The sequence below is a fragment of the Callionymus lyra genome, chromosome 14, assembly GCF_982586985.1.
Source record: "Callionymus lyra chromosome 14, fCalLyr1.hap1.1, whole genome shotgun sequence".
Taxonomy (NCBI): domain Eukaryota; kingdom Metazoa; phylum Chordata; class Actinopteri; order Syngnathiformes; family Callionymidae; genus Callionymus; species Callionymus lyra.
Window position 1 is genome coordinate 16639518 of NC_141831.1, and position 59646 is coordinate 16699163.

General features: G+C 38.9%; 4 protein-coding genes across 8 annotated transcripts; 3 read left to right on the forward strand and 1 right to left on the reverse strand.

Moving 5' to 3' along the window:
- Positions 1 to 254: 254 nt before the first annotated feature.
- Positions 255 to 7732, forward strand: LOC148066200 (rho GTPase-activating protein 24-like). The gene is made up of 10 exons (XM_087808133.1): positions 255 to 306; positions 2148 to 2261; positions 2324 to 2531; positions 2600 to 2732; positions 2795 to 2868; positions 2937 to 3058; positions 4761 to 4969; positions 5778 to 5797; positions 5885 to 6667; positions 7486 to 7732. Exons 1-10 carry the CDS (start codon positions 255 to 257, stop codon positions 7730 to 7732), a joined length of 1962 nt encoding a protein of 653 aa, XP_087664259.1.
- Positions 7733 to 9981: 2249 nt separating this feature from the next.
- On the reverse strand, positions 9982 to 18957 carry LOC148066201 (putative monooxygenase p33MONOX). 4 transcript variants are annotated; one of them, XM_087807676.1, is made up of 10 exons: positions 18820 to 18957; positions 17935 to 18053; positions 17811 to 17858; positions 17516 to 17691; positions 17329 to 17443; positions 17069 to 17196; positions 15166 to 15269; positions 14931 to 15100; positions 11670 to 11900; positions 9982 to 11136 (listed from the first exon to the last, which is right to left on the reverse strand). In XM_087807676.1, exons 3-9 carry the CDS (start codon positions 17833 to 17835, stop codon positions 11686 to 11688), a joined length of 933 nt encoding a protein of 310 aa, XP_087663802.1. In that variant the 5' UTR covers positions 17836 to 17858; positions 17935 to 18053; positions 18820 to 18957; the 3' UTR covers positions 9982 to 11136; positions 11670 to 11685. The 4 variants fall into 4 exon arrangements, with proteins under 4 accessions (XP_087663802.1, XP_087663805.1, XP_087663804.1 ...); XM_087807679.1 differs by having other exon boundaries at positions 14931 to 15097; positions 17811 to 17861; XM_087807678.1 differs by having other exon boundaries at positions 11670 to 11897; positions 17811 to 17861.
- Positions 18958 to 20544: 1587 nt separating this feature from the next.
- On the forward strand, positions 20545 to 42005 carry pof1b (POF1B actin binding protein). The gene is made up of 13 exons (XM_087807498.1): positions 20545 to 21048; positions 24971 to 25036; positions 33147 to 33403; positions 34138 to 34165; positions 34628 to 34708; positions 34786 to 34878; positions 36177 to 36290; positions 37249 to 37401; positions 37482 to 37601; positions 38655 to 38795; positions 39896 to 39969; positions 40049 to 40161; positions 41005 to 42005. The coding sequence occupies exons 1-12, from the start codon at positions 20701 to 20703 to the stop codon at positions 40146 to 40148; spliced, it is 1575 nt and encodes a 524-aa protein (XP_087663624.1). The 5' UTR covers positions 20545 to 20700; the 3' UTR covers positions 40149 to 40161; positions 41005 to 42005.
- A 5427-nt stretch (positions 42006 to 47432) lies between these two features.
- LOC148066203 (protein sprouty homolog 3) lies at positions 47433 to 56555 on the forward strand. Of its 2 annotated transcripts, none has more exons than XM_087807930.1 (2): positions 47433 to 47811; positions 53294 to 56555. In XM_087807930.1, the coding sequence occupies exon 2, from the start codon at positions 53368 to 53370 to the stop codon at positions 54280 to 54282; it is 915 nt and encodes a 304-aa protein (XP_087664056.1). In that variant the 5' UTR covers positions 47433 to 47811; positions 53294 to 53367; the 3' UTR covers positions 54283 to 56555. The 2 variants fall into 2 exon arrangements, with proteins under 2 accessions (XP_087664056.1, XP_087664057.1); XM_087807931.1 differs by lacking the exon at positions 47433 to 47811 and adding an exon at positions 48780 to 48942.
- Positions 56556 to 59646: the final 3091 nt, after the last annotated feature.

Genomic DNA, 59646 nt, shown 5'->3' on the forward strand with positions numbered 1-59646 from the left:
AGATCTTCACCGAAGTGATCCCGTGGAGCTCAATGGTCTCGTCAACACTTTTGGTTGGACTTCAAAAACTGATCTCAGGTCCACTTTTTCTAGCTTCTCAAAGTGTGGTCGTTGTTATTATAAGCAGGGACAGCAGATAAAAAACGGATCATGCCGGACGTCAATTTTGAAGCATGAGTCTCGAACGAGATTCCACTGTGTCTTCCTGATTTTCCCAAAATCTTTCCTCGACTGTGCATCTCCTGTGAACCAGGATGGGACTCAGCTGCTTCAAGTCCTGGAAGTACGAGAGCACAGGCCACAAAGGTGAGACGCACAAACTCACACACACTCTCATCAGCCACTGACCGCTGCGCTCTTTTCAACCCCTTGTAACTTGTAACTGCACAAACATGTTGTATTTTTGTGTTGGAAAACTTTCAGTCCTGCCACAAGGGGGAGCCACACAAACCATCAACACACACACACACACACACTAATCCCTCCTTGATCAGAGTGGTTGTTGTGTGTCCTCGGATAAAAAAAACTCTACAACTGCTGACTCAGCCTGTCAGTCAGGAGGAGACACAACACACACACACACATGAAAATCTGACATTGTAAGCAATAAAGCAAAAAAGAAGACCTAATACAATCCAATTTTACATCCATCTTTTTGTGTTGTTCCATCATTTCTTCTGGCTTGACGTCCTCTTACTACACTCAAAGTGTATAATGTGGACCCACGTGAGTTGAATTGCGCCCCCTGTCTCTACCTACAGTATATCAGGTTATGAGATTCAGCTCAAGGATAAAAGCGATTCGACACTAAAGCAAAACTGAATAGAAGTTAGCAAGGCAGATAGAAAGAGGGACACAGGGATTTAAACCACACACTTGTTTTATTTGTTTGCTCGTGGGCGACTCCAGCGATGTAATGCAAGAACTGTTAAAATTTCTAGGTGGTTTAAAATGCAATTATAGCTTTGAGTTAACGAAAACTAGATCACTTCTTCTAATGTATGTTGATATGACAATAACAATGTCCAATAATAAATACATATTTTCAGTTAAAAAGAAAGAAAAGTAAGTAAGTAATGATTATTTGTAAAGCGCCTTTCTAGACCAGGGTCACAAAGCGCTTGAACAATCAAAAGCAATACACGCTAAAAAATACACACAAATCCCCAAAAAAGCCTGTGGAGAACCATAAGTAGATTCTGATCCACAGACCTCAGAGCCCGAGCTGAGGTGTAAGGCTGGATTAGATCAGTGATGTAAGGAGGAGTCTGACCATGAATAGATCTGAAAGTAAGAACCAGAATTTTAAAGTTGATCCTTTAAGAAACTGGCAGCCCGTGAAGAGTTTTAAGGACCGGAGAAATGTGAGTTCTTCTACTAGAGCGGGTCAGAATTCTCGCTGAAGAGTTTTGGATTAACTGCAGGCGAGACAGATCCTTCTTGTTTAGACACGAAAATAAACTGTTACAATAGTCTAAACAAGAAGAGACAAACGTATGTATTATAAACTCCAGATCGTGTTGTGACATAATTTTCCTAAATTGAAGAGAATACGAGTAGAGAGGTAGGATAAAGTGAGTAAATGATAGAAAAAGAAAAGATAGAGTCTTTCTTTTTGGTAAAGAAGATTAAATCGTGATGATTTACAAACCTCAAAATAATGACTTTCTTATTCTGTTTCCACTTTTAAATTTGTTGCATTTCCGCATGCACTGGTGTAAGAAACGGTTTCTAGATTTGGCCTCAATATCTGCCAAGCTTTAAAAATAAAAACGAATTAAAACAATTAAAAAGATTAAAAGTTTTGCCAGTTATATACATTTCATTAAAATGTATTTGAATAATACAAGATTCATTGACAAAGCATTTAAATATGTTATTAAAAGAATTTGTTGAATGTTCTTGTCATTTATTTTGAGGAAAAAATGATAAAGAAGTAAAAAATAAAACAATAATTAGGTCCAGTTTTAAGTTATATTAAGAATTGAACTTTTGATAAATAATAAAAACCGTACAAAACAAGTACAGGAATAAACTACTCACTTTAACATTATCTGCTTTATAGTTCCTCATAAGGGCCACGTTATTATTACATATTATTATTATTATGAACACAAGAGTTGTGGGTCTGTGTGTGTTTGAAACAGGGAACAGAGACGTACTGGCCAGTCCGGGCTCCTACTTCTTCCTCTCCAACAGCACCGGTCAAGGAGACGAGTGGCTCAAAAGCCTCAACAAAGGAGTCTGGATCCCGTTCACAGGTACGTCGGCGTCACAACCCTCGGCATCGCCCCCCCACAGACCGACCGCTCGTCTCCCGCAGGCGTCTTCGGCCAACGGTTGGAGGAGACGGTGTTGTACGAGCGCCGTTACGGGGTGCGTTTGGTCCCCCTGGTGGTAGAACAGTGCGTGGCCTTCATCCGCGAGCGTGGCCTCCAGGAGGTCGGCTTGTTTCGCCAGCCGGGTCGTGCCAGTCTGGTGAAGGAGCTCCAGGAAGCCTTTGACACCGGAGAGAGACCGTCCTTCGACGGGTGCGTCTCTGAGGACCGACTTGTCGACCGAGATCACGAGATTGACGGGATTTATCCTTCTTCCGCAGTATCACAGACGTCCACACGGTGGCGTCACTCCTGAAACTCTACCTCCGACAGCTGCCAGAGCCGCTGGTTCCCTACAGCCGCTACCAAGACTTCCTGCTCTGCGGCCGGAAGTTTTCAAGTGATCGAACGCTGGTGAGTCCCTGTTGAAATGACCCCGTTTTCATGGCCTTCAAATGTTGTTCTTGTCTCCAAAGGGTTTGGATCTTCTGAGGAACCTTCTTCACGAGCTGCCAGTCGCCAATTTCAATCTACTCAACTTCATCTGCCAGTAAGACTCATATGGAATCTAATAGATTCCTTGATGTCCTTGAGTGAACTGGTGTTTGGTTTGTACAGGTTTCTTAACGAAGTCCAGGGATACTCCAGCGGGAACAGGATGAGCTGTCAGAATCTGGCCACTGTATTTGGACCCAACATCTTACGTGCAAAAGGAGACGACCCGCAAAGTATCATGGGAGGTAATCACATTTTCCTTTTCTTTTTTTATACAGCAAAGTTCTCCTGAAGATCAGGGACTGTAATCCTAAATGTTTTTGATGCAAAATGTAGTTTCTAGATGCAACATTCTTTTAAAAAATCTAAAAAGAAAATCCAAAAGGATCCTAGCTCAAAGGAGAGCTCTTAAGGTGGTTGTCGTGAAGAGGACAAATGGTGGACGAAAGACGCAGGAGACATATTAGTCGAGTAGAACGCCGTTTGCAAAACGAAGCAAATGCTTCAAAATAAACAGAGAAATATAAACCATTATAGTATATTGTTGGCTATGAAGAGGTGTTTATTGGCAAGAAACTGGCGAAAGAACATCTTTCTGGATACAGGGGGAATGATACCATATCTTGTACTATATAACGACACTGTAGGAACAAGGATTTAGTTGTAGTATTGTTCGAGTACTTGACTCTGGTGTTGCAGAATTTATTCTTCACAAAGTCGTAATTGTTTTTATTTGTTTTGAAACCAAATATGCCCAAGCATTAGCATTAAAAGCTGCTGGAGTTGTACTGTATCCTCTTGTCCTCAGTCATTGCCGGAATTGCAAAGGATTTCACTGAACCATTAGGTGCGGAGGACGGAATGACTCCTGCCATTTAGAGGCAAGTTTGATTCCGACATAAAAAAATCACTCTGTGACTATGTAAGTAAGTAAGTTAGTAATTTATATTTATAGAGCGCTTTTACAGACTAGGGTCACAAAGTGCTTGAACGATCAAAACAAAACAAAAATATATATATACTTAAAAGGTCAAAATAACACCGAGAACAACACAAGAGTTCCAGAAAATCATAAAAGTGTCTTAAGATGTTTCTTGTAAATAAAATAAAAATGTATTTACTTTTTTCAATATTAAATGTGTATGGATTATTGTCTTACACTGCTAGTTAGCAAGGCTTTTGTTCGGCTGTTTGAGTATTTTTGCCTAAACTGTTATTTCACTGTTTACTGTTTATAAATATTTTTAGAGTTTTTAATTTTTTTATCTGCACTTAATATAAATTGCACCAATTTGTTTATATACATTTATACAAATTTATAAAATAGTTTCTCAAAGTAACAAGGTTACAAATACTGTCTTCTTTATATTGTATTTTTACCGGTTGCCAAGCAACGGCATTTCGTTGCCAGTTTTTCACCGTTGTATTTTTTAAGTCTAATGTTGTGCCTACTAGCTAGCTATAGGCTACTTGGTAAAGGGTGCAAACGGCCAGATTGACACAAGTGGTGTGTTCAAGTACAATCGGAAACTTGAGAATCCAAAGATCAGTGCAGCTTGTGGGTTGCATGTTGAGGCCAAAGTTTAAAAAAGTGTTTTCATTCATTTTAAGCATCTTGAAGTCATAGCTTACTATAAATTAAACATGTTTTTAAGTTAAATATTATTTATAATAACACAGAGATTTAGAAGAAAAAAAAATCAGTTCAAGTTACTTATCTAGTCAAAACTTCTTTTGGGGGGAAGTTGCATCAAGTTCCAAATAACCATCTGGATCCATGAATGATTAGAAGAAATGTGTTATTGGTGGATGAGGCTCCACTAGTTCTTGCGGAACGCTACTGCCACCTGCTGTTCCATTTAGCTCATCGCTAGCTACGATATATATCAAATACTAACTATAAATATAACATAAATGTCATTTAAAGTTGACATTTTGATGTTGCAGGAGCTTCGCTGGTTCACGTCCTGATGCTGGAGCTCATCCGAGAACACGAGTCGCTCTTTTCCAAAGTCCCTCCAGCGGCATCAGTTCGACCCACTGGAGGCCGGAGTCCTTCTCCGAGAAATCTGCAACAACCTCACCTTCAGCCGCCGCCATGTCTGCGCCAACTCTCTCTGCCGCTGATCACGGAGGGAGGAGCCTCCGCCGCGGAGGCTCAAGACCTCGGGTACTTTTATTCACATTTTCTCAAGGGAAAATTCAAGTTCAACGCAGAAAAAGGAGTTTAACTAGATTACAAATTATCTACAAGTGAACACAATCATGTATTGTTAGTTATGCTCAATTAGCAAATTAGCATTCAAAAACAAAAATGATACACTAATATATTTGCCTGTTTAGAATCTTTTGAATCTAGTTTTGAGAATGTAGATTTTATTTTTTAACATTTTTTGCCACTTTTGTTTATTGGGTCTGACACCCCTGCCATACACAGTGACTTTTTTCACATGCCCAGAAGTGTAAGACTAGACCTTGGCTCCCGCAAGGGTTTGAGTGATGAACAAGAAAATATAATTGCACTTAATTACGCAAAATATCGAATTGTTTCCTAAGATACTGTATCAATATTCAACAGCGCTGTATCCATTTAAAAAAAAAAAATTAATTTGGTTTTCTTATCTCTTCAAATACATATATAAACCCCTTTGATTGTGTGCAACAATATTCTTTTAAAAGTTTTCCTGCAATTCATTTGTTTAAAATAAATCCAATATATATCGCTTTTCCTGGACTCCACCCTCTCATTAAAATCCTGCGTATACAATATAGCCAAAACTTTTTTCACTTCTGCATTATATAGTCCATTCTCATCCCTCAAAGAAACAGTGTCTTTGTAACAAAAGTTGTTACAACGTTAAACTCCGGATGTACATTATTTTTTATACAAGAAACCAAACTTTTATTTAAACAAAATACATATACTGTTTATATAGTTCAGTAGCAGGAGCATCATTTTAATAGGGAAACAATGTAAAATGTGTTTAAAAAAAATCGAGAGTCCTTAAATGGACCTAGAAGTTGGAGAAAAACTTGTATAACCCTTTAGATTTACTGTTCTCTCTGATTTGTAGCTCGTCGTCTGCTGCCAAATCAGAGTTACCTTCAGGACAGAGGCGACGTCTGGGTCACCGCTACACTTCCTCACATCCAGACAACTGCTTCTTCCCGGCACCGACCTGCAGCCAGAGCCCACAGCAGCACCTGGACCGGCACCAGATCCACTTCCACCAGAACGTTGGCGGCAGCGGTTCGTCCGTGATGCTCCAAAACTCCCCCAGCAGCCTCCGGACCCAAGAGTCCGGGGCAGAGAACTGGTTCGAGGCATGGCCGGGGTCGTCGGATTCGGGGGGTTGTTTATGGAGAGTTTTGCCAGAGGCAGCCAGCAGGGGCAGCAGTGAGGCCCAGGAGGACAGCACACCCTCTGTGTACGACAACCTGGACCGGGATCCAAAGATGGAGGACGCTGAAAATGTCAGCGCTTTGGAAGGTCACACAGAAGAGAAGACGCCAGATGAAAACTCCCCGTGGTCCTCCTGTGAGGTCCTACCTCCAGATGAGACCGGACAGACTAAAGATGCTGACGTGGCTTCCAAGACTCTCTCACTGACCCTCCAGCCAGGTGAGGAAACCACCGAGGAGGAGGATGGAGAACGTGAGGAACATGCAAACTCTCCGGCCTCCTGCTTCAGTGCTCTCAGTACTGGCAGCTCGGAGGTTTTCCTACCATCTGGTCCCCCAGAGCCTCTGGTGTCTGAACCACAACCACAGTCCCAGGATGCTGACTCTGTGCTGGCAGAGGTGCAGCAGCAGATGGACCAGCAGAGGGCAGAGTACCAGGCCCGGATTCAGAGGTGGGTCTTCTCAGATGATCCTTTTAGGGTTCTTGATGGTAGGTTTGTTTTTAAAATACCGTATTTTCCGGACTATAAGTCGCTCCGGAGTACAAGTCGCAGCAGCCATAAAATGCATAATTAAGAAGGAAAAAACATATATAAGTCGCACTGGAGTACAAGTCGCATTTTTGGGGGAAATGTATTTGATAAAATCCAACACCAAGAACAGACATGTCATCTTGAAAGGCAATTTAAAATAAAAATAGAATAGAGGCAACAACAGGCTGAATAATTGTACGGTACGCTAACGTTACACAACTGAGAACGTGCCTGGTATGTTAACATCACATATTAAGAGTTATTCAGATAACTATAGCATAAATAACATGCTAATAAGTTTACCAAACCATCCGTGTAACTCCAAATAACTATAATCCAATGAAATCTTCATCCTCGGTGTCACTTTTAAACGACTCCGCTAACTCCGGAGGTAGAAGATACGGCGCTTCCTCTTCTACGTCGAAATTATCAACACAGGCCTAGAGCGCCCTCTTGTGGTTTAGTGTGAAAATAACATGTGAAATGATATACCGGTAATAATGTGTTAATAATTTCACACATAAGTCGCTCCAGAGTATAAGTCGCACCCCCGGCCAAACTATGAAAAAAACTGTGACTTATAGTCCGGAAAATACGGTACAGATGTTTATTCACCATCTAAACTGTTATTACAGCCAAAACAACTCACTTTTACACTGAATAACTGCACATAAAGGGCTTTTACACGTGCTTAAAAAAAAGGCCAACAAGTTTGGATTGTATCTCACCTATGGCAGGTTGGAGCACTGCAATGACGTCCTGGAAAGGCAGGTGGCGATGTTGAGAACGCGCCTGGAGCAGCAGAAGCGAGGCCAAAGCGTCGCTCAGGTCCAGATCCGCAACATGGAACAAGCCAAAGCAGACGCCGACCGACGGAACACGACCCTGCAGAGAGAGATGGAGCAGTTCTTCCAGGTGTACGGGGAGATCCGGAGGAGAGACGAGCGAGGGAGGAGCAAAGATCGCATCTTACAGAGTCTCTGAAGCAGAGACAAGACTCCATTAAATAGTCTGACTTCAAAGTTTACTAGTCCTTCCTGACGACAGGACTGAAAAAGTAAAATATCTTCTCAAGGAAATACTTCCAAGTGATAACCTTAGAACAAGCCACTGTGTACCACACGATGTAACACATTATAAACACTAGAGGGAGTAAGATTAATAATAACCACCTGTGAGACGATTTTATTTGTGTTTATCATCTTTTCCCAAATGAAAAAGTTGCATTTTTGTGAGTTAAATGCAGTATTTTTTTGTCTGTGGCTTCTTTTATAATGATATTGTTTTTATTTTTAGTTAATTTCTCTTTTTTTCTTAACTTCTAAACTGGAAACACAAGCTTTATATTTTGTCTTTTAATCCTTACCTCACACAACACTCTGTCTCCTAACAGTTTTTAAAGCTTCTGCTTCAGTTCGGGAACCATTTTAGGTGCCAGAAAATTTCCAGGAACATATAAGCAAAAACCAAGAACAAATAACTTTGAGCTCCTACACTTAAACTTTAATCAAAAATATATATGAACACATGACTAAAAGACAGTTCAGTGTCCACTGAAGAGATAAGAGTCAATGAAAGAATCAATCAATCTCAAGTAAATAGATTTATTTAAATTCATTTAAAAAAAGGTTCCTCTAGTGTGGTAGCAGATCATAATAAAATTCTTATTACCAAAGATGAATTGCAATCTAATGACACAAAGAAGACCAAAAGATCAGAATCCTCTACTCTAACTTAACTGTGGAATTGAACCAACAACTATCTCTTGGCTCAGTGACGTTTGCCACGACCTGCGTGACCTGAACTCTCACAGTAGCGACTCAGAGCTTTAATAAAACATTCTGACTTACAAGACTCTGAAGACTAGTCACAGGAGAACTCTTTGATAGAACTTTTTGCACCACTGCTGCGTTTATACCTCGAGTTTTGATCGGAGGAGCAGAAGAAAGTCAAAGTTTTGTAATGAAAACATTGTAAATAAAGCATGAAAACTGGGCTCAGAAACTCCCTGATACACAGAGACTCCACACGTGAAGAAACCATGAAAAATACATTAAAACGGGTAAGCAAGTGAAACGTACCTCACCAGGAAGTCACATCGGTAGGATGAGTGTGATTTACTAGGATGAAAGTGGTATTCACTCAGAAAGTCCATGTCGATCAGGGATGTCTTGGATCTGTCCTCAGCCTTTGACACAGTTGATCACCAGATCCTGCTGAGTAGACTGAGGGATGAAGTGGGACTGTCTGGGTCTATGTTACAGTGGTTCCTGTCAAACCTTTCTGGGCGCAGTTTCAGTGTCAAATGAGGTCTGAATCGGCAGATCTGTTGTGTGGAGTCCCTCAAGGTTCTGTTCTGGGTCCTTTATTGTTTTTGCTGTACTTGATTCCCCTGGGTAAAATCATTCAGAGATTTTTTTTTTTAGAATCCCTTATTTCCTGATGTTTCTTACAAAATGTTTACTGCTCTTTTGATCGAACTGAGCCCCAGAGGGAGAGCAGCTTAGTCAATTGTTTGCTAGAAATCAAACAATGGCTGAGTGAAAACACTTTGCAGCTAAATGTGGACAAAACCGAAACTGCTTATTGCGCCTGATGATAAGATTCTAGGGTTGAGTCAGTACTTGGCCAGTCTGTCAAACTGAGCCTGAGAAACCTGGGTGTTGAAGACATGTCTCTAGTTCAACACTGCACAAAACTGACCAGAAACCTTTTCCTTCAACTGAGAAAAATCTCTAAACTTAGGAAGATTATTTCAAAACACAATCTGGAGCTTATTATCCATGCATCTGTGTCTTCTCTTTTAGACTATTGCAACAGTTTATTTTCGTGTCTAAACAAGAAGCTGTCTCGGCTGCAGTTAATACAAAACTCTGCAGCGAGAATTCTGACCTGCTCTAGTAGAAGAACTCACATTTCCCAAATCCTTTCTGGGACTCCTGTTCGTCTTACATGTCTCTTCCTTTTAACAGGTAGTTTGAGTCAGATTTTCCAGTCTCATTCTTTATCTCGCTTAAACACGGACGTCTCTAAGAGGTCACCATAGTAACATGAACATTTACCTACTCTGATTTTTAGACAGCCATACGGAGGGCCACAAAAAATAACTTGTAGGGCCAAATTTGGTTTTGACACCTGTGATCTATATCTTTAAAATTTGCCAACAAAAAGTATTCAACTGCCTCGATAAAAGGTTTAAGCAGACGAGAGCGAAAATAAAACTCAACAAAGAAGACGAGTAAGAATGTTTATTTTTGAGCGTTTTTGGCTCAGAATGATGGTGTGTGTGTGTGTGTGGGTCAAACAATGAACCATGATGGAGATGACGGGAACAACCGGAATAAAGCCATTTATATTTACAACAGAGAGTCACACCATACACACTTCCACACGGACATCACTAACTCAGGATTTAGACGGAAAGAAAGGACTTCTAACATCAAACCGTGTACAGACCTGTTTAAAATTCACCCGGTTCTACTCATTTTTACTTCCTGTTAGTCAATATCAACTTCCTGTCTTCACCAAGAAGCTGTTGTCGTACATGTGCAAGGCAGGAAAACGCTGGTTCATACTGTAGTCCTGAATTGAAATGCCGACTGAAGAAGTTTACAAGCACGACTGACAGCACAGCAGTCACAACTGAATCACAGTACTATGATCAACGCATGATCGCCAAAGTGCAGTACAGTTTATCACCAGATGAGAGTTGGTTATTCAGATCTTATTCAAGTGTCCACAAAAGTGACGACCGTTACTGTGTTATGAGTGTTGACGTGGCGACACAAATGGAGATTTTAGCAGCTTCATGTTTTCTTCATTTGGAAAATAAACATTTTAAAATGGACACAATAAAACACCGACTCAATCTTCAAATCTTCTAACAAAGTGGTTCAATTTCACTGAAGCTGCAGACTTAAGCTTCGCTTTAATGCCATTTTGTTTACAGTATTTAAGTAAGCAATATTTGTAGAGCGCTTTAGTCGATTAATAATCCTAAACGATACATTTCCTGAGAAATAAAAACTCTTACAATTTGGATTCCCTGTACTCCTTCTTCAAGTCATTTGTATGCATTCAGTCGCCGTTTGAAGCTCTAAAGTGCAGTAAACCTTTTAGCCTCCGGAGGAAGAGGAAACGACCTTGAACCTCAACGAAGTGTTGAACCAACAAGAATATAGCTAAACTAGTTCAGCATAGTACTGTAGTATCAGGACTCAGGTTCAATGGTTGTTTAGTTGCTGCCAGGTGTAAACATCGGATAGACCTTCTTAAATGCTCCGAAATTGTTAGTAAATTAATTTTTTCTGTGGACTTGCAGTGGTGACCTTCAGCATCAAACTGCTTGCGAGGAGACGAGGGTTCGAGACTGCAGTCGCGTCGGCATCCTGTTGAGGAAGAGAAAATAAACACAGATTAATACATGAGCTTCCTGACAGACATTATTGGTAAACAAGCTTTATTTATTATTATTATTAATTAGGAGCCCCCTTCTGGTGCCAACAAGACTGTGAACTCCCATGATGCCCTTTCTACAAATAAGTCCATTTAGTGCTTAGTTAGTCCAGCTTAGGTCACTGTTAATGAGAGGGATGGCACCTTATAAGCAGTTTACAAGATCAACAAACTTATTAAAACAGGAAAAAATTCAACGGTTTATTACAGGTGTTTAAGTTTGTAACCCCAGTGTTAAAGAGGGAGTGTGTGTGTGTGTGTGTATATATATATATATATATATAGGTGTGTTTGTGTGTGTGTGTGTGTGAATCCTTCAAAATGGAAACCTTAGGAAGAAATAGAAATGATCTTCATTGACATTCAGTTATTAGTCTTAAATTAATAATAATTAAAAATATAAACAATAACAAAAGTGTTAAAATAACACGAGCGTTATCAGAAGGTTGGAGAAATTTAAAGTGACCTTTTCAGCCGGCGCCCTAGAAGCCAGACGGCGTCAGAATGTTCATGTCCCGGTGTTTGAGGTTGTGAGGTCGAGCCCCCTGCCTCCGCCCCTCCAGGGACGGGATCTCCATCTTGGGCGGAGCCATTTTCTCAGCGGAAACCCCGTCGACCAACCGGGCGCCCTGAGACTTCATCACTTCCATGGGTGTTTGCTTGTGAGTGCTGCGGTACGCCATCAGGGCGAAGCCTGCTGGGGAAACGAGGAAGGGTCATGTTACAAACAAATCTGTCGGATCCCAAGATTTATCTAGTCTTAATGTAGGTCATTTAAAAAAAAACGAATAACCGTTAAGTATCATGACCTTTAATCTTATGTATTTATGACAGTGTTGTAATATAAACCGTTACTTGCAGAGGACACGATATTAAAAGGAAATTTAAAACTTAAATTAAACTTCAAACTTCTCAAATGTGTCAATTACAACACCTTCTGAAGAAGAACCGCACAAACAATCTAGAATCTAAGCAGAAAACAAGAGCTTTTAATTTCAGTAAAGATCCCCCAGCTATGAGTTCACCGAGTGGGAGTGAGACAACGAGAGTGTGAGATGTCGAGTATTTATTTAATTCAAAAATCAAACTTAAATGCAGTTTATTTTTTAACTTGTTTAAGCCGTTATTACACAGTTAAGAGCTCAACTCAACACCAACTAGCGTCTGTGACGACCCCTGACTCTGACCGACCTACCTACAGTCATGCTGAGACACTCAAAGACGTCCGACTCCTCCATGGGGGCAGCCTCGGGATCCTCTCATGACCTGAACTTGACCGTGTCTGCTAAGCTTTATAACAGCACGAATTGTTTTGCGTCCCTCCAACCTTCAGACCGACAAACATTATGTCAACATTATGTGGGGCAGAGCCCACAGGGGTCAATGTCCCTGTAAACCTGGTTGCCTTTTTCTGTTGACCGACGACTGAAGGTCTGATTTAAATCAACATACAACTTTCCTCCAAATTGATTTGATTAAGAATTAGGTTTTCACACCCACATGTAAACCTTCCAAAACCATCCATGAAGGACTAACAACACAACAACTACCCCAGGTCCTTTAAACCATTTTAACCAGACCGAAAAGAAAAGACTATTACAATAAAAATACATTTACAGTGTCGTCACTGGACTAGGGAAGTAGAAGTTAATATTTTAAGGCTATAATTAATGCTTTAATCAAGGCTCAATTCAAGTAAATCATCCCTATGCGTGTTCTCCTTCAACAAACAAATTACATTTTTATTTGTACGGTTGACACCCATAAAGTGTGTCCCTTATCTTATCTTTAACACTGACATCCTCATAGATCTCAATATAAATATGAATCCATGTTGACTTTGCTCAAGCAATCCAGCGGGCCACGTAGGATTACATGGAGGATCATGAGAGCTTGACACACAATGAGTTTGTAGCAGATTTCTAATTTCTAAAAACATATGGTAAAACGCAATGACATAAAAGTAGCTCAAAGTGTGCTTTCAAACTGCAAATGTTTGGTTACCATAAAAAATGATCACAGATCACTTATATCTATATACTTACTTTTTTTTTTTTAACGATACAGAATCAATGTTACAATATTGAAAAATTTATTATTGCTCTTTTGGCTTTCAAATAATAGTTATTTTATAGTTAATATGTCAATAAAGTCTGTATAAATTACATACAAATTCACAATTAACACACAAATATTCATTTTTGTGTTGCAATTTAACTGTTAAACCTCTAGGTGGCATAAGTCATAACATCCTACACAGCTAAAGAAACAAGGGAAACCCGCAAGATCCCTGCTAACGACTGAGGATGAGAGGATACGTTCGTCAACTGACAGCAGTTAGGACTGTCCGTAAATTCTGCAACACTAAAGTCAAGTACTCGAAAATACTACAAATATATCCTTGTTCCTACAGTATCGTAATATATCGTACTGCTGCCCCTGTATCGTGATATGTAACGCATCGCCAGATTCTTGCCAGCACACACTCCCTTTTATCTTCAACAACGTATCCACAAAGTGCTGCTCAGGTTGATTGAATTCAAAAAGCATCTCAAAACATACCCATTCATTTCATTAAAGATCAAAGATTGAACCCTATTATGCTCCTGAGACTCTGCAGTAAAACGGAACTGAAGCCAGAGCTACTATATGTCTTTGGTATCTTTGATTTGTGCAGTCCTTTGATTTAAAGCTATAGAAGCAGTGAGTGCATTGATGTTGATTCGTTTACTTGAACGGTGTTTGATTATAGTCTTTTTATCGGTGCCCATTCAGGAAGACTCGCTCTAACCGGTTTAAAGGTTTGTGACTGTAAATAAACTCTTGAGATGATCCAAACTGTACACGCAACGATAAGATGATGGAGCTCACTAATGGGTTGATGAGGGTTTATAACCACTATTGCTGCAGAAAACTGACCAGCAACTGTTTCCTTCAACTGAGAAAAATCTCCAAACTTAAGAAAATGTTGACGGAACATGATCTGGAGCTTGTAATCCATGCGTTTGTTTCTTCTCGTCTGGACTATTGTAACAGTTTTCATGTCTTAACAAGAAGGATCTGTCTCGCCTGCAGTTGATTCAGAACTCTGCAGCGAGAATTCTAACCCGCTCTAGTAGAAGAACTCACATTTCTCCGATCCTTAAAACTCTTCACTGGCTTCCAGTTTCTTTCAGGATCAACTTTAAAATTCTGGTTCTTACTTTCAGATCTATTCATGGTCAGGCTCCTCCTTACATCACTGATCTGATCCAGCCTTACACCCCAGCTCGGGCTCTGAGGTCTGTGGATCAGAATCTACTGATGGTTCCACGCACACGGCTCAGGACCAGAGGAGAGAAATCTTTTCAGGCTGTTGCTCCTAAGCTTTGGAACAATCTTCCTCTCTCTTTGCGCTTGATGGATCTACTGACTCCTTTAAGAAACATCTTAAGACGTTTCTATTTGTTCAGGCTTTTCCTTGATTTTCTGGAACTCCTGTGTTGTTCTCAGTATTATCTTGATCTTTAAAGTATATACTTTTTGAGTATTGTTTTGATTGTTAAATTGCTTTGTGACCCTGGTCTGGAAAAGCGCTATATAAATAAATATTACTTACTTACTTACTATTTTAATGAAACTTCAGAGCGCCACCTACTGAGCTCTGAGAAGACGACAGGTGTATCATTGAACCTCATTAACCAATCACAGCTTGATCGGTATAAAATGATCAATCGCTCCATTTTACCTTCGTGTCCAGTGTCGGAGCCGAGGTCGGAGGTGGACTTGTGGACGACTGGGCGTGGCCCGAACACACTCCAGCGCTCCACGGGTCCTCCTGCAGTTTCCCCGCCCATGTCCATGCTGCTGTTGGAGGAGCTGAGGCTGAAGTCAGAGCTGGTGCTGCTGAACCAGCTTCTGCACGAAACACACAGTCAGGCGTGGAGACAAACATAGACGAGTTTACAGGGCGAGACTCTTACCTGCGCTGCAGTCTGGGCGAGGCGTGTGGAGTGGTGGAGGGCGTCGACTGGGTGGAGGAACTGTGACGCTCTTCCCTGGACTCCATGCTCTGGATCTGCATCTTCTAAATGAGTTAAAAATAGGATGTCAGGCGGGTTCTTTGTCGTGAACTGTAGGCTGTAATAATGACAAATATGACAATCGTTATATTAAATAAATAAACAATAATGGCGTCAGTGGGGTAGACTGGAAGAAAGAAGAAACATAAATAATTTATGAGGAAAAACAAGCTGTTTTTAAGTTAAAAGGGAAGTTTACATCGTGTTGGATTAGTTCACTGTTGTCTGTGTTTATTTATTTTAGGTTTTAATTAACACCGAGTTTTGTATTAATTATTATTTCTTTTCCTTTATATCGCCTGTTATTCTCTAAACTTCTGCCACAAATTAGCATAAATTAAGATTTTCCGACACAATTATTCTCGTTGCGGCTTCAATACAAGATGGACGTTACAGGTGAGCAGTATGGAGGTATTTTGATGTTTTAAGATTTTGATGTCTTTTTCGACCAAGATGAAGATGTAGACAACAGAGCATATGTCGCTTCATTAAAATGAACATACATTTCTGTCTATAACTCTTAAAAAGGAACAGAATACTCTGAAAATAATCAAAATCACTAGTACACATTAGAGGGAATGAATGCGGGAAGTTTTCATTTTGAGTGAACCATCACTTAGTGTTGCAAAGAAAAAATAAAAGGAAAGACAGGCATTGGTCTGATGACTCTAACAAAATAGAAACATCAGAGATCACTTCTAGTTTCTTTTTCCCTGCAATCAGAGGAGACTATTATTTAGAGAGTGTTGTGTATCATTGTAAACATTAAACGTGGTCAGTCTGAGACACTAACGTCCGTTTTGTCGATTTACATTGTCCTCAAGTCACCGGGACTCAAACTCACTTCCTGGAGGTCAGAAAGACACCCTGCCAAATTAGCAGTAAGTAAGTAAGTAATATTTATTTATATAGCGCTTTTCCAGACCAGGGTCACAAAGCGCTTAAACAAACAAAACAATACTCAAAAAAGTATATACACTTTAAAGATCAAGATAATACTGAGAACAACACAGGAGTTCCAGAAAATCAAGGAAAAGCCTGAACAAATAGAAACGTCTTAAGATGTTTCTTAAAGGAGTCAGTAGATCCATCAAGCGCAAAGAGAGAGGAAGATCGTTCCAAAGCTTAGGAGCAACAGCCTGGAAGGATTTTTCTCCTCTGGTCCTGAACCGTGTTCAGGAACCATAAGTAGATTCTGATCCAGACCTCAGAGCCCGAGCTGAGGTGTAAGGCTGGATCAGATCAGTGATGTAAGGAGGAGCCTGACCATGAATAGATCTGAAAGTAAGAACCAGAATTTTAAAGTTGATCCTGAAAGACACTGGAAGCCAGTGAAGAGTTTTAAGGATCGGAGAAATGTGAGTTCTTCTACTTGAGCGGGTTAGAATTCTAGCTGCAGAGTTCTGAATCAACTGCAGTTTGGCTGATACACTAGTTTGAAAAATATATTCTGAAATATTGCTAATATTTTTGTAATTTATACTTTCCCCACAATTAAAATTCACAGAACATGACCAGTTCACTCAGACAAGATATTCGTTTGGACAAAAGATTCTCTAAACGATAATTTATGGAAACAGGTTCAAAGTACTTTCTCCATATTTCATTAATTTCACTTTTATGTTGCAAAAAACTGCCACAGAAACTGTTATTAGAGACTCAGGTTTACTTTCACACCCCCTCTTCCAGTTGACTTTATCAAAAGCAACAGGCTTTAAATCTTTTCTTAAGTGATTTATGAATTGAAACCATGTTGATACAAGCATGTTAGTAAAAGTATCACCTGAATGTCTCCGATTCTCACCTGAAGGGACTCTGGCACGCGGTGGAGGTGTCGTGTCTCCTCCGCGGTGAGACCTTTGTGGGGTGTGTAGCTGGTGTCAGTGAGCCCGGCTTTCTGCTCAAACTTGTGCATGCTGTCGTGGGTCTGTTCTGGAGACAAAGGAGACGAAGGCGAAGCTTCACATCATTTAAATCATGTTTTATGTCATTACTAATCGCTGTTGGATATTAGAGAGGTTTCCCAATTGTCTCGTTGCCATGGTAACGCAGGGGGTTTCTTACTCGTCATGAGAGAATTCACTATGCTGGACGATGCCTTGGTTTTCACAATGCGTGGTGACCTGGAGGGGGCGCTGGTCTGCAGAGGCGGCTGACTCACTCCCCCACTTTCGTCCTCCTGGTTGAAACAGAAGCAGAGACAGATTACATTTCAGTTCCATGCTTTCAAAAATGTTCTTGTCAGTATTACCTCAGCCAGCTGGGAAAACTTCCTGTCAGGCACCACTGGGTGGCGCCACAATGTAGTGATTGTGAAATTGTGAGGCGGGGTGGACATGGGAGCCTCCAGATTGTCATCATAGCTGAGGGCCCTGCGGGTCATCCCGATGGGGAGCTTCATCCCGCCAATTCCAGAGCCTTCGATGGCTGCCGATGCAAAAAAGGAAAATATGAATTACTATCACTTGAATACGATCTAGTAAATAAAATACAGCAAATATTGGCTCTTTTGTCAACATCCCAGACCGACTTTCTATCAAGCTCACCTGGCAAGTCACCGGGTCCCGACATGATTTCAGGCAGGTGAACTGAAGCTGCTGGGATACACAGACAACCGTTTGACAACAATAGCAGACAGAAGTTGATATAGAGCTGGTTCTCACTTCTCACCTTCCTGCTGTGATGAATTGAATCGGGTTGAAACGGCAGCAGTTACGAAGGTTTTTCAGAGACTGTTAAACCTCTCAGAGAATGCATTTTGCGATTAGCAGCAGGATGACAGAAGCAACCTGAGAGGCAGAAAACAACAAGTTTTCTTCATTTATTTTTGGAATGATGTGAATTGGTTCAATTTTAAGTCGAGATATTATGGTAAAATTAGAAAGTTTTAAATGAAAACAGACTGCAAGAATAACACAGACAACATCTTGTTAATAGCTACATTGACAATAACTGTCTATCAATAACAGATGCTAAATAAAACGTTTGAAAATAATGCACTGGTTTAAATAAGATGCTAAAAAGACAAACGTTTAGTTAATCGTTAAAAAAGCATTACTTTTGGTTTTGGTTTTAAACCACAGGAAATAAACATGATTCAAATACAGAGGAGACCATGGCGGCCTGGCGAGATTACGTAATCTCTTCAATGACGTAGATGGCTACGGTTTCGTAAATAAAATATATACAATTTTGTCCTAGATATAGTAAAAGCGCAAACTATTGAAAACGGATGAATAAATGACAGGTTCGTAACAAAAAGCGTTGAATTGTGGAGGAAATAGTGTTGATTTAATGCGATTAAAAACCGTTAGTTTAGCACACACAATAATAATAGATGCTGAATAAAAAAACAGTTAAATAAGGATATAAACAGAAATGTACTTGCATCCATTACATAAACCACCCGCCAGTGAATGAATTGTTATTGAATCGTTTTGTCTCCATCACTGGTGACAACATAGCGGAGCCAGCGGCTGAAGGACGCCAGGATGCTAGCGTGTTAGCATCGTTTACACTCTCGCCAGAAGTCCGACATTTTTAGTCTCATCTTACTTGCAAGGATGTCTGGGTCACAGCGACCACGACGGGGACAACCAGGGGCGGTCGTTACCAGGCAGACGAGCCACAGAAGAGCAGAGTTTGTGTTGTGTCGATGCCATTATTGTCTGAACTGGAGGAGACGGAGGCGCTCGGACGAGATCCCGTTGTTTATCGCGAGATCACGAGAGCCTTTATTTACCTTTCATTTTGTCGGCGCGAATTAAGATAACGTTAATTTTGCACTTTAATAGATATTGAAACTACGAAACTTAAGAGTGTAGAATATTTATTTATTTATTACAATATTTTCCTTTTTCAATGAACAGATCTTTCCGCAGCAAGCGCTGCTTTTTTCTGTTCAAAAAACTTTAATGTTCTTGTTTTTTTACTCGCTTTAAAGTGAAAATGTATCTTTCTTGTAGCATAAACACATTTTTAGAAAACAACTACAATGAATCAGAAGTGCCGTCTGTTTTCCGGAGCATGAATATTGTTTAATTAAAAGTTTTATTTATTTATTATTAATTCATAGTTATTTATGTATATGGAATGATACGGTAATTACTTATTTTATTTTCATTCATTGTATTTTATTCATTCGGATTATTTCATTGTAATATACTGTAATGCCACAACTAACAATTCCCTGTGTTGTATTTAAAATCCTGGCAATAAAAGTTTTCATTTAAATTAATTTAAGCAGTTCTTCACTGCTGGCAAAACTAAAACTAGCTAAAAAAAAAAAAAATCCACAGTTTAATGACATTATTTAAATAAAAAAGAATGTCATTTTGTTTTGGCATATGTAAACAATCCCTATATATTTTATCATTATGTTTGCAATTTCCAATATTAATATTCAAGTCAAGTGGAAACAAGCAAATCAGTATTTACACTTACAACTTAAATTCATTTAAATAAAATGATTAAAATAAAATAAAGTAAAAAGAAAATAAATTATTAAATAAAGAATAGAAATCACCATTACATATGTAAAACATCAATATACAAGCATTGTTTTCATGGTTACATTTTAAAAAGTATTAACTGATAAGATAAGATAAAAGTGTACATATAAGAAGCGTGTTTTATTTTATTTAATTTTTTTTATTTTCATTTTTCAGAACAAAATGTTACATTCAAGTATAAAGTACAGATTTGAAAAGAAAGATGAAATATATGAAGAAATGCGAAGTAATAATAATAAAATAAAATGTAAAAAAATTAAATAAAACACACACCCCATGGAGCATACCCATCAAACTAGTTACTTTACAAAATACATATATTTTCCAAGAGTTAGAAAAAGAAAATCAATAAATGCATTTAAACAGGGCAAATATGGAAAATAAAATGACATATCTCCTTAAATTAAATCGCTTCTAATTGGTTTGACATATTCTGTCCATTTGGTCCACATCCTCTAGAACTTGTCCATATCTGTTTGGAAGAAGCGTGTTTTTATCCACTTGGAATTCACGTTATTCTCTGTTTACTGTGTGGTTCCCGTGACTGAACATCTGCTAGAATTCAAAGAATGAAGTCACTTGAAAACGTTTAATGTCTGGTTCAACGACATGTTTCTCATTCTCCTGATAAACATCATTTTACCAACACTAGTTCAACCATCTCGTGTGGTTCGTGGCATGGTTCTGGGCTCCAGTGGACCCGCCCCCCCCTTGCACATATTTGCACGCACATCCGCGCACCTCCCTCGGGCTCCGGCCTCCTCCCCCCAGACGTGACTCCTCGAACCGGACTTTCTTCTCACCTCCAGAAGGAAGTCAACCCGGCGCTGCTTCTTCGACGGAGCAGAAACTTTCATTCTCTCTCCGAGACTTAAAAAAAAAGTTGTTTCTGACAGCCTTTGGTTTTTGTTCCGAACCCGCCACCATGTCCGTCGAGACGAGCAGGAAAACGACGAGGACGAGCTACCGGACCGTGAACGTCGCGTCCCCGGAGCCGACGTCGACGACTACCACCAGCAGGACGCTGATCTCCGGCGGAACAGTGTCTCCGCTGCCGTACGCCACCGCCAACGGTTCGTACGAGACGGTCCGGTATCTGGTTCCGATGCAGCAGCAGCCCGTGCAGCAGCAGTCGTTCATGTTGATGCAGCAGCCGATGGTGCAGCAACAGATGGTGCAGCAGCAGATGATGCAGCCGGTTTACCTGCAGGCGATGCCGCACCTGAGCGTCAGCAGCCACGACTCCGACCTGATGTACCAGACGCGAAGCGCCGTGAGTCCCTGAACGCACCACCGACCTGTTACACCAGCTGCCATACTTTATTATCACTTTTAATTCCGCTTTTTATTATCACATTACAACAACTCAGATAAACATTTACTCATATACGTAAACAGTATTTAAAACTAGTTTACCTGGTTAAAGTTAGCAGAAACACTTAAACATGTTTGTTTATTCCAATTGAAATAAATTGACACGATTTTCGCATTGTTTTCGATTTGTTCTTAATCTACAAAACAACCCCCATGATAGGGGTTAGTGTCGCCAAAATAAAGCCAAAATGAACACTAAAACTAGCTTAAAAAAACAACAAGTCCACAGTTTAATGAGATTATTTAAATAAAAAAATAATGTAATTTTGTTTTGGCATATGTAAACAATCCCCTATATATTTTATCATTATGTTTGCATTTTAGGAAAAAAAAAAGTTAAGTTTTTAAACCAATATTAATATTCAAGTCAAGTGGAAACAAGCAAATCAGTATTTACACTTACAACTTCAAAGAGTGAAACAAAAAAACGTTTTGATAAACGTCCTTGGCAGATGAAAATTTGAATTGGAAGCCATTGTAAATTTTCGCTTTGGAACCTTCTGGGTTCTGGCAGTGCCGTCCGCAGTCTAGGAAACTAGTTGAACTAATACCTCCTGATCCGTTTTTACTTTACTATTATTTTGACAATGTTTTTGTATTGTTTGATATCTTACTGCCAACACCGGGTCATAGTTATAAATGTTGCTAAATTGTCACTGACTGGAATAACAAAAGGTAATTTATATCCAGGTTGTGATTCACCTTTTGTATTCTAGATAAAACACATTTTTGGTTTAATGAGGCTTCATAACAAGATAGATTGTGAAATGAATTTTGTATTATTTTTGGCCTTGGAGTGATATAATGAGGAAGTTATCTTCCATGTGTACTTTGACTTCGTCTTCTAGAAGGAATTCTGGCTTTGAAACGTGTCTAAAAAGGGTTTTAAATGAACAGCAATTGTTTCTAAATGAATGCATCACAGATTTTCACAGCAGGTTGAGAGACGACTATAGTGGCAAAGAAGTCGTAAACATGTCACTCATGTTGCATTATCTCATCGCACTTCACACTTGGGTTTGAATTCTCTCACCGTATGATGTGCTCATGTGAGTGGATGAAGTGGAGTCAGCAGAGGGAACTATGTCATCGTGTTTATAAATAACACATTTCTTTGAAGAAATATCAGGCTATACAGTTGTGGGTCAGATTTTGAGTCGACAGAAAGTACGTCACAGAACTAAAGAGCTGAAAAGACATATTTGCTGCTATTAAAAATGTAGTTTTCTGTCTTTTGATGATTTTATCTGACAGCATTAACATAGGAATTGTGCCTTTAGTTCCTTTTAGTTTCGAAAACTGGCCTATATCGTACATGTTAAACATTTGATTAGATTCAATATGACTTTATTGATCCCTTAGGAAAAATTTATTTTCCATTTCCAGTCACACCTCAACAGAAGAACACAATATAGAGAATATAAAGAACAATAGATTTACAATATCTGAGGAAAACATATTTATTTTCATTAAGGATTGTTAAATTGATTAATTGTGGACTCTGTCAACTGTGATACTCTGAGTTTTACCATTATTCTTGTAATTCAAGGGTTACTATTGTCATTTTATTCAATACTATCGGAGGGATATTCGTTTCTGAGCCTGACAGTAATGACAGCAATACAAAAAAACACCAGACAAAACATGAGAAACATGTTTTTTCTCAACACAATATAATCTCACTATTTATCAAATTAATGCCACTCCTAATCCTAAAATGTATTTTAGCCTCAACATTCCACAATCCAAATTATATAATGCGACTGTTAATGAACAAGGGATGAAAAAAGGATTATTACTTTATTTATTAAAATACTGAAATATGTTACTTTGTAATAACACTATACACCAAAGTAGAGGAATAAACTAAATGATTGGGTTAGTTATTGTAATTGTATCGAGTTAAACTGATAAAATAACAATGACCAAAATAACTATATAAAAACATTTGACATTTGTTTAAAAACATTTTTTTAATTGAGTTTAATAGAAAAAATACTGATATTGCGAATAAAAATAAGCAAAAAGTGGATAATAAAAGTCAAACTAAAGAGCAACTAAAGCCTGTGGAAACATGATTGAAAAGTCATTGGCAGCTACTGGTGAAGCAACTCTCAACACTGAATTAGAAAAACAGTTAATGCAAAACTCTGGCTCTTGACCAAAGAAATAAAAGCACAACATAAAATCTACAATCAAGAGTTTAATGATTTTAAACGTTGTTGTTTACCGGGGCCTCCTCCTCCTCCCTGACGGTTCTGCTCCACCTTGTTCTCTGAGGGTTGATCTCAGCGAGACACGCATTTGAAAAGAGAGAAAAACCTTTTCGATGACACACCTTAGATAGGTGCGGCTGCAGCATGACAGCAGTTTTGAGTAACGATTGAAAGCTAACGGTTAATCTTCGGTACGTGACTAAAAATGCTAAGCAAACGGCTTCCAGATCAAGAAATGTAAGAAAGCCGAAATTGCGCTTAAGGGGTTCACGAGTACGCCAGAGTCAAATACATTTGTTCGATGGCCAAAAGTTCACTTTGAGGTCAGGTTTACACATAAAAAGACGAGAATATTTTTCTTTTTGAACTTTATTCACTGTTTTACACGTTATAAACATTGTTAACCCCGAGACTTGGTCTTTAAAACTTTGCCCACAAACTCCTCCTTCTGATCTTCTACTTCAAGTTCAACAACTACTTTTATTCACACCTGACTGATCAACGTTTACCAAAACTCGAGGACAGTTCAGACTTGTGTCTTCTGCGGCCTCTCGGGTGAATTCCTGCGTCGTCATCGACACGTGAGCTTCACCTTTGTACCCTTTTGTCCACACGATGGTTCGAATCCCAGTCGGTGGTTTTGATCCAGTAGTGAGCGGTGACTCCGCCGGCAGAGGCGGGTCACGCCCAGTCTGACGGCGCTCAGGTGGGAACACCCTGATACTTACGCACACACATTCCATTTCTGCTGACTACACACTTGTGACAGTAACACCGCTGGAGTGCTGAGGACTTCTGTTTGTACTTGTAAGTGTTGATCCAGGACCGGTTGAAAGTCTGGGTTACATTCACGGACCGCCATTCAGATTAAAACGGTGAAAATAAACGACGTAGAGTTTGTGTTTCGATAATTATTCCTTCAGTTTACAGATTGAAAATTAAAAAAGCACATTTCAGACAGTAACAATCAATCACACAGAAATTATATACATTATTTTTCTTTCTGTCCCCGCAAACTATTTCCTCATGGACCGGTACCAGTACCCTGTACTGAAAAACACAAATTAGAATTTTTAAAAAGTTAAAATATTAGTAAGTAAGTAATTTTTATTTGTATAGCGCTTTTCCAGACCAGGGTCACAAAGCGCTTAAACAATCAAAACAATATTCAATAAAGTATATACTTTAAAGATCAAGATAAAACTGATAATATTAGGGTTGTTATCAGATATTGGTGTTGTTGTGAAGCTACAACTGGATCACGCGACTAGCTTTGCTTTTAAACTAGCAGACGACAGATAACTTGACTTAGTAACACACTTTATAGAATGAAAATACTCATATAAGTGACTGTGTGGATGAAAACACGTGTAAATGTTTCTATTTGAAACCTTGTTTAACATTGAAGGACTTGTAAATCCGCAATGCTAACGTCAATTATGGCTAAATCACAAGCTAAGTTTTAGCTTTTATTATTAGCGTACATGCTAAAAGTCACGGTGAAGCTATTCTCTTTGCATTTCCTGTTTAGAAACAAAGCAGTAAAAACACATATTGTGTTAATGTGCTGTCAAAATTTAACAGATTGTGTGTTTTTTCTTTCAGAGTGTGGGCGGGATGTCATCCGTGTTCAGCCAGTCGTCCAAGAGCCCAGAGCCCAGCCTGGCAGAGGTCGGACTTCACAAATACACAACACACACACACATGCACACACACACTGGTACAACATTGGGTCATTTCGCGAAACTAGTGACTTTTTTTTGTCCAGTCAATTTCAAGTGTTTTTAAAAAATTAAAAAATGTGTCAAAATGTATTTAAATGAATCAAAAGTTTGTAGGTCGTAAATGCAAAAGTTTTAACTACAATTTTACTTTATTTTGCACATTTTTTAAAAACCACTTAAAAAAAATTATTAAAAATATTCATTAAAAATCTCTATTTTTAAATATACATTTTCATGAATAATGATGCTCTTGATGCAAAATGAAAAAAAAAAATCTAAATTAAAACTCCTCGTTTCTGTCCACACTGCAACTTAACATACCACACAGTAACAGATAGCATGTTCTGGTACAAAGGGTGACGTCACAGACATCACTCAAACCCTTACAGGAGCCAAGGTTTCAAACAGTCGAGGGCCCACGCAGTTTGATTTATTTGCTCTTTTTGGTGGCTCGAAAGTAGTTAACTTTACTTCACCGCCCCATTACACATAATAGAAAGAAATTGATTCAATGAAGTTTTTATTTTTTACTGTAATTTAAAATGAAAATACATTTTTAACTGAATGGTTAACTTGCTAGCTTAGCAAGTGGCTAACAATGCTAGCTGCAGTCAGGCAACCCTGTGACACTTTGTTTCTTTGTATTCTTTAAAGATTAGAATATAAATTGTGTACATCTACAATGAAATAACAAACATAAAGATGATTCTATTAAAAACTGAGTGAATCCTGACTGTTAAGGGATATTAAAGATTCATCAGGTCATGTGTTTAAGATAACTTAATCGTCTTTTGTCCCGGATGATTCTTTTACAAAGATGGACCAGATTCATAGAATGACTCGCTTGATACACACAAATACTCATGATATAATATTCCAGTCAACGTACACGGAGGTTGTTGGTTTGCTTACACAGATGACAACTCAACAGTTTTTTTTGTAAACAGACATCAAGTTCAAGACATGTTCTCAAACACCCTGACAACTACACAAACACACAAAGTACACACAAGGAGCCCCTGTGTGTACTTTGACCTTTACACATCTCACAAAGTTGCATCAGAAGTCACACAAATGTATCACAACTATATTATATAAATAAAAAAAACACGTTGAATTCTTATATGCAAATTCACAACTACCTATTTGCACAACAACGAAAACAAGTTTGAGGAATTCTGGTTATGCCGAAGCTGTGTCTCGGAATGATGATGTAACACAAAAGTGAGACGTTTGCTCGCCGAGAGCAACAAGGAGTGAATACCTGACATCGTTTTGACAAATATGCCAAATACTTTTTAATTTTAAAACGTTTTTTTGGGGATTTTTTGTGGCTCAGTGTTGTGTCGAAGTGTTGTTTCTCTGGTCGTTCCCTTCTGTCACTCAGGGAAACTGAACGGGAAGTTGGACAAAAGCCTTGAATGTGTTTTGGTGAAAGTACAGTAATGTCTTTACTAGTGTGTGTGTGTGTGTGTGTGTGTGTGGCTGCACCCTCGGTAACAACAGCACTTTGTTCAGAAACTCTGGTGGCCTCGGCCGGGTGTGAATCAGGGCGTGTCTCCTCATTCCAGCGACTTCATTCTACAGAGCCATGAATGTTGCGTCAACAAAGGATTTGTGCGACAATTGACGACCCGTTTGACGACCCGTGAGAACCCTCGCCGGTTCACGTGTGGCGTCAGAAGCTAAAGATCACTTGTTAAAAAGGATTGTGCGTTTCTGGAGCGACAATTGAAGGTCGAAGATGATGATGCGTCGCTGTCGTGCTCAGTCTTGTTGCAGAGAAAATCATTAAGAGGTTCTTTTCTCTGACATGTTCTCGAGGTTTTTTGAGCTCAAGGATGTTACAAAAGACGGGTTTGTTCCGCAGACTTGAGAGCTTCTTCAGTGTCTCTCGGCCTCTCTTGTTAATGGTTGCTAAAGAGCACAAAGGTCAGGGCAGTTAAACCTTCGCGATGACACACACACACTTAGCTGTTGAACATGAACCACTGAGAGTCTCTACTCTTGGTGACAAACAGGGACGGTCTGCCCTTTTCTTAAAAGATCATGTGTGTTTTTAGTCCAATCCGGTTTAACATCCAGGTGCGTTTTATGATGACGCCCTCTTGACGCTACGCCGAGCCTGCGGAATTGCACCACCAGCTACTTCATCTGGAGTTGGTTTTGCTGGCACCGTGTCCACAAATTCCCGCGTCAACTCCCTGTGTCGTCTCTTGGGGTGCAAGAAAAACATTGATCAACTTAAATATCGCAATGTTTTATTCAAAATATTAATATTTAAAATCACTATATGGCTTAAAAAACATTTTTCTTTATTACATTTTTTTTAATCATTTTTTATAGTTCTTTTTTAATATGGTTTATATCTCAATGAAGTGTGTTTGAAACAAAATAACATCATTTTTTAAATTTACAATTAACATTCATAGTTTTTCGTTTTGTGATGCAATTAACTCTTGTGTTGTCTCTTGTGTTGTGTTTTTCACCTTGACCCAGACGACACAAGGGATACCTCGAACATATTTGTTTTTGGGCCCTCGGGTCACCTTGACCCTGAGATAACACGGGGGTTAAACATCTGGTTGCCGTATAAAAAAAAGATCACAGGTCACATGATGAATTGTGTAATATAATTATAAATAACATTTTCTACTATGAAAATAATCCCAACCTTTAGTCGATATCAGAGTATTCTGTGTTTTTTTTTTTTTTACAGTTATAGGCAAAATCTTTTGTTTATTTTAATGTAGCGACTAAAAACATCCAAATACCTCCCTGATGCTCGTCTTTAACGTCCATCTTGTATTGAAAATACTTAAAGTAATCCAAAATCCTGCGAGATCCCGTCGATGACTGAGGACAAGAGGATACAGTCGACTCCAGCTGCTTTTTAAAGATGATGTTTGGACATCGTTAGGTTTTAAAACGAATGAAAGCAGTGACTACTTCGTCAAGAGTCGTGTGGTCTGTATATTCTGAGAGAAACACCAGAGTCAAGTACTCGGACAGTACTACAAATATACAAATATCGTTCCTACAGTATGTTAATGTATGGTATTGTTGCAGTACAGTACATTATCACAATATATAATGATTCGTTTCATAAGATTCTTACCAATACACACCTCTAGTCGTCTCCGCCCACGGGTCATCAGAGAACCTATTCCTGGTACTAATTAGAAGGATCCTTCACTCGAGAACAAGAGGTGTACTCGGAAGTGTGCAGCGGCAGGTACGAACAAGCGGCACATGAGCGAATCCAAAATGAGGACGATTTTCTCTTGGTCTCGTGGCCCAAACGTTTTTTTCTTTCCCACGTACTTCACCTGAAATCACAGTCGGAATCTCTCGAGCGCTTGTTGGCGCACGTCAATCACCTGCAGGCTGCTTGTTTAGCAGCATCGAATGTTCCAGTTGCTACTTGTTGTTGCCCAAGTATAGTTTTAATCAAAATCTTTATGACTGAGTTTAATTTGATTCTGTGGTTTAAATTCCTTGCGTCAATCCAATAGGTGTGTGTGGGGGGGGGGGACTGTTTTTTAACATTTTCAACCATGTTATTGATGTTCAAATTAGCTATTTAATTCAAAGTTTTCAATACAAATTAAACAGTTTCTATGTCAATGAACATCAAAATAACGGAAGGCTATATGAAGGAAGAATTTGCCGAGTATATTTTATTACTTACCTCTTACGTGTGACATGTTAATGCGTTTAATTTTAAGTTTATAAAACTTTAAATAGTTGCACTTATATAAATGTTTATCTGGCTTTTAGTGCTGGTTAGATACAAATCATACATTCGATAACAGAAGCTTTGACGCTGCAGGTGAAGAACATGACTACGCAGCAGAAGAAGAGTCTGTGTGGACATTACTTGGTCGCACACACACACACACAGAAGCGCACACAATTGTGTGGTAACATGACTCCTTGGTTTTCTCTGTGGTTTCAGAGTTCGGCCTCACACACTGAACCACACACACACACAACTATTGAGTTTCAAGTCTCCATCGGTTCAACAGACGTCGACTGTTTCACCTGAAAATGCAACTGTGTGTGTGTGTGTGTGTTTGTGTGTGTGATAGTTCAACAACACGCCTGTGAGCGTCGACAACAATCCGAGTCAACAATATGTTCTTTCACATGTCAACAGAAGAGTCTTCATCTGAGTCTCTTGATGACGAGTGAAGTCAAAATGATCACGTGATGATCGCACCAGTGCAGAAAGTCCACTAGGGGGCGTGCTATAAAAAAAGATGAGAAAATGATAAAGACTTTTGTCAGGATATGATAAAACAATTGTTTTAACTTGACCATGGGAGAAACTGCTGGATCTGTTGAAGCATTATTCAGTTTTTAGCAACGATGCTAGCTAGCATTAGCATAGGTTGCAGGAAATGTTACGACTCACCTGGAGGAGTTTGACTCCTGATGCGTGAATTTTTATCCGTTTGTTCGAGGTGTTCGGCTTCTCTTGCTCTCTTGTCACAGGTATGTGAGAACAAGAGTCGTCTCAACCTCGCCATCTGCTGGTGGTCAGGTGTTCATGACACGGACGCACCAATCGTGGCCAGTCATTGACTTGTGTATTGTTGAATTTGTTTTCAAATATCTCCACTGGCAACAATCTGGGGAAACGGTACGTATCGCGATACAGGGGCAACAATACCATATATTACCATAGTGTAGTAACAAGGATAGATTTGTAGTATTGTCGAGTACTTGACTCTGGTGTTGCAGATTTACAAACCACATGACTCTTGACGAACTGCTTTCATTTGTTTTCAAACCAAAATACGACCAAACGTCAGCTTTAAAAACTACTGGAGTCAGCTGTATCCTCTTGTCCTCAGCCATGGCCGGAATGACTAGCTGCCATCTAGCTAACAAAATTTTCATTGCAACACAAAAATGAAAAAACAAACAAACATTGTGACCAATTCCATGTTAATTGTAAATTTAAAACAAATGTATTTTATACACACTTTATTAACATTAACAATAAAAGAACTATGATACAATACAAAATATGATTGAATATCGATAGAGTATTGTGAATTTTATTGTATATATTAAGATTTAACGTTTATTGTCATAGGTACTACATACCATGAAATTCTTACTTTGTAAGAAACAAAAGTGCACAGTAAAAATAAACCTATATATATCTATATATATAAATAACTATATATACATTTGAAAGAATAAAAATCTAAAAAAAAACTAAAAAAACAGAGCAACAAAAGTACAAGTAGTGCAAATAGTGCATGAGGTAATATTAGCTTAGATATTTAAGTGTATCGATATTTTCTTCATAAAATAATAATAATATAAATGTTAATTGTAAATAAAAAATAGTTATTTTATTTGACACAAACGGTATTGAAATATAAACCGTAAAATAGATACAAAATAAAGTATGATTTTCTTAATCAATACATTGCAGTTGAATATTGATACAGTATTTTTTAAATCAATCAGTATTTTCTCACAACCCTACTAGTCTTTACTTTTGTGGTATAATTTGTTTGGTTTTTAATTTGGTTGTGTGTTCTTGAAGACTGATTTGTACATCTGTCAGTGAAACAAACTTTTCATTAAAGCGACGAGTGAGTTCTTGCTGCAGGCGTCACTGAAGGCCTGGCCTCCTTTAGCTCCGCCCTCTTCTCCTCCAGTTCAAATTTGTTCGTCGTCAGGTGAAAACAAGTTGATTCTTCTGATCGTCCTCACTTATCCATGCAGGAATGTTTAGCATGCGCACACACCCACTGAAGCACACACCCACACCGACAGATAACGTGTGTGTATGTATGTGTGTGTGTGTGTGTGTGTGTGTGTGTGTGTGTAATCTTCATTCACTTTTTTAAACACATTATTTCCACCTTAAAGGTCTTTTTACAAAAACAACTTTGTTTGTCCCTGATGTCACACCTTTTAACTAGTCGTGCAGCATTCTGGTACAATGTTTTGTAACGGCTAGTTGGTGTAAATAATGAAGATTTATGTTTGGATTGACAGAATAATGACTGCGTGTAAACACACTGGCAGCGTGACGAGTGTTTCTAGAGAAAAGAGCGGCTGGTAACTGGTTATGCAACGATGGTGTGACACTGATAAGATGACAGGTGTGTGTGTGTGTGTGTGCGTGCATTAAATCTGACAAGTGTGTGTGAAAGTGAGACGTCTCTGTGACTTGGTTTATAGAAGCCAACATCTGCCGGTTCAGAGCTGGCATCAGTGGTTGAAAAAAGAAAATCATCTTGAAGTAATGAAAGAAGAATTTGACGATCGAAAGGAAGAATCCTCTGAGATTTACGATCGCCGTGGTTGTTTTATCTTGTTGTTTTGTCGAGTGTTCAGGTGTGACCTGAATACTTAACGTCACATGTGTCAGCACGGGGGCCAGATTCGGCCAAGTCATGTCATGAAGCCTGCAAAATACTTATTTTTTTCTCAAACTATTATTAATAGATTTTCTAGAATAGGTGTGAAGGCACAACAGTTTGCCAAAATAATCATTTTCATATGAAACAAAGAAGAAATTGGCAGAAGAAACCTGAAATAACTGTGAACTGAAATGAAGTTAACAATATTTTCTCCCTTCTAATGATAAAAACAGACGCATAGACTTTAATCCAGAAGAATAAACACTGAATTGTGATTTTAAAATGACTTTAATGACCAATATTGTGACCTACTGAGATCAGAGTGGTCAAAGAGGCAGTTTTATAGGAATACATTTAAGATGAATGTAATGTAACAAAGGAAAGTGGATCAGTTTGGTGTTGAAGGGAAATATTTATCTATTTTTTATTAACCTAATATGACAAATAGTTGTATTGTTTTCCTTTCTGATGCTTCTAGAATTATATTTATATTATTTACTTTAATTAAATGTTTGGCGCACCACTTACACAACATTTTAAAAAACTATTTCCCCATGAGAAAACATGGAAATATAATCAATATGTTGATTTGCATTTTATTATACATCATAATTGGTAACAAAAAGCATTAATTTAAGTTAAAAAAAAAACACTCTTCAAGTCTCTACGATGTCCCTGAATGTTCAACAACAATATAAAATCCAAACCAGAATCCAAGATAATGTGTCCTTCAGGGCCACCATACTTTTCTTGCTAAAATGACGATTTCTATCCATAAGTTAAAGGCAACCTGGGCCCCCTCAAATAAATGTTGTGCCCCCTCAAACCAGGCCCGGTCTAGGCAGGGGCAAGAGGGGGCCTGGCACAATGCCCCCTCAAGATTTGTGGCTGCCCCCTCATACATGCCTGTCTAGACCCGGCCCTGAGTAAAACCATATTTTTTAGTGCTTACAGTCTGTTGTGAGGGTCCATCAAGCTAAAAAAGTATAAATTAAAACGAATAAATGAAGTTAAAAATGTGAACATTTGTATTGTATCTTTTTTTAATTGTATTTCTCACATAAAAGCAATTTTATTTTACCAAATGTTTTTTATTGTCACTTAAATCATTTTAAGGGGAAATGAATACTCACAAAAAATGCCAAAACGGGAAAAAAAATCGTTCTTAATCTATAATCATATTTAGAGAGTATTTATGAATAATACAAATAAAGTACAAAATAATATTGTTCGTTTCTATATTACCTTTGACTGTATTTATGTGTCCCTCATGTAGTCAAAGGGCCACATGTGGTCTTTTCTATAGTTGCTCTGAGCTGTAGGGTTAAGCTAGCCGAGCGCTAACACTGTAGCGCTGTGTAAAGTAAAGTGTATATATATATATATTATAAATATATACAGTACATATACATGCTGTATATTGACATTTTCTTTGCACTATAAATGATGTAAAACTACCGTTTTTCTGTAGCTGTCTTTTTATTTGAAACCATTTCATTATTGTTATTTGAATTATTATTATTTATTAATAATTATTAACTATTAAAAAAAGTGATGTGTATTTTTAATGTATATATTTTTTAGGATTTTCTTAATTTACCTTTTTACAAACAATCTCACGGTGGCTCCTATGTTGTTGTAAAACTGTGTGGTTTGTTCCTTCAGGACGAGGATGAAGAGGAGGAAGAGGAGGAAGAGGAGGAGGTGGAGGTCGTAGAGACGGAGATCATCAACACCATCCAGCAGAAGCCGCCGCCGGCGATCGGGAGGATCACCAGGACGGAGGTGAGGACGGAGTGCAGCGCTCCCGAGCCCGCCAAGATGGACACGCGCTACTTCGGCGAGCTGCTGGCCGACGTCTACAGAAAGAACGTCGACATCCACTCGTGCATCTACGAGAACGTGTCCAGGATCCAAGGGAAGTGAGTGTCACGCATCCTCCGGCCACGTTCCACTTTAGAGTTTTCTAACGTGTTGATTTCAATGTATTCCCTTTTTTTATTTCTTATTTTTTTCACTTTTGTTAAACAAATCAGGAGATTATTTATAAAAAAGAGAACAATAATGAAAGTTTAACATGTATGTTTAACAAACATGAAGTAGAAAAAACACAAATGGAACACAGCCAACATCAACGGTGTTTTAACTTGAGTTTTCAAGTTGGATACTTTTAATGTAAAATATAAGAAGATAATAACTCAGATGTGCTTCACTGTGGACTAGCATGAAAAATAAATAGCAAAAAAGTGTCCTACTTATGTTCTTAGCTCAAATGAGATGAGGAAAAATATTAATTTAAAACGTCTTTATTTATATTTAATGATATTTCTGTTGATTCAGTTGATTGACAGTTGACTTATATTTGTCTGACCTCATTCTCAGATTACACTCCTGACCAAATTATTAATGTTTTTTGCAGTTTTATAAACTTATCCAACAAATAATTGATATATAATATTTTGATAAAGGTTGCCATTTTAAGTAAATTATCAAAATTCTTACTAATTAAAAATAAATCCACTTAATTCTTATTTACATCTTATATTTTTACACAGTGTTATTTCTAAGAGGTCTAAAGTATTGCAGATTCAACATTATCATGTTTCAAATATACATTATTTAACTATTTTGAGTAAAATTGTCATTTGTTTTTCAGCAAAAATCTGGATTCAAAAGACTACAAGGTGAGAAAAATATTCAGAACTTTAAGTGTGTGTTTGTCTTTGGAACTGTTGCCGGAATATTTTTATGTAAATAAAAAAAAATGTTTATAATAATTTACTTTTAATTATTTTTGGGTAAAAAGTACAAAACCATAATAATAAAATATAATAATAATAATAAAAAAGTGTAATTTTTTTTACATAGAAAATAATCAATGAATTAAATTTCTTTAAACAAAGTGTTAATGGAAATGTAAGAAACAAATAAATTGGATGTATATTTGTAAGTAGTACTGATGTGTGTGAATTACAAAAAATGCAGAATGAAATTAAGAAAATGCAACAATAGATCAATTAAAATGATTAATAATGAGAGATTTTGAGAGTTAAACAGTAAAAAATGAAGAATATACTAACAAAATATTGACAAGTGTCCTTCACCAGTTTCAGAAAAACAGCTGAATTGTGTATTTACCTGCTCAGGTGCAGCGAGACGAGGTGGAGGCTCTGATCCCCAAAGGAGCCACTGAACTCACCAAGCAACAGATCCGCTACCTGCTGCAGGTGAGTCGACGCCCTCCGATACACTCGAAACTGCTGCCGTGAATTCACGTTAAAGTCCGTCTGTTGTCGTGCCGCAGACTCGCCTGACCGCCGACAAGAGCATGCGTCTGCTGCTCTCCACCTTCAGCAGCCTGAGGGAGGAGCTGATGCACATGTCCGAGGACCTGCGCGTGAGTCCAGCAACGACTGTGGAAAACAGGACTTTGAGGCTTTTAGGATACAAGCGAAAAAACAGAGAGTAAATGTGACGATTTGAGATTGAAAAAAAACAACAAAGTACAGTTAAAGTGGCTGAGATGTTGTTGGAATGATTAAAAAATACCTAAACTAGAAAACCTGGAGAATCCAACAGAGCCAGGGAGAGGATCAGGAGCTCTTTGTGGTTCTCAAGCTTGGAGAAGCTGATCCTCATCAGTTGTCAAAGGAGCTAAATCAGTTTTAAATCTTTTTGATCTTAAATGAAATTTATATAATATTTTTTAAGCTGATTTCTTTCTTTCTTTCTTTCTGGTTGAATCTATTTGTTTTTATGTACACTTTTTTCTGTCTAGATCCATTTTTCTTAAAAGATTGAAAACATATATATTTTTTAAATCCAAATTACATGGTTTAAAAACTTTTCTTTTTTTTTTCTTTTTAACCCTTGTGTTGAATCTGGGTCGAGGTAAACAACCTCTCTGGATTCCATAAATACATATGCAGTGGTGGAGGTCGTTCACCTCGACCCAGAGACAACACAAGGGATACCACAAACACATTTGTTTTCGAGCCTTCGGGTCACCTTGACCCTGAGATAACAAAAGGGATACCACAAACACATTTGTTTTCGGGCCTTTAGGTCACCTTGATCCAGTGACAACACAGGGGACACCACAAACACATTTGTTTTCAGGATTGCGGGTCACCTTGACCCAGAGACAACACAAGGGATACCGCAAACACATTTATTTTCTGGACTTTTGGTCCCCTTGACCCAGAGGCAACACGAGGGATATCGCAAACACATTTATTTTTGGGACTTTGGATCACTTTGACCCTGATACAACACAAGGGATACCACAAACACATTTGGTTGGCAACCAGCAGCAAAGAATGCTTCTGTCACATTAACAGCCGAGTGAACAGAGTTGATTCTCTCTCTGCAACAGGAAATGAACGTGTCATACAAACACATCCAGACATGAACATCTTTTCAGGATTTCGCAGAGAGAAGAATTCTTCTTCTTCCGCCTCTTAAACTAATTGGGCCACGGGGAGGGGAAGCTGGAATTTGTCCAAGCTACCCGGGGCGAGAGGCTTGGGCATCATAAATCTTGAGCGCACACATATCCATACTCACCGACAGAGGGTTTAGAACGACCGAATAAACTTCTGTATGTTTACATATAATGACTGAGTGATGACTGATGAGTTTTGCAAAAGTCACGTGACCTTCAAGCAGGTGTTGACGCTCAGGTGTGTGTTCCAGCGGCTGGAGGGCGAGAAGGAGTCCCTGGAGCGAGACCTGAGCTTCAAGGCCGACCAGGCGCGACAGTACGACAGCCTCCTGGAGGCCGTGAGGGAGAACAACCGACAGCTGCAGGTGAGGCTGGACTGTCACACTGTTTGCTGACGATACACTGATGTGCAGTCGAGCTTTAGAGCCGAAGAAATGAAAGACGAGGGAGTTTTAAACAGTTTAAAGTTTGGGTAAGATATACAGGAGGCGAAGAAGAGAGTGCAGACGGGGTGGTCCGAGCAGAGTGGAAGTAAAACCATGGTTTTATTTCATTTTATTTTTTATTTAAAACAAATACAGCTCTTGATTATCATCACTTAACACTTATTTTTTTATTTTAATTCACTCTTGAAAACAACCGAAGCCATTTTAATTTATATTTAAATGAGGCGCTAACAAGTAATTTAATATTTTATACATCTTTACTATGGTATTAAAATATAATTAATCGTTTATTTTCTGATTTCAGGTTGTTTTATATATAAAAAAACATAAAGTAAAAATACATTTTCTTAGCATTTATATCTACTTTTTGTTCCATTTCATAGTATGTTCTTATTTCTATTTATTTAAAGTTATTTCTTATGTTGTTATACCTCAAATGTACTTATTAATATCATTATAACATAACAATTAAAACTAATAGTAAGTAAGTAATTTTTATTTGTATAGCGCTTTTCCAGACCAGGGTCACAAAGCGCTTAAACAATTAAAACAATATTCAATAAAGTATATACTTTAAAGGGCAATAGAGATATTTAAGTAACTCATTGAATTGTCAGTATGTGATCAGATGTCTTGATACATATTAAAAAATATGTTTAATCATAATAAATAAATAAGTTTAATATGAGTATATTTATTTATTTAAAAATGTGTCACTTTTTGCATTTAAATGTATTTAATTAATTTAATCAAGTACACATCATGTTTTATTTAAATTAAAAATCTTCATAAAATTTGCTTTAATAATACAAATATATGTGTTGTTTCAGTATATGTAGTTCTTTTGTATCTCAAACCAACTCCCGGTTCTGCTCAGATCTCTCTGAAGGAAACCACGTCGACCCAGAGGTCCCTGGAGACTCAGCTCACGAGCTCCCGCTCCGACGACTCCGGCCGAGAGTTCCGCCTGAAGGAGCTGGAGGGACGGATCCGGACCCTGGAGAAGGAGAACGAGATGCTGCGGCAGAAGGTGACGACGACCTCCTTCAGAACCGACCCCCCGAGAAGCTAAAAAAAGTTAAATCTGTCGTGTTTTTTTTTCTGCTCCAGAACGCGGGTCAGGCCAGCAGCTCCAGCCTGCACATCAAGACGGAGGAGCTGTCGCGCCAGTACAAGGACCAGCTGGAGGCCATGAGGCGGGAGAAGGACCAGGAGATCCAGAAGCTGCGGGTCAGTTCCTCATAACGCCTCATGTACTTAGAGGTCGTACGCAGAAAAAGACATCGAAGTTCATATGTATCAATAATGAAAAGAGCGTTAAAAAGGTCACTAGTCATGTTGAGATGTTCACATCAGAGTTACATTAACCATCAATATTGATTAAAAATTAACTAAAAATTAACTTTTAGTAGTTACACGAGCGGATATTAAATGATTCACAAACTTATAAATATGTAACGGATTATCTTTCTTTATTTAGACAACATCGATCGTTTTATACTGAATATTTTTATCCGCTATTCAGAAAAATGTAAAGGAAATATGAGCTTTTTTCTTTATAATATAACAAACAAAATGATCAGCGTCTGATGCTTCAAGTCTTTCTCTACGAGAGTCACAGACGTTCTTGTGGAACAACATCACGTCTGTTTTTATCAAAGTGAAGCTTCAGAATGAAAGCGTCTGAAGCTGGTTATCTCGTGTGATCACGTGATCATAGTGATCTCCTTGAAAAACACACTAATAAATACACCATCACATGATTTGTTAATTTTTAACTGGTAAACAAAACCTTTTTTTGTATAAATGTAAGAAGAATTTGTGCGTGTGATCCATGTAAAACTGTTTTAAATTAATGAGTATAAACTGTTAATCCAGTTTAAATACATGTTTAATTTTTTTTTTTTATGATCACAGAGAGAAAAATCATAGACTCTGGTTCATTTAAATATGATTTAAATATGTAAATTAGGGCGTGGAAAGGGACGAACAAGTCTGAGATCAGTTCCACGTTGATTGTGATGAACGAAGTACAAGTGCTTGTATTTGTGTGCACAGATTCATGCGTCTGAATATTTGTGTACCTGCATCATTTTCTGGATTTGACTGTTTTTTTAGTAGGAAATCCAAAAAGGGGGCGTGGTTTTGACATTAAGTGGGCGTGGTTTAGGTTTGAAAAGGCATGTAGAAAACTGTCAAATTCAGTTGACAAAAAGTATTAGGAGTGTTTCTATCTCCTGGAGTTTTTTTTCCTGACCTGAGGTCACGCTCTGGTCTCCACAGACTCAGATCACCAAGATCACCACTGAAGTCCACACCAGCCACTCGTCGTCCTCGTCCTCCGAGAAAACTCTGCAGCTGAAGATCTCCGAGCTCTTAGCCATGTTGGACCAGCGGCAGACGACCATCAGCCGCCAGGAGGAGGTCAGACGCGCAACTACACACGCAACAACACACGCAACTACACACACGCAACTGCACACGCAACTACACACGCAACTGCACACGCAACTGCACACGCAACTGCACACGCAACTGCACACGCAACTATACACGCAACTGCACACGCAACTATACACGCAACTGCACACGCAACTGCACACGCAACTGCACACGCAAAGGCACACGCAACTGCACACGCAACTGCACACGCAACTGCACACGCAACTGCACACGCAACTACACACGCAACTGCACACGCAACTAAACACGGCTATTGAAAAAGATATGACAGTCACTTTTCAAATTTTTTTTTTTTTTGCTTTTCGATCAAAGGTTGCAACCTTTTTTTTTAAGAGGCAGAAACCTGGAGCAGAACCAGATTAGGTTTGCACAGCCTCTTGCTTTGACCGACTGGACTAAAATCCAATTAATTGTGAATTAAATAACAATTAACAAAGATTTAACAATAAACAAATAATTATTTTTTTAAGTTACAAAATTAAGTGATTTGTTATATTTTTAATTGTGTTGTAATAAAATTACTTTTGTGTTATTTACTACAGTGTTTATTATTGTATTTATATTTTATGAAAATGTATTTTCTTCTATATTTATTTTTGTTTTGAAAAAAAACAACATTTTTACCAAGTTAGATTTTACTTTGATATATTTGAAACATATATTTGTATATTGTTTTTAAGATTTAATCTACATTTAAATCATAATTTTTAGATAATAAAAGATAAACCTTTAACTCTCACCACACGTTAAATATAGGAAAATATTAACCAAACAGTGAATATGTAAAAAAAAAAGGAAGTAAAAAGTAAAATAAAATGATATTAAAATAATATACAATTAGTGGTTTTATCTTTGACATCATTTTATTTTATCTGATGTCAGCAAAAGAGAAAAGTCTTGAGTCGCACGAGAAGAGCAACATTCAGGTCACATTCTGACAGGAAGTCGGTAAATCAAACCCGAGAATGTTTCAACCTCGACGAGTCGAAACACAAACCTTCACCGACGCTAACTCAAACCAGACGCCTCGCTAACCTTTGACCCTTCGCTCGGACCCGCAGGAGATCCGGAAGCTGATGATGGAGAAGAACAGCAGCAGCAACAAGAACGTCACGAAGACCGTCATCACCAAGAGGTTCGGACTCTCGTCTCTTTGTTTACTGTGTTACGTTAAAATACGCTTGTGTTGATGAGAAACATGTGTCTCTCTGAAGGTACAGGAACCAGTACCCCATCCTGGGCCTGCTGGGCGACGACTACCAGACGACCTCGTCCGTCAACGAAGCGAGGACCTACACCGTCGAGAGCACCTGAGATCCTCCAGCAGGTAGAACCTGCCGCTTCTGACCGGAACCCTGACCTCAGATCAGCCTCTTGGCTTTGTCGCTGTTGTGTTACATTTCACAGCAGGACCAAGAATCTGACCCAGAGTCAGAAAAATTTGATTTGTCTCCCGATTAGTTGAAAATAGATACAAATATAGGTTAATGTTCACTAGGAGAAATTAACTTTTAATAGGATTAACAAAAACATTTACTCACATTGTTATTCTGTAGTTTTTTTTGTACTTATACTTAGTTTTGCTATAAGTCAGGCATATAATGAGTAAAAAAAACAAACAAAAAACAATTTAAAAGTTGTTTTTCTTACTGATTTTAGGCGTTCTATGTTAAAATTGTTAATTTTAAAATTGTTAAATTGAATTGATATTTTCTGCTCCTGCTTTGTTACAAAGAAAATGTAAATGTTTCTGCTACTTTAATTTAGATTTTAGAGTATTGTTGCCACGATTATAGCACCATTTTTTGGCAAGTGATTTAATTTAGAAAATGTATTTTTGAATAATTGGAATTATAATTTCAAGCTCATATTCATTATGAAAATAATAATAATAGAAATAATAATAATAATAATAATACATCGTATTTTTTAAATTTGATTATTCAATAAACGCAATTTTAAACTATTATTTTAAATGCTTAAATTGATTAAAATCGTCATAAAATTGAAAAAAGAAAAGTTCCAATGTTTGAAACGTTAAATACACCAACTGATAAACTGCCATCAATCTGTCAGAACAGCGCCTCGGTGTGGTTAAATGGTGGTAGCGCAACCTTTTTTTTCATGTACAGAAATGGTCATGAGTAACATCACATGTTCTCCTCGACAGGTTCTGACCGACGTGAAGATCTGGACACACTCCCCCCCCCTCCCCCTCCCTAAAGCATGTCTCCTCCCCCCTCATGACTGGTATGGTGGTGGTTCAAATCCCTCTGTCTCTCTCGTCCCCGATGAAATCTTTGGCCAAATTTTGGGCTTTTTTATTAAGTTAAAATCATTAAAAAATATAAATAAATCTGAAGAAGGTGTTAATCGCAAACTTTCACTTTCCTTTTATATTTTAAATAAAATGTTTCTTAAAAACCTCTTGTTAAACTGTCATCACAACACAAAGAACGTACAAAACACTTTTATTTTTTTAGTGAACAACACAAACTTACACACTAAATACCTGTGTACATTTTTGTGTTTGTTTTCCACCGATGTCTGCTGAGTCCAGTCACACACTCGTGTTGAAACGACTCGTCCCGTGACTCGACTCAGAAGAAATACACAATCCTAGTGTAGGAATGTAAATCAACTTTAAGTATAGACACTATAATGACACGACATGAACGCACACTCGCTTCAAAAGGCGACACAACGTGTCTCAACACACTCTTAAGACCGTTCTGATCGAAATAAACAAATAGGAAAAACAACACAATCGACACTAGATACCGTGTGATAAAACCGACTACACAAAGGTTGTCGGACACTAGCTGGACGAGTCGCCAGGCTAGCCAGGGGACGAGGGAGTGGATTTGTTGTAAATATTTAAATAGTTTAAATCGACGGTTGTTTTGTTTCGCGGTGGACGTCGACGAACTTTGCTTCTGTGTTCAGAGCGGGACGAGGAAGTGCATGTTGCTGTTAAATCTGGATTTATTTTGGGAAGTTTTTAAGGAATGTTGTCGAGACTGTTGTACGACTAAAAAAACAACAAAAAAACACGATGTTTACTGTATCCATGGTTTTGTGTTGTTCTAGCTTTTTATTTTTATTTTTTAAATGATCTGTAGAAGCTGCACAAGTTTTCTTCCTGGAAAATAAACTGGTTCTAGTTTCAGAGACAGTTTCCTTCTTCTTTTCCAATTGAATGAAGCTGGTCACGAGTTCACTCTGGCGCCCCCTGCTGGATTTCCAGAAGTCAAACAAGATTTTGATCATTTAAAGAAGCTCTTTAAGAGTTAAAAACATTTCGAGAAGTATCAAATGATTTTGAAAACTTAAAAAAGGTCTACAAAATTAAAATTATATAAATAATAATAATAATCGCATGTTAATATTTAGTCTAAAAAATATAATGTATGTCGTTTTAATGCTAATGTAATTAATTAATTAATTAATTTCTTAATAACATATTCATATTTAGATTTAATTTCCAAAATGTACATTAAAAAAACAACACAGATATTATAATACAGACAATATCTTGTGTTCATTTTTATTTATGTATTAATAACATGTTAATTTTTAGTTTTAATATTCAAGGTTGTTAAAATAAATAAATGCAGATTTATAGTGTTAATGTTCAGTAACAGATTAATATCTGGATATTTTTATCACACATCATCCTGATTCTTTTTCACTATAAGAATCAATCTTATTAATGTTAATATAAGTAAAACATAAAATCGAGTTCATCATAAAAACTTCCTCAGACAAGTCACAATAAACAGGAAATGGTTTATACTGTAGCCATGAGCACCAGCTTCCCTGTCTTAAAATTCAAAGTATTAAATGTTAAATATTGCTCTGGTTTCTCCTCATCTTTTTGAGAACTATTAATCAGCATTTATGTAAACAGATATTAATTTCCAGAGTAAAATAATTCAGCATTGTTGTCTAATAAAAGTGTGTAACAGTGTAATACATGGAGAAGTATTCACTTGTATTTTTATTTAAACAATCTGTGCAATTTAACGACGTCTCAAATTACAAACTTGCGGAAATATTCGAGAAGCTTTGAGGTTTATCAACAAGTTGAAAAGCTGAAGAGCCCAGCAGAGGGCGCTGTCTGCTTCATCTCAGGTTCTGGTTTGGACCAGAATGAGGTCACCCCAGACCCGCAGGCCTCGGATCAGCTGCTCACTGTCTCATGTGGGACCTCCATGGACTCGGAGCCGCAGTGGAACCAAGAATAAATAATTTTGACCATTTAAAAAAGATTTTTTCAAGATTTTTTTTTTTTCCACATAATATTTTGTCTCTTTGCTCCTGTCATTTGGTTTAACCCATCTCTATTTAACCCATACATTGACCCGTTCACCCAGATTCTTAAACATGAAATAGCATTAAATGAAAACAAATAAATAATAATAATAGTAAAATAAGAAATATAATATAAACATATGAAATCCAAGGGTGTCTCCATCTTTTGACCGGGTTTAACCTTAACCTAAAAAACAAAAGGCAGATGTTAACCAGTCACTGACTAGTTGCCACCATCACTGAGTGACCTGCTCAGTGTCATCCGTGTGTCGGGGGGGCAGCGGGGCGCACCGAGTGACCTGCCGAGTGTTGCTGCGTAACGAAGTTAGACCGTAAGAGATACTGTAGATTGCGAGCGTATAGAAAAAGCTTCTCGTCCATATCTGCCTCTCCTTTAATGTCTGGCCTCTGGATTGTCTCACTTAATTGTATCTCCTCATCTCCAGATCCATCCATCAGACTCTCTCTCTCTCCCCCTCCTCACCCTTCCTCCCCCACCTCTCTCCTTTGATGAGTGAGTGAACGGCTGAGTGAGCGGGTGAGTGTGGGCACCGCCGCTGATGCACTCCTGGTCATTAATAAAACTTTCATACACAGTCAGGAAATGCATTTGAGCTCCGGTGGCCGAGCTTCTCTCAGACACACAGGAAATGGGCGCTTGGCCGACGGCCAATCCTGCTATTTCAGGGGTTTTGTCCGGAGCCAATCAAGCCGGGCCTGGTCAGTTAATGGACCAGTGGTTCTCCTCGCAACGGGCCGGACGTGAGCGTCGGTTCAGTAGGTGTGTGTGAGAGACTCTGAGCAATGATGCTGCGATGATGAGGGAAGATGTTTCAGGAGAGTTGAAGCATTAAGACTCAAGAAAGATTGATATCGAAGCTAGAATTCAAGAAGCCTGTTCTACATGAACCATAACCAGTTCAAATGTTTACAACATTTAACATTATAATCAACTAGCAAAGATATCAGAAGTTAAAAAGAGCTCCAGAAGGAAAAAACAAAAAAAAATGATCTCCAGAAGTTTAAGAAGATCTCCAGAAGATAAAAAAGGTCTCCAAAAGTTTAAAGGATCTCCAGAAGTTTAATAGATCTCCAGAAGATAAAAAGATCTCCAGAAGCAAAAAAAAATCTCCAGAAGTTAAAACATATCCATAAGTTAAAAAAGATATCAAGTAGTTAAAAAGATCTCTAGAAGTTTAAATGATCTCCAGAAGTTTAAGAAGATCTCTAGAAGATAAAAAAGGTCTCCAAAAGTTTAAAGGATCTCCAGAAGTGTAATAGATGTCCAGAAGATTAAAAAGATCTCCAGAAGCAAAACAAATCTCCATAAGTTAAAAAAGATCTCCAGTAGTTAAAAGGATCTCGAAAAGTTTAAAGGATCTCCAGAAGTTTAATAGATGGCCAGAAGATAAAAAGATCTCCAGAAATATAAAGATCTCCAGAAGTTTAACAAGATCTCCAGAAGATACAAAAAGATCTTGAGGATTTAAAAAGATCTCCAGAAGTTAAAAAAGATCTCCAAAAGTTTAAAGGATCTCCAGAAGTTTAATAGATCTCCAGAAGACAAAAAGATCTCCAAAAGTTTAAAGGATCTCCAGAAGTTTAATAGATCTCCAGAAGATAAAAAGATCTCCAAAAGTTTAAAGGATCTCCAGAAGTTGAATAGATCTCTAGAAGATAACAATATATCCAGAAGTTAAAAAGTTACTCATGCTTCTTAAAGCTAAGAAGGGGACACCCTGGAAAGACAGCCAAGTACACAACTTTACTCAAGATACACAGCTTTGTGGCGACGACAACTGGAGCACGATTGGTTGATTACATGTCACATGGATGACTTTGTTTCCATCTGAACCAAACTAGAGAACTAACAAGTTCTCCATTATTTCTACTTTTGTTATTAAAAACAAAGCAATTTAACATTTCACATATTTTGAAACAAGAAAATAAATAAACTAATAAAAAAAATATATAGTAAAATAATATTTATGTTATTTTGTGTAAAATATAACAAAGAAACTCAATAGAAAACACTTTATGAAGTAAACTTATGACGTCATCATTTCTATTCTTGAGGGCCGCATTAATGCAGTGGGAGGTCCACATGTGGCCCCCGAACGTTAAACGTCTCTGCGCTACACAACACTCGCACATTCGACTACACACACATTGGACTACACACACATGTGACAAAGTTGTATCTTCAAGTCCTCGTGATCCTAAGATCATCTGATGTTCCTCCACGCCAGATAAAAGCTCACAGGAAGAGACGTGTGTGTTGGTGTGTGTCTTTGTGTGTGTGTGTGTGTGTGTGTTTGTGTGTGTTTGTGTGATGCTCACGAGAGATGCTGTAATGAGTTGTGTAAGCCGACACCGGCGGCTCGATGGGTGGGACGACGCCACAAACTCCAGCAGCAGATAGTGACTGCAGCACAATGACACACACACACATGTACACACGCACACACACACACACACACGCACACACACACACATGCAAAGTGGAGCGCCGGCAGAAACAAATGACTTTGTCAGCTGTGTGTTGTTAACCAGGCCAGTTGACATTGATCCCGCTGTGACCCAGAACATCCTCCTGATCCTCCACAACTAACATTTGGCCTGCAGCTCCACGGCTGCACACTTCCTGGACCCAGTTGATGGACATGGATCTGATCAGTTCTGGTGGCTCAGTGGTTCACGTCAGTGGTTCACATCACTTGTTTCGGTCCATCTCCACCTCCACACGAGCACGAGGACTTTGTCTGACACACAATGAAATATTCTTAAAAACACTGTAAGATCATGACGAGGCTTCATCGCAGTCACTGTTGTTACTTTCTGGACATGATCTGCTCGACCGAGTTTAACACGTGCAACTGTTATGTTGGGCAGTATTATTAGTAGTCAGTACTTTAGATGATACTATAGATTTATACTCTATAAATACTATAGATTTATAATACAATAGATGTATACTCTATAAATAGTATAGATTTATAATACTATAGATTTATACTCTATAAATACTATAGATTTATAATAATATAGATTTATACTCTATAAGTACTATATATTTATAATACTATGGATTTATACTCTATAAATACTATAGATTGATACTCTATAAATACTATAGATTTATAATACTATAGATTTATACTCTATACATACTATAAAAACTACAAATGTTAACTCTCTAAATACTTTGAATACTATAGATTTATACTCTATATATTCTATAGATTTATACTCTATAAATACTATAATCTTATACTCTTTAAATACTATAGATTTATACTCTATAAATACTGTAGATTGATACTTCTTAACTACTATAGATTTATACTCTATACATACTATAGATTTATACTCTATAAATACTATAGATTTATAATACTATAGATTTATACTCTATAAATACTATAGATTTATACTCTATACATACTATAAATACTATAGATGTTTACGCTCTAAATATTATAAATACTATAGATTTATACTCTATACATACTGTAGATTGATACTTCTTAACTACTATAGATTTATACCCTATAAATACTATAGATTTATACTCTATAAATACTATAGATTTATACTCTATAAATACTATAATTGTATACTCTTTAAATACTATAGACAAAAAATAAATCTTGACAAATACTCAGTTATGAAAAAAAAAGAATCTTAACAAAAATACGATGTTGACAAAAAAATAATCTTTATAAAAAAATCCATCTTGACTAAAATGTAATCTCGAAAGAAAACCAATCTAAGCAAAACAATCTTGATAAAGAAAAATACAAGAGATAAAATAGGAATAAACATGTTACAATCCAGCAAGTTGGACTCATGGTCAGGCTTAAAATTATTCTTTCTGTTTAAATGTTTGGAACTTAAAAGGGTTTGTGGTCAACATTTTAATGGTCTCCACCCATCATTAGATGAAATTGGTCATTAAGATTTTGACTTTTCAGTCACTTCAGGGGTTACTTATGAACGTAAAAACCTACAATATTTATTATGAATGAGAAGCAAAAAGACTCATGAATCTCGTCTGAATATCATAATGAATGAGCTTCTGACTTCTGCAGTGTCACGTTCATAAAGGAATCAGTGATGAGAGACAGAGGCGGGAGAGAGAGAGAGAGCGAGAGAGAGAGAGAGAAAGAGAGAGAGAGGGAGGAAGGAAGGAGGAGTGTTTGTTGTAGGGCAGAGAGAAAGTGCTCCAGCTCTCGCTCATTCATCTCTCTGGAAGAAGAGAGAACGCTTCAGCAGGAAAAAAAACATTCCTCTGAGAGAACTTGTGCTCACAGGTCTCTCCAGGAGCAGCTTCACTGAACTGCTGGTGACCATCAGGAGGCGACGAGGAAGCAGTTGACCTCAGGACAGGATCCGAGGACTCCTGGACGAGCTCCGGGAAGAGGAGGAGTGAGAGGAGGAGGCGCCTCCTGCTGACAGAGAGCATCCTCCCTGTCCTTCCCCACAGCCAACATCACCCTGGAGGGATTTCACACGACCGGCTTCGCCCCAAACTTTGTGGATCCAAAGTTTTTCAAGTAGCGAATCCAGGCCCCCCTCCCCCCCACACCAACGCCCCCAAGAGTTGTTCAGGAGGATTTCCAGGGACGAGCCGGCACCAGAATGGATCTCCCACCGATCAGAGGTGAGAAGCTGATCTATGGTTCCCCAACAGGAGCGACTCAAGCATCTGTGACCTCCTAAAATCTTTTACTGTCACTTCTTTTTCAGAGTAATATTCCATCGTTACTACTAAGAGTCAAGATCAAACTTATGGTTATAGTTTCTAACCTTCAACCACCCTATTGTATTACAGTAAGTACATTATGTTAGATTTAAATAAATATTATTCATGTTATGGCTCCGACTGAATTGCGGAATTTTTCAAAAATGTAACTTTGTGAAGATTTTAATACGTTGAATATATTTTTGGTGAAAAACATTAAATTATTATTAAATATGAATTGATTTATTTAAGTGTGTCCTTTTTTTTAAATCCTATTTTACTTAAAATAAACTTGTATTTCAGTATAAAGTTCATTTAATCTCCAAAATAATTACATCGAAAGCTCCAAACTAATATTCTTAATCCCATAATAGCTCTTGAAAATCATCAAGCGAGCGTCATGACGACACTTCAGCTCGTTTTGTGTGTTTTTAATTGTTTATTTATTAAGTTTTTATATCGTTTATTAAACCTCAGATACATTTATTAGAGTAATATTAAAAACTTCATGATTAATGCAAAAATGTGGTTGTTGCCATGTTAACTCTGTGTGTGTGTGTGTGTGTGTGTGTGTGTGTGTGTGTGTGTGTGTGTGTGTGTGTGTGTGTGTGTGTGTGTGTGTGATGAGGACATGTGGGATTGATTGTCCTCAAGGTCGGATGTAGAATGTCGATACCCATCTCCGCTGGGGTGGTGAGCGTGGAGGGGGTGGATGAGCAGATGATGGTAGGGACGAGGGAGAGGGTGAGGGTGGGGGGGTGTTAGATGGAGGGATTGACCAGGGATGGACGGTGGAAAAGGGAGGAGGGCAGCACGTGTTGGCAGATGAATGATGGAGTGATGAATGGATGTTGAGAGGAAGGGAAGTGGGGGAGGAGGAAGGAGGGGGGGGGGGTGATGGAGGTGGAAGTTTTTAATGCCGCAGAAGACGAGCTAATGTGTTGAGTGCTCAGTTCAGCCACAAACTTCGGAGCAACTTCAGGAACTAATGGGAAACTTGACTCTGGCTGCATCGTGGCGTTCCGTCTCCTCCTCGCCGGTGCCGGTCAGGTGATGACTTTAACGATTCAGAACATCTCTTAACCGAGGTTCAAAGAGTTTGTATCCCGAGGCTTGAAGAAATGACTATTTGATTGACAGGTGTCATTCTCCTCCCACCATTAAATAGAAGCAAAGGTTTTTTTGTTCAATGTTGCAACAAGGTAGAGAAAGTAAACTGAGATTTGACAAATATTTAAAAAATCTGTTTTAAATTCTAACATTTTTCTATTGATGGTAAAAAAAAAGTTTATTCAAGATTTCTTCATGGTTTTACTTCAGTTTGAAGTAGTTGAGTAGTTTCAATTTTTCCACTGTTGCTTTTTCTGCTCAGATCTTCTTCCACACACAAGTTACAGTCATTTTTTTAAATTTTGACGATGGGTTCAAAAGGTTAAATCTCTCCTGTTTAAACTGCTTCTTCACTTGAGGCTCAAAATGACAGACATGAACCGATTAAGTTGAATTTTTTTCTTCTTTTCGGGACTTCTTCCTAAGGGCCAAAAAGGCCAAAAATGATTTGTTATTATTAATATTTGTGCTACAAAAAAAACTTCAATAGGCTTTTTTTTTTTCTACATCCAAGGAAGGTGTTAAACTTAATGAAAACTTTAAAAAGTTGTTTAGCATTTAGCAGCTTCCCCGTCATTTTTTGGGAAGTTCCTATTTGTTTTATACGTTTGAAGACTTAAAGAAAACGTAGTCACACTTTCTGAGTCGTTCTCTTGATTTTAGCAAAACATCTTCTGGCAAAAAGAGTGATTAAAGGAACTATTTTTCACAAGACTTTCTTAAGATGACAATTCTTCTAGATATTAGCATTTAGCTCGACAGTGTAGCAATTTTTATTGGACCAAAAAGTTAAAAAAACACATCTTATGTTTGGACTGTTAATGTTTGTCGACTCACGGGTCAAATTTAAAAGAAAATAAAGTTTCCTAAATCTGTTAAAAAAGAGAAAACTGCTCTGGGGCTCACTTCCTGATTCTGATTCTATCTCTCTCTCCATCGCTTCTCCTTCCTCCACTCGCTCTTGCGCCTGGACTTGCTGGTCTGCAGTGTCTATTTCAGTCTTTCCGTTGGGTTCAGATTCAGCACATCCGGTATCTCATCCCGTTTATTGTCATTCAATCCCACCGAGCTCCCGGAGGACACTCGAGGAGGGAGGCCCCCAGGTCTTAGTGCCGGACGTCCCGGGGATCGGTCACAACTCAAAACTCAAAAAGACAAACTTTCCACCACAACATTCAAATTCTAAATCTATTGATTTAGAATCGTAAGGATAGCTTTTCTTCTACAGCGCCACACACGGGCCCTACATGAGTACTTCAACCTATTTGTCTCTCTGTTTTTAAAACCATCTGTTATAAGTTCTGGTTCATAAGTCCAAATAAGATCCAAGTCTCGGCCCTTTTTAGCAAGTCGGAGAGATTTCTATCTTTATCTACAACATCCTGATCAAGTCAAACAATAGCCCTTGAACACACCGAAAGGTACCTTCGTCAACTTCTCCAAACTTTGTTTGTATTTCACGTCGTATATTTGTTTTTTATCAACACGGTCCGACAAAAGTTGAGAAGAATATCAACCTGAATTGAATCTTTGTGTTAAAGATCGTAATTTGCAATGCAAATACCCCCCCCCCCCCCTCACACCACAACATAAAGATACTGTCACATTATTTGGTTCCAAAAGGGAAGTGGACACAAGTCCAGTTGTTGAAGCTACATTTGGTTTTTCTTATCTGTGAAATAAGGGGAAGTCAAAAGCTGCATAACATTAATGTCAAAAGCTGTAGTTACAAAGACAGTTTTGCATTTACCTTCTTCTTCAATCTTCTACTCGCCCTTTTTCCGCCTTCTTTAAATTGGATACACGCCAGAAGATTCTGCCACAAAAAGATATAAATGTTTGTATCTCTTGTCAACCCTGTCGTTGTTACTGACTTAGATACTTGCATACTGATGTTATTTTAGCCAGCTAATTAAGAAAAAAAAAAGAAAAAGAAAAAGTTTCCTGACATGTTTTTCACCCAAACAACAGAAAACCAAATGTTTGGTTTTTTCTGTTGTTTAACTTTTGCTAACGTTAGCATGCTAGCTTTTAAAAACAAAATTAACTATCAAACTCGGAACTTGAGATGACGTCACTTTAGGTTATTAAACGATAATGACTTATAATAATCCACAATGGCTTTTTCCAATATAGCTATGTACAAAACACATTTATTTACTTGTATATGCTATTATCATTATAATAATTTCCTACACAAATGACTTTTGTCTCATTAGATATAACTATGAAATGAATATTTCAATTAAAAAGACAAAAGGATATTATTCTATTAAGGAAGAGTTTCTTTTTTGGTCAATGCCAATTTAAGATCAATTATAAAAGATACATTACTAACTTCTAAGATAAGTTAAAATGTTCATGGGTTTTAACTCAATTAAAATGTAACATGGTTTAAATAATGTTGTTTGGAAACAAATAATAATAAAAACAAAGATATGCTGTATAAAACCCGGGATGAAGACGAACACAAAGCATTAAACAGTATTAAAATTGAAGGAATGGAAAGGTCGAGACGTTCTTGAATGAAGGGGAAAGGAAAGAAAGAAGCTGAAGGACAGGAAGGAGAGCGATGAAGGGATGGAGGGGAGATAGAGAGGAGGGGTGAATGAACAGGAAGGAGGGATAGGACAAACCCTCCTCATTCCGAGGCAAAGGGTCACTGCAGTCAGTTTTTAAATAACCCGGAACGATGATGTCACCGTCCAGGGAATCGCTGTTTATTAAAGTCCTTCTCAGAGGGTCGGGTCTGGTCAAGTTTGTTCCAGGAGCGACCAAAGAAATGTCCCTTCAATCCTTTCAATTGTATCTTTTATTATCTTTCTTATTATTTTTTTAGTGGTTAAGTGTTAAAATGAAATCGCCTCTCTAAACAGAATTCATTGAATTTGCAACAAGTGTATTAAAGTTTCCTCTGATCAACAACAAAGTTTTGTTTCAATTATTACCCTTAGTTAATATAATTTAACAGGTATAATCAAATAACAAGTTAAGTTTTTTAAACATTTATTTTTGTGGACTCATATCTGTGTCGCTTTTAGTCGAACTAACCACGGAGATGTGAAGTTGACAAAGTCTGCAAGTGTGTCCTCGCAGCACTGAGATAAAGAAGTGTGTGAGCGCCTTCACACCCCCGCCTCTGTGTGTCCATCCATCTCACAGTTGGAGGCTTCACCGATACTCCCCGAGCTCCGAGGTCCTTCCTCAGGTTTCCTCTGCAAACAGCAGCTCCATAACTGACTCGCTGCTCCACCTCGATTCATGGACGAAAACAGGAGAAATACCTCCGTGAATATGAAGTCCTGGGTTGTCTTGTGACGAACGCACTCTTTTACAAAATGCTCTACTTGTGACGGACTAACATACCTTTGATATATAAAGATCTTTTGGTATTTGTTCTAAATTCTGATACATTTTATTCACTGTATCCACCGGTTTCCTTGCAGACTTGCCCAGGGCAAAATGTCACACCCATGCTGCACCTCCACTTTCCCATTTCAATCTGGGAACAAACCTTTGTGTTCACATCTCAGATTTTGAAGCAAAAGCCGACTTTGATCCAGGTCTGACCAAGCAGAGCGGAAGGCACCTCAGAGATTCCTGCCATCCTCGACACAAATTGAGGTTCCACTTTTAAAAGTATTTCACTTGTGCGGTGAAGACGAACAGAAGTCAAAAATATGAAGTCAAACTTTGGTCAGATGTAGCAGAAGAGAACGTCTATTATGTCACGAAGCGCTCTTGATTCAGCTTTCATCATAGAAAGTCACATCCCTCTCATCCATCTCCCCCCCTGTTCCCAGCCTGATTCACTAAATAAAACACTTGTTTCCCTTTCGGCCATGTTGGGTCACGCGGGTTCATTCTCACATTTGCTGGAGGAATCCACAGTGAGGGCAGTCTTCAATGAAGTATTGAAGTATACTGTATCTGAATGAATGTGTTCTTTATTTGAAGCTTTTTTTTTCACTTTAGATTCATTCAGTCGGCATTAATCTAAACATAATAGTCACATGACGAGTGACTATTCTAGGAAAACAAGGCACGAGATATGTGGAGTGAAGATGATGCTTTTCTAGGCTTAGTACATAAATCGTACTTGATTGTCAATTCTGCCAAAAACTGTCTTTAATTGAAACACTTTTCTTGAAATTTAAGAAAGTTTTCTTTTATTTCAGAAACTTTAGACCCGTTGAAATATCCTATAAAGCTTGGTCAAGGTCTACATTAAAATCAGTGTCACACCTTTTTATCTCCGATCTCACCTAACAGGACAATCTTGTCTCCACAGATTTGCCTGATGTCCCTTGAACATCCCGCTTCAGCCTCCGCCTGCTGCCTTGTTACCCAGCCTGGCCTGCCAGGATGGAACCCACTCATTCCTTCAGGGTGGAGCTGGATAGCCTGGACCTCTCGCAGGGCCAAGTGCTATCCCTAGAGCAAATACGTGCCATCAGAGCCAACAATGACTATGTTGACCGGCCTGTGGCACTGGAACCTGCGACCCAGTCTGGAGTATTTTATGCCCATGAAGACCGGTTTCCTCAAGGAATATATTCCCACTACCCCCAGGCTTCCTTTCAATCTGCCCTGCCCCGCAGCCAAAGTCAGCAGCAGCATGATCACCTGTCCCATGTAAGGCGTTCCAGTACCATAAGCTCATCTATCTCTCGGACAAGTGCCACATCAGACCAGAGACTTCTCGCTGGATTGACTCCGTCGCAGTCTGGCCTAGCTTCAGTAGTTCGCTCTCAACCAAAAGGAGAACTAAAGCCATCCTTGAGTAAGGGTCTGGTGGAGGAAGAGGCTGAGCTGGGCCTTCACCTTTTCATCTGTGAGCGGTGTGGTCGTTGTAAGTGCCAAGACTGCTGCACTCCACGCCGCCTTCCAACCTGCTGGGCCTGTGGTGAGCGCTGCCTGTGCTCAGCCGAGACTGTTGTGGAGTATTGTACCTGCTTGTGCTGCGTGAAAGCCCTCTTCTACCACTGCTCCTGTCAGGAAGACGAGGATAACTGTGCTGACCGACCATGCTCCTGCGCCTCATCCCATGCTTTTGCTCGCTGGGGGACCATGAGCTTACTGGCATTCTGCTTGCCCTGCCTCTGGTGCTACCCCCCAGCCAGGCTGTGCCTTGCCATGTACCAGTGTGCCCATGACCGAGCTACACGTCCAGGCTGCAGGTGCAGCAACACTAACACTGTTTGTCGCAAGATCTCTGCCTCCAACCCCAATGCCGGTCACGCCACCATCCATAGCAAATCTGTGGAGAAGTCGCTATGACAGGCCTAGATGGGGATCAGAGGGTCTCCTCTATGCTGTCGCCAATCAGCACCAGGGCTTAAAAAATGTTTGTGACATACCTACAAACCGTCAGTCCCCCTGTGTCGCTATTCGTCCCCGGATCAGGAGGGACCAAAGCTTTAATGTGCCTGATGGAAAAGTTTGGCTTTGGCACAAGACAAGGATCACCTTTCTCTGCCTTCTGTAGTGTAATCAGGACAATCCAGATCTATTTATTTATTCTTACACTTCCTTTCAATTTACCCTTTGCAAATAATGCACAGAGCGCATAGATGGGCAACAAACCAAATCAGGGAGGAAAGATGCCTTTGGCGACATGTGTGTCCCCAAGAATCAGAGCACGGCATCAAACAGACACTTCCACTAAGACATTGACAAGAACAGATAAGCAAACGTCTCTGGTGGTTATCTGACTGCAACTTGTAACGTCAATACCATTGTTGACCAAAAATGGACCGTCCACTGTGCTAGCAGGTGGAATCACTATGATATTAAGCTGATTTGTAAAAACACTGTGAGGTAGACGCAAAAGCAGCAAAGAGTTTAAACCAGAAAGAGGGTGCATTCTGACTGTGTGTGTGTTTGTGTGTCCATCCTCTCACTGAACAAACCTGTGTATGTAGGACTGTGTGTGTGTTGTTTTGTCGGCAGAAGAAGCCTCCTTTGTCTTATTTTTAGCAGTGGAGTCCTGGTGGTGTTCTGGTCAGGTTTCCTCTTCAAGTCAGTCTGTCGCCGTCCTCATCCAGCTTCCTTTTACCCCTCCTCCTCCTCCACCGACTTTCCTCGTCCACTTAGCTCTTCCAGCAAACTAACCCATCAATGTCTCACTCCGGTCAAGAATATACCGATTTACTCCCAATAAAGCCAAAAAATAGACGGCTGAAAATGCGAGATAATAGTAATTCGTTTGTTTAAATTGAACTGCTACCAAAGTTATACATTGAAGAATACCTTTCTTAACAAAGTGTGCACAACCAAACCGTTAGGATAACAAACATTTGTCACTGTATTTTGTCTCAGCGACTGGTTGTTTTAATTCTAGTCTACCAGAGGTTTCCACCACTTGCCCGGCAGTGCAGTTTCTATAGCGTCTCAGAAGTCTTGCAGTCATTTTGCAATGGACAGCACTAGAGACTGTGACACTGGACTCCGGGAGACCGCCTCAGTTACTTGTAGGAACTGAGGTTAGCTTAAAAGATCACATGGAAGTAGTTAGCATTAGCGACAAGGAAGGTCTGGACGCGCACAAACTTCTGCATTTGACTTTGTAGCGACACTGAAACACTAAGTTAGCTGATATGCTAATTACAACAAAAGCCCCTTAAGTCCATCTCAAGACCCTTTGTAGCACTTGTCCTTTATTTTCTGCCTAAAACAAAGCTACATAGTTATGCTGCAGAAGTCGCGTCATTCCCTTTCCGCCCTGCCTCGCCTGCCTCTCCTCTTACGCTTAGCAAGACTAAAAGCCTTCAGCTCCGGGTCCACCGAGAGTTGATCAAACAGGCAATTAGCTTCATGATAGCTCTTAATGGGCTGGAGAAGGATGCAGGCGGGAAGGGAAGGGAGGTGGGGAAGGGGGGAGGCAGGATGAGTGGCATTGTGGTGTTTGACAGATGGGAGGAAGAGGAAGGTGAGGTCGGATGAAGGAAATTGATGAAGTCGCTATTAGGTAGATTGAGAAGAAACGAAAACTTTTATTTCTGATTCACTTCCTGTGTGTGCATGTTTGTCGGCGTGTGTGTGTTTTGAGTCGAGATACAAAAAGCACAGATTCACACTCGCTCAAGTTACGTTGCTCTATTTTTATATGTAAATACAGACGATCTTTATTTTACTCTGTTGTGTTTGATTGAGATGGAAGACGTCGTTCACCCTCACCAGGACACCCAAATATTGCATTATGGTTCGGTTTCGTAAAAGATGGCAGATGCATCATGGGACGGTGGCTACGTCGTCGCTCGTTTGTTATCGTCTTGCTAACGACCCAGACATGAGCAAACGATCGCCCAAGATGGTCACGACTTCACGCCCGATCTCAGATGTTTCGGAAGAGTTTCAGAGGAATATATTTAGAGGTTTATTAAAGATGCTGTCACTGCTTCACACGTATTTATTTGAATGTTTTTCGCTCACGGAGATGATGGATATTTATTTTACTGCTGGCGTTTGACCTCTGGCTGTGTGGGTTCATGTGTGGCTGCTGCTGCCCTCCTGGCTAACGGTGATCCAATAAAGGAGATTCAAAACTTAAACCTGTCTTCTCTGTTTATTCTCTCGATGATCCACCCCTTTAGTGAGTTTCAGGTCATTATTTCAGGCTCTCGATGGCTCGACCAATCAGGAGTCTAGTTTAAAGCTATAATAGTAGTGTTAGAAATTAGAAAATTATAGGGTTTTGTTGACAAACAGACGACGACATCATCACACGTCTAGAAATCTGGGCGAAGTCAAAGCCGAGTTTTCTAAATGAGAGACCTTCTCTCCGTCGCCCACTCCCTCGCTGCAGTCCGCTCATTAATAAGTCATGGAGGTGGGGTCACTCTAATGGCTTCCCAGAGCTGTGTGTGTGTGTGTGTGTGTGTGTGTGTGAGAGAGAGAGAGTGTGTCTGTGTGTGCGGTACATGCTAAAGGAGGTGAGCGATTATTAGAGGAATACTTCTCTGTGTGTAAAAACACTTTCCATTCACAAGTGCATTAAAGTTGAGCTCTTAGTATACAGAATAACACACACACACATGCACACACATGCACACACATGCACACACCTACACACAGAACGCACACACACACATGCACACACAGACACACAACCTTTGGCACTGAAGTTGATTGAATAGAAGGGAACAAACAACACTTCAAAGTACAAACATTCATTTATTTATCATCCTCCACTTAAGACAGGCTAGCCAGGGTAAAAGGGTGGAAGGGAGTTGTGGGACGAATCCCCTCGCTCTTCGTTCCGTACCGAGAGCCTCGGATCGAATCATCCCTGATAAAAGGGGTCGAGACAAACAACTCACACACGGAGATACGGCTGCACTTTCTGTCGGATGCTAACTGCTAACATGCCGCTGACCCACAAACAGTAATGCAACACATGGTAACACAACATGGTAAACTACACACAAACAGACAAATTATCTATAAGATGACACACTAAAAGTTGGACACACATTCCTTTTTAAACACATTGATTTGATACACAACTATTAAACTGTTTTTTTGTTTGCTAATTTTCCAATCACAGAAAAAAAACGCACACTGAAACACACATCCAAGTATACACACACAAGCAATGATTAAAGGCACATCGCACACAGGACAAAACACAGGAAAACACAAACACACAAACACAACATGCATGTTAAATAAGCTCATATCTCTATAGCAATACACAATATGCACACAACTTACACATTCACTAGTTTAGTTGCATATACACAAACAAGGACACACACTGATGTCAGTTTTGTGTGACAGTGTTGTCGCTTGATTATGTCATCAAGCTTGTCATGTGTCACTCATCCTGCTGAAGTGCCCTGGAGCCAAAGTTCTCCTCACCCCTGGAGTGGATGTGACCCCAAAACCTTTTGTCCACGTTCTTCACATCCATCGCAGTGAACCACAGGAGTGTGTGTGTGTGTCTGTGTGAGGTGTGTGCGTATGTGTGTGTGTGTGTGTATCATCTGTGTAAACACTGAGGAATGCCTCCGGGTCATGATTGACAGCTGTATGGCTGCGTGACAGACAGCTGCTATTGTTCAGAGTTGTGAGTTTGACTCCCGGAGTGCATCAGGGCAGTGATCGCACACGTGAGAGAGTCGGGGGTCCGACATGGTGCCGGCAGGGAGGGAGGATCCCCGGGGTCCGGTCCTCCTGCCACCCACTGGCAGAACCTAGAGGTCAGAGGTCAAGACTGTTAGTGGCATCTTGTTGTCACTGAAGAGCTGTGTGCGTATAAGTGTGGTATGTGTATCTAAGTGTGTGTTCCTATGTATGGTGTGGTGTGTGTGTCTCTGTAAGTTTGTATTTCTATGTTCATGTTTCTATGTGTGTCTCGATATGCGTGTGTTGGGTGTGTGTCTACTGTATATGTGATGTGTGTGTATGTGTGTGTATATATGTGAGTGTGTTGTGTGTGCGTGTGTGTCTTAGACAACGCCAAAAAACACAGATGTTTAACTAGACATCGACAAAAATGCGAATCAAAACTAACAACACCTTCAATAACAAACAAAACAGAACACAAAAACACAAAAACAAACAAAGGCAGAAACACAATATCATTCATCGAAACCACACTTAAATTCACACCTGACCACAGTGAAACAAACACAAGCAGAATTCTTCAACGAAACACAAAATATGTCAAAATGTATTAAAGTACACAAGAACATCAAAACACAATCTAAACGCACATGCATAAACACACACAAAAACATCAATACACAACATAAACGCACATGCATAAACACACACAAAAACATCAATACACAACATAAATGCACGTGCATAAACACACACAAAAACATCAATACACAACATAAATGCACATGCATGAACACACACAGAAACATCAATACACAACATAAATTCACATGCATAAACACACACAGGAACATCAATACACAACATAAATGCACATGCATGAACACACACAGGAACACCAATACACAACATATATTCACATGCATAAACACACACAGGAACATCATTACACAACATAAATGCACATGCATACACACACACACAGGAACACCAATACACAACATAAATTCACATGCATAAACACACACAGGAACATCAATACACAACATAAATGCACATGCATACACACATACAAGAACAATAAAACAGCAGAGAAGGAAAAGGAGAATGAAGAAGAGGAGGAGGATGAAGAAGAGGAAGAGGATGAAGAAGAGGAGGATGAAGAAGAGGAGGAGGATGAAAAGGAGGAGGAGGATGAAGAAGAGGAGGAGGATGAAGAGGAGGGGAAAAGAGGAGGGAGATGAAGAAGAGGAGGATGAAGATAAGGAGGAGGATGAAGAAAAGGAGGAAGATGAAGAGGAGGAGGAGGAGGAGGAGGAGGAGGAGGAGGAGGAGGAAGATGAAGAGGAGGAGGAGAAGAAGGAGGAGAAGGAGGAGGAGGAGGATGAAGAGAAAGAGATGGAGGAGAAGGAGGATAAAGAGAAAGAGATGGAGGAGAAGGAGGATGAAGAGAAAGAGGAGGAGGAGAAGGAGGATGAAGAGAAAGAGGAGGAGGAGGGTGGGAATGTTGTCTGCAGGGGTTAAGAGGTCAGCAGTGGTTTTAACTCACTTCCTGTCTCTGTGGCTGGATGACGA

Excerpts from the sequence above, each read along its gene's own strand:
- LOC148066201 (XM_087807676.1), bottom strand. The coding sequence starts at position 17,835 with ATGTCGGGACCCGGTGACTTGCCAG. Across the intron at positions 17,444-17,515 it reads AGTTTTCCCAGCTGGCTGAG|GAGGACGAAAGTGGGGGAGT; the intron begins GTAATACTGACA and ends TGTTTCAACCAG. Across the intron at positions 15,101-15,165 it reads TCGCCCAGACTGCAGCGCAG|AAGCTGGTTCAGCAGCACCA; the intron begins GTAAGAGTCTCG and ends TGTTTCGTGCAG.
- pof1b (XM_087807498.1), top strand. The coding sequence starts at position 20,701 with ATGTCCGTCGAGACGAGCAGGAAAACGACGAGGACGAGCTACCGGACC. Across the intron at positions 21,049-24,970 it reads TGTACCAGACGCGAAGCGCC|AGTGTGGGCGGGATGTCATC; the intron begins GTGAGTCCCTGA and ends TTTTTCTTTCAG. Across the intron at positions 34,879-36,176 it reads ACATGTCCGAGGACCTGCGC|CGGCTGGAGGGCGAGAAGGA; the intron begins GTGAGTCCAGCA and ends TGTGTGTTCCAG.
- LOC148066203 (XM_087807930.1), top strand. The coding sequence starts at position 53,368 with ATGGAACCCACTCATTCCTTCAGGGTGGAGCTGGATAGCCTGGACCTC.
- LOC148066200 (XM_087808133.1), top strand. The coding sequence starts at position 255 with ATGGGACTCAGCTGCTTCAAGTCCTGGAAGTACGAGAGCACAGGCCAC. Across the intron at positions 2,869-2,936 it reads CTACTCAACTTCATCTGCCA|GTTTCTTAACGAAGTCCAGG; the intron begins GTAAGACTCATA and ends TGGTTTGTACAG. Across the intron at positions 5,798-5,884 it reads GGAAACAATGTAAAATGTGT|TAGCTCGTCGTCTGCTGCCA; the intron begins TTAAAAAAAATC and ends CTCTCTGATTTG.